The sequence below is a fragment of the Petromyzon marinus genome, unplaced genomic scaffold (genome assembly GCF_048934315.1).
Source record: "Petromyzon marinus isolate PM22_M1 ecotype Great Lakes invasive population unplaced genomic scaffold, UKy_Petmar_22M1.pri1.0 PM_G_Scaffold_72, whole genome shotgun sequence".
Classification (NCBI taxonomy): domain Eukaryota; kingdom Metazoa; phylum Chordata; class Hyperoartia; order Petromyzontiformes; family Petromyzontidae; genus Petromyzon; species Petromyzon marinus.
In genome coordinates this window covers 321,097-393,185 of record NW_027423027.1, presented here as the reverse complement: position 1 = coordinate 393,185, position 72,089 = coordinate 321,097, and the positions used below count along the sequence as shown (strand labels likewise).

The window sequence follows — 72,089 nt, the reverse complement described above, 5'->3', positions numbered from 1 at the left end:
AGACGTTACTGCAAACACAAACTGTACACTGTCACTGGGTAAACAGGCGGTGGCGTGTCTAGAATCACGCCTGGCCACCTTCATCTGCTCGGCATGAATGCTTCCTCACTCCACCAAGTAATTAATTGAGGATCAACGAACATAGCTGAGGCTAACTGGAGTTTGCGTGTCTCTCTCCGTGGTGTGATGTTAACTACCTCACCTGGTATACAGGAAGTCGTGGGTTCGATTCCGACCCTGACGCCTGCTGTATATTTGGAGTTTGCGCGTCACTCCGTTTAGCGTCTTTGACCGATAGACATTGACACACGTATTCTTGTTTCTTTCAGTAAAGTTACGTAGATAGAAAATAACAATAATTGATAATACAATTACATTAAAGACCACTTGTGTTGCGATCAAAACGACGTGAGTTTTTTTGCTTTATTTACATTCATTTTTATTGTTATTTTCATTTAATTTTCTATCTACGTGACTTTACCGAAAGAACCAAGAATATTAATTCCTGCAGTCACCAAAGTTTTAAGTCAAAACATTCACACACGTTGACAAAGCCTCACCTTGTGTTGTTGTGGGCAGGTCGCTTCTGATAACAAGAGCGGTATAGCAGCTCAAGCGGGCTTGGCCTGGTGAAAAAAATAAAAACTGCGTGAATATTTACAATAAAACAAAGTTACAAAGTGGCGAGCCGGGTGAAGACAAATTAAACTTAAGCGAGATAATTAAAGTAAACGCAATCAGGCGAGGGCAGGAGGCAAGGCCCCGCGTGGCTAGGCCCCGCGTTGTAAAGTTCCAACCTGGACATCGATTCCCATGCTCGCTGCTACTCAACTGACATCCCTACGAGAGAGAGAGAGAGGCTCTACCTTGGTAAACAACAACAAAGACCACCACCACCATGAGAATCTCACCTCGGATTTCAGTGCAAGCGTGGATTGGCAGCCTCCTGTTACCTCGCGACGTCACGCGGGTAAGCAGGTAACGTGACGTCACTTCCGTGGTAAGAGACACGCCCCTCCCATAATGAGCGGCTGTAACTGAATAAATTATGTTAATGTTGACTGGCCATATGTCGAGGGATGGGGCGTGGCAGCTGAACCGACGGCGTCAACGACACATTATGTTAATGAACCGCCGGTCACTGGGCGTACCTTTGCCCAAATAAGGATTGCCACTGGATTGATATCGGCAGTGACCCAAGCGGAGGTGATGTCACGCTCAAGCGCGCCGTGGACGGGGTTGGGGGAGTGTGAATACCTTGGTGACATGACGTCACTAGCGAGGTACACCTCCCGCTGGCACTTCATGCCGATGAGGTCATGCTGAGTGGTGACGTCACAGAGCGGGGATGGAGTTTAAGTTGATTTAGCTTCATTTTCATTGCCTCCTCCCTTGGGTGCGTGAACTCAGCAACAACGTGGACATTATTGTGTGTACAGTATGTGTACGTACACACACTGTGTGTGTAGTGGGGGGCAAAGGCGGTGCATTGGCCAGTCAACTGAGTCAGTCGACCCATGGCATCTTATCATCAACCTATTTATTTATTTTATTTGATATTTGTATTAATTTTTTTATTTTTTAAATATTTTATTTTGTTTTCTATCTACGTGACTTTACCGAAAGAACCAGGAATATGGTAGCGTCTTCTCTATTTGTTGCAGAGGTTCAAAGTTCAAATCCGACAGGCACACCTGGCTACCCCAGTAACATTCACCACAATATGCGCTGTTCTGCTTCACGGCGGATGTCAAACAGAGTATTGTGTCACTCACAACGCACAGGTCATTGCATGTTGGTGTCACGGTCAAAATTGTGGTTAATTCCAGACATTATCCGGAAACTCCACAATGTAGATGACGCGTCAATGATCGCCCTCTACCGATAGACTCATGCCACGTGCAGGCCGGTGGAGGGCCACCTTGTACCACACAGGGGCAGCTGCCACTAGGGGGCGGCCTTCCATTGTTTGAGATGAGATTCGATACGAAACACCGAGTTGCTGAGGCAATTAGGCAAGCGACTTATGAGTGAAAATATGTTGTTTATAACGTAGTGAATGCTTGGGAGCTTAATTATCTCCCTAATTAATCTGCTCACAGATTTACCCAGCCCACAGATCTTACATATGAAAAGCTAACGGTCAGTGAGGTCAGCAGCACTGTAGGTTCTGGTGTCAAGGACATGGGCCTGCATTCGCTGGTCCACTGCTATATAGTCCAGCGGATGTTCTTGCTTGGACCCGGCGTGAATCCATGATGTTGTCTGGATGCACAGATGCCAGAACAGCGTGTTGGTAATGACGAGCTCACAGGCTGCACAGAAGTCTAACAGCCTCCTACCGTTGTTATTGAGTTGATCTGGCCCATGCCTTCCAATCGCTCCAGACCAGGTGCCAGCATCATCACCAAGTCGGGCATTGAAGTCACCCAACATGATGACTCTATCCCAAGGGGCCACTTTTAGCTAACACCTGTGACAGGAGGTTATAGAAGGAATCTGAATCCACGGGCTTGCCTGCATCCCTCCACTGATGTTCGTCTTCGGTGGGGGCGTAAGCAGCCACCACCACCACCATTCTCTGCCTCCTGTTGATGGGGAGGCGAGCCCAAAGTAGCCTGGGGCTTACAGCTTCTCACACCTCGCCGCCACCTTCCCACGCCGCCTTCATTCTTTTTTTCAGAATAAGAGCCACTCCTTGTTGTTTGGCAGTCTCCTGCCCCGGGTGGATGACTCTGCACCCCTCATGATGATTGGAGTCAGAGCCGGTCCACTGGATCTCCTGAATGCCACAGAGATACAGGCGGTACCGGTCCAGCTCTGTACAGAGTAGCAGCCTCTCCTCCACGTGGCCACTCTCAGTGACTTTTTGCCATTTCTAGAGGAACCCCAAGGGTAAGGATTCAGGCATTGCTCCTCACAATGTTATCGTCTGGCATCACAACCACCAAAAACACACCTGTATTTGAATTGCAAGTAACTTTAATGAACACAACGCAACCCAAACAACTGTTCGTTTGAAAAACATATCCTAAAGAATCGTCACTGGGTGTTGGCTGAGCGGGAATCAAACTCGGGTCATCATGTTTGTAGAGCAGCGCACTAACCGCTAGACTACCGCCACACACGTTACACACACACACGGTACACACACACAGTACACACACGCACGGTACACACACACACACGGTACACACACACACACGGTACACACACACGCACAGTACACACGCACAGTACACACACACGCACAGTACAAACACACACGGTACACACACACAGTACACACACACGCACAGTACACACACACGGTACACACACACACAGTACACACACACGCACAGTACACACACACGGTAGACACACACACAGTACACACACGTACGCACGGCACGCCCACACTCCTTCAGTCACGTGACTAAGGTTGACGCGCCGCCCCGTCTCCCGAGGTGACCTCTTGGCTCTCTCGTCTCTCATCGACACGTAGATTCATTTCTTACTCTTACCTAGAAGCGTCATTGTCTGTCTGTCTCTGTGGACGCAACTTGCGAGGAATTGTACCCACAAACTGTGGGGTTTACGTTTTAAATAAAGTGCCCAGATACCACGCGATAAGCCCCGTGGTGAGCCAGTGCTATTCCTATTTCCAATCTGTCAACATGAAAGTAGTTAAATTAACAATTTATTACTAATCTCCATATATACCAAAGGCAAAGTTGTGAATGTGTGCGTCTGTTAAAAATGTTTAGCATACTTCCCGACACGCACCAAACTGGAAATTTGCCATGTGGGTAATTTCCAGACTGTACACCATGCAAACATTATAAAAATAGACTTTTGTATATTTTTTGGGGGGGCGCGCAATAATGTAAAAGCATGAAAACACGACACATAGGACTTACTTTGATTAGAATCTTGGAATTGATTGTGTACATGTTGAAATTGTTAAATGACCATTTTGAGCACACTGCTGTTTTAATAAATGTTCATGATTCTGAGAATGTGTAATTCTGAGCATCATAATGACCACATTGGAATTGTCATCATGAATGGGGGTGCAATGATTTTTATAATAGGAATGCGGTTTTGAGCATGCCTATTGATATTTCGGACTAATTTATGACGATAGATTGATGATTAAAGTACGATTTTGTTTTGCTCATCAATCAGGACACTGTTAATGATGCGCATGCCCATAAATTGTTGAAATGACTAGAAATGCAAGTTGTGTATACTCTCCAACCCCATTACTCTACCTACCCATTCCCTTGACGGGCTCCGTGCCCACTTAAACCCATGGCGGTGATGATTCCACCTCTCGCTGTAACAATCAAAGCACCTCCAACTTCTGAATGCAAAGGTGCTGGTTGGTGCAACGCCAAAACACATCGACAACGTCGCTCCCAAGCCCACCCTATGTTAGTTACAGCGTTAGAATCAACAAAATAAAAAGTTCCACAGAGGAAACTAAAATGACATTACGCAATCCCCAAAGTTGCACGCGGTAGGCTACACGACTCGGAGAACAACGTCAGACTTCAAGACTTGCATCGCCATCATCATCATTCTTCCTCTCCACAAGTCATCGCACGTCAATATTCAATAAGCTGCACACACGTGCAAGTCACCTCTCGACCCCCGCCACCTGCACAGTTAACGCGATCAGACCCGGGGGTCAAATTAAAATTGTGTCGTCTTTGGTGACATATTACAATCGGTGTAATTTTAATGATGTACATACAGCAACTGCTGTACGTGCATCAAATTATATCATTGACAACAGGGTCCGCTTTTGCGACATCTGCGTGCGGTCTTTTAATTATATAGATACGTAGTCAGTTCATTAGTATGGGGTTCCTCTATAAGGAATTGTAATTGTAAAATGTATTACTTAATAATACGCTTCCAGGCCGCACTTAGCTTGTAGCAGTCAGAGCAGTTAAAATGACTGTACATGTGTAGGTATGAAATAAAATCAATTTAATTTAAATAAAATCAATTTTATTTATTAAAACATTTCATTTAATTTAACGTAGGTATAAAATAAATTAAAATAAAATAAATTTAATTTATTAAAAAAATTAATTTAAATAAAATAATTTAATTTATTTAAAATTTAATTTAACGTAGGTATGAAATAAAATTAATTTAAATAATGTAATTTATTTTAAAAATTAAATTAAACGTAGGCATTAAATAAATGTAATTTAAATAAATTTAATTTATAAAAAATTTCAATTTAATTTAACGTAGCAATGAAATAAAATAAATACATTTTAATTTATTACAAATTTAAATTAAATTTAACGTAGGTATAAAATAAATTTTAATTAAATTATTTTTTTAAAATCAAATTTAACGTAGGTATAAAATAAAATGTAATTAAATTAAATATATTTTATTTTCTACCTCAGTGACTTCACCGAAAGACGCGTGTGGACCCACGTGACATCAAGGCTGTCCTAGTCTAGGCAAGGCCTCAGGGTGTACCGGGCCTTTCACAACAACAGCCGCAGCAACAACGGTTCTCTTGAGAAAATGCTTTTAAAATAAAAAGTCAACGTAGCTTACCTTGACACTCGCGAACTTTAATGATTAAAAGAATTAAAACAAAACTAAACACTCACACGCACATGGGCGCGCGGCGTTCAGCGTGTAGGGCATTAAAAATGGTAGCGTCCTCCCCGCGATCTGATTGATCGCCGCGTGCCAAAGTGGGGAGGGGGGGAGGGCCAGCGATCCGATTGGTCGAGAGGCAAACCTGGGCGCGTCTCCGACGGTGGTGCGCAGCGATTGGTCAACGGTTGCCCTATGCTAATTTTGGTATGCTAATTAATTTTAATCTGTATGCTAATGCAGTATATTTATCCATACTCATTAAGTTTAATGTTTATCCTAAATTAGTTACAAATGTATGCTCGTTTAGTTAACATTCTATGATAGTATCGTTATATATTTTTTATGCTATAACAGCAGTGCATATTGCTGTGGTGGTACCTGCTATCTTTACAGCAGTGCATACTGACTGTGGTGGTACCTGCTACCTCTCCTTCTTTCCACAGAGCTACAAGACAACCAGAGTCTAGTCGTCCTACACATCGTCAGCAAGATGGATGAGGTGAGCTACGTCTGGCTGTGTGTGGCGCCGAGCGTGAAGATTTTCTTCTCTTCTGCAGCGTGCGTCCACGTCAACTTTCACTATCAAGTGCGCCCAGACTCCTCCACGGCTCCGCTGCCTCTCCTGCCCTCGTCCTCCTGCTTCCGCTCCGTCCGATCGCCCCCCTCTCCTCCCGCCCCTTGCCGTCTCTCTTCACATGCGCACTCCGACCTCCCTCGCCTTCCACGTCAGGAGGTACGCCCGAGATCACTCGTCCTGCCCGCACCAGCGGCTCACCCATCGTCTGACCGCGTCTCCGTTCACGCAGGTAAGGGCACCATCACGGCGTAGCGGTTAGCGGCGCTGCGCCATTCTCGCTCACGGCCAATACCAGCGACAATTAGGGGCCGTCCGTGAATGACGTCACGCACCTAGAGGGGGGGGGGCGAGGTCAGACGTTTGTGACGATGTGTGACAAGGGGGGGGGGGGGTTTGAGAAACGTGACGTCACATCAAATTGCGCAACTTTAAATAAATATAAACACGTTCTACTTGATTAAATAGACTTTGTAATGTTTTCTACCTACAACATCAGAGTGCAGCGCTACATTAAATACGCACTACAATGACAATAGTTTAAAGGGATTTGAAATCACGTGACGTCATTTAAGGTCGGCCCCTTACCTGAAGCAGTCCTGAGCGTCACTTAGGTGGACTCAGCCATAATTAAGGAGGTGGTGAGGTGGGTGGGGGTGCTAACATCAGAATTTGAGAGACGAGCAGCCAGCCGTGGTTCTGTCCACACCAGCCCCTGGTGTTGTTCCATTGCGACCCTCACCGGTGCTCGCTAACAGCGCACGCCCAGTGGGAGTCGATGAGTCCGTGGGTTTCTGTGCGAGTCCGTGGGTCCATGTGTGGGTCTGTGGATGCGTCAGTCTACATTGGGGAGCCTTTGTCTTTGCAGTTTGGGGACTAGTGCAGCACTAGTGTGTAGTAGTGTAGTGTATAGTAGTGTATAGTGTAGTGTATAGTATAAGTGTTTAGTGTAGTGTATAGTGTAGTGTGTAGTAGTGTAGTGTGTAGTGTAGTGTGTAGTAATGTAGTGTGTAGTGTAGTGTATAGTAATGAATAGTAGTGTATAGTGTAGTGTATAGTAGTGAATAGTAGTGTATAGTGTAGTGTATAGTAGTGCATATTGTAGTGTATATTGTAGTGTATAAGTGTATAGTGTAGTGTATAATAGTGTATTGTATAGTAGTGTAGTGTATAGTGTAGTGTATAGTGTAGTGTATAATAGTGTATATTGTAGTGTATAGTGTAGTGTATAATAGTGTATGGTATAGTAGTGTGTATTGTAATGTATAAGTGTATAGTGTAGTGTATAGTAGTGTAGTGTATAGTAGTGTATAGTGTAGTGTATAAGTGTTTATCATAGTGTAGTGTATAGTAGTGTAGCGTATAGTAGTGTATAGTGTAGTGTATAGTGTAGTGTATAGTAGTGTATATTGTAATGTATAAGTGTATAGTGTAGTGTATAGTAGTGTATAGTATAGTGTATAAGTGTTTAGTATAGTGTAGTGTATAGTAGTGTAGTGTATAGTGTAGTGTATAGTAATGTAGTGTAGTGTATAGTGTAGTGTATAGTTTAGTATACTAGTTATCACGTGACTAGTGTAGCTAGCCAGGTGGTGACCACACTCGTGCGTGCATCTCCACTTGTCCGTGTTTGCAAGTACGCGCTCGTGTGTGCATGTGCAACCGCGTGTTTGTTCGTGTCTGTATGTACGCACACTGTTGCACATGGTTCGCTCGTGTGGGTGTGTAGTGGAACGCACCGCTCATGAAAACGTTGCCTCGTTACGCGGTAAATGATGCGGCCCAACAGGAGGGAACTGCAGGGATGAGGCTCTCCGCTCTTGGTGCTGTGAATTAAAACAGCGCCAGGGTGGAGCGTCCCGTCCCTACAGCTCGTAGCTGTGACGGAGTGAGAGTGATCAGCGGACAGCCACCATGGTTGCCAGGTAAGGGGAGACTTCACCTGAAACTCTCCTCCACACGTGTTCCCCATGAACATTGTCGCAATAAAACGTACGATCAGGAATCTTTAAAATATCCGACCTTTGTTGTTCCACAAGAATATTAACGCTCAGACTCGCATCGAACTCTTCGTGAATTCACTTGGTCAAACAGTTCAGGTACTCGGCAAAGCATTTCACCACCCGGTATGCAACAGTTAAACAATCTACTCCAAATCAACACCGAAATGTCAAATTATCATCCACCATTGACTTTCACATCGATGGAAGCCATTTGCCATGATGTACAAGCCATTAAACACCGGAACAACGTGCCATTCAAGTACATCTTGAAACCCATTATCTGAAGTAGTTTGTATTAAACAATAACTAAATAATAGAAACACGTTTACAATATTGAGCGAAGTTATAGTCACGGACTTTTTACAACTTTAGCTCAACAGGACCACAAAAGCTCAGATATGCGGTTCATAATAAATGAATCAATCTGATTGAAATCATCAACTGGCCAAACACTTTTCGATTTCAACATCACCTTATAAAAGCATAACATTTTAAATATAAGCGCACAACTTTATCTATCTGTGATGAGCGCTACACTTTCCGTTGTTTTCATGCAGGGGGCGCTGCAAACCTACGCACCCCCTGCATGGACGACGGAGGTGCAGGGACAGACGTTCGATTACGTTGGAATCGATCTGCAGACGGCGGTCTTCTCGCACGGCCAGCTCCGTGTCGCCTTATCTCGATCCCGCAATCCCAACCAGGTGAAGGGCCGCATCGAACCGAACCCCCGGCAAGACCGTCTACTTAACGACGAGAGAAAATTCACACAAAATGTCCTTTTCAATGAAGTCTTCCAGATGTAAATTGAGACAAGCTTTTAATGAAGAAATAAAATTATCTAATTCAAAACACAACACAATTCAAAGATGCTTCATTTTAAAACTTCAAAACTGAGCATGGGGTACTTGCGTGAATGCGTCCTTCGTGTGCCGTAAATGTTGTGACTTTCCTGGCCTGAAGGCCGTCAATGTGTTGGACCATTATTGGTGCACAGCGTTTCAACAACAGCAGTGGGGTTTGCTTCAAACGATAGGTACGAACATCCAGACGTGAATCAGCAAGGTGCATTTCTAGTCCTAGTTAGACAAAATCTACGTCAACACGTAAGACAAAACTACAATTCGTGTTGTAGAGAATGTACCTCCTCCTATACGTGTAACTTTTAAGTGGTATGCCTTGTAACTGATGAATGATCCGAGCGTGCTACCTATTTCAAAGACAATGAGTTGCTCCAGATGCTTCGTGGAACACAAAAGTACCCTTTGACCTGTATCACAAGAACAACGGGTCTCACCTGAGTAATCTGTACAGGTTACTTTCAAACACACACACACACACTTTGTCCTAACATCACTTAATCAATGTTTGACCCTTATAGATCAAATGTTACAAGTATGCACAAAACCAGACAAGTATACATTCTAAATTATTGACAGGCATATTAACAAAATTGGATTACTGCAGTGAAATATACTGCATCACGTTACATCGTATTAACAAGAAGCTTTTTTAAAAAGTTGCACAGTCTGCTTCACCGTGTATGTAAAACATACTATTGTGTCATTCAAAACGAGTAGGCCATTGCATGCTGGCGTCTGAGTGAAAATGTAGCAAATTCTAAACATTACCTACAAACCACACAACTGAGATGACACATCAATCATCGCCCCCTACTGACAGGCTCTCGTCCACATGCAGGCCGGTGCAGGGCCACCACCTTGTGCCACACAGGGGCAGCTGCTACTTGGGGATGCTCTTTGAGTGTTTCAGGCGAGGTACGACACAAAACTCCGAGTTGCTGAGGCGATTAAGCAAGCACCGTGTAAAAGCAATTATTATAACATAGTGAATGCTTGGGAGCTTATTGGCTCTTGCTCCTGGTAGAGATCTACCCAACCCACGGGCCCACAAAGTGTTCAACTTCACATTGTCATTAAAGGCTTGTGACAAAGGTGCATCTATTGTAGCGACATCGTCTCTGGCTTACACATCTACCGGGTCTCCACTTGACTTTGTATTGTCTCGGAGGAAGTCCACCCACACCTCCACTTCCACAAACTGCTGGGAGTTGCCTCGCTCTGCCTCACAGTCAGAATTCTCCTCCTGCTTTACGTTGCCTCCATCGATGTGAAGGTCCCATTTTGGAGTTGAATCTTCATCTTCATATTTCACCTTCACTTCTTCCCTCTTCACAATCACTTCTTCCCTCTTCACCATCACCTCTTCATATTTTACCTCGATACCTTTAAAAGTGTCCAAGCTGCGATTTTCGTCCGGTTCTTGTTTCATGAGGGATGGGCTTATTGTGGCACTTTGACTTTCACAAGCTGATTTCAGATTCCACTCCTTGCAGATCTTCTGATGCTTCCGTGTTTTCTGGTGTACTTGAAGATTTTATGAATGTGCAAACGCCTTCCCGCAGAGTGCACCTGAAGGGTTTCTCTCCCGTGTGTGTTCTCTGGTGTACTTTAAGATGTGATGACTGTGCAAACATCATCCCACACAGAGTGTACCTCAAGGGTTTCTCTCCTGTCTGTGTTCTCTGGTGTACTAGAAGATTTGATGAATGTGCAAATGCCTTTCCGCACACACTGCACTTGAAGGGTTTCTCTCCCGTGTGTACTCTGGTGTTTTTTAAGAGCAGATGACTGTGAAAATGCCTTCCCACACACACTGCACTTGAAGGGTTTCTCTCCCGTGTGTGTTCTCTGGTGTGATTTAAGACCAGATGACTGTGAAAATGCCTTCCCACACACAGTGCACTTGAAGGGTTTCTCTCCCGTGTGTGTTTTCTGGTGTGATTTAAGACCAGATGACTGTGAAAATGCCTTCCCACACACACTGCACTTGAAGGGTTTCTCTCCCGTGTGTGTTTTCTGGTGTGATTTAAGACCAGATGACTGTGAAAATGCCTTCCCACACACACTGCACTTGAAGGGTGTCTCTCCCGTGTGTGTTTTCTGGTGTGTTTTAAGAGCAGATGACTGTGAAAATGCCTTCACACACAGTGCACTTGAAGAGTTTCTCTCCCGTGTGTGTTCTCTGGTGTTTTTTAAGAGCAGATGACCGTGAAAATGTCTTCCCACAAACACTGCACTTGAAGGGTTTCTCTCCCGTGTGTGTTCTCTGGTGTTTTTTAAGAGCAGATGAATCAGAAAATGTCTTCCCACACACACTGCACAAGAAGGGTTTCTCTCCCGTGTGTGTTCTCTGGTGTGTTTTAAGAGCAGATGACCGTGAAAATGCCTTCACACACACAGTGCACTTGAAGGGTTTCTCTCCCGTGTGTGTTCTCTGGTGTTTTTTAAGAACAGATGAATCAGAAAATGTCTTCCCACACACACTGCACAAGGGTTTCTCTCCCGTGTGTGTTCTCTGGTGTGTTTTAAGAGCAGATGACCGTGAAAATGCCTTCACACACACACTGCACTTGAAGGGTTTCTCTCCCGTGTGTGTTCTCTGGTGTGTTATAAGAGTAGATGAATCTGAAAACGTCTTCCCACACACACTGCATTTGAAGGGTTTCTCTCCCGTGTGTGTTCTCTGGTGTGTTTTAAGAGCAAATGAACCTGAAAATGTCTTCCGACACACACTGCACCTGAAGGGTTTCTCTCCCGTGTGTGTTCTCTGGTGTTTTTTAAGAGTAGATGAATCTGAAAATGTCCTCCCACACACACTGCACTTGAAGGGTTTCTCTCCCGTGTGTGTTCTCTGGTGTGTTTTAAGAGTAGATGAATATGAAAAAGTCTTCCCACACACACTGCACTTGAAGGGTTTCTCTCCCGTGTGTGTTCTCTGGTGTCTTTGAAGATGAGATGAATCTGAAAATGCCTTCCCACACACACTGCACTTGAAGGGTTTCTCTCCCGTGTGTGTTCTCTGGTGTGTTTTAAGAGCAAATGAATCTGAAAATGCCTTCCCCCACACACTGTACTCGAAGGGTTTCTCTCCCGTGTGTGTTCTCTGGTGTTTTTTAAGAGTAGATGAATCTGAAAATGCCTTCCCACACACACTGCACTTGAAGGGTTTCTCTCCCGTGTGTGTTCTCTGGTGTGTTTCAAGAGTAGATGAATCTGAAAATGTCTTTCCACACACACTGCCTTTGTCTCCCCAGTGGCGATGTTCACACGACAGCAGTTACTCGTTTGAGGCTGAGTCGACCTAGGGGAGGCCCAGAAGCGGTTCAAATAATCGTCACCGGTGGTGGCCGTGAGCGCGAATCGAACTCGGGTCGCAGGGTTCGTAGCGCGGCGTAGCGCTAACCGCTACACTACAATGCGTTACGCTTCCACACACACACAGACACACACAGACACAAACAGACACACACAGACACACACACACACAGCGCTAACCGCTACACTACAATGCGTGACGCTTCCACATGCGAGGGTCACGTGACAGATTTGACGTCACAGCTCACTTGCCGTCCAAAAAATCTATACATTATTGAGCTCCCCCCCCAAAAAACAACACAAAAGTGTATTTGTATAATGTTTGCACGGTGTACAGTCTGGAAAGTACCCACATGGCAAATTTCCAGTTTTGTTGCATGTCGGGAAGTACGCTAAACATTTTGAACAGATAACACACACAATCACAACCTTGCATATTTTTATATATATGGAGGTATACAGTAAGAGCCAATTTGTTAATCCATTGCCGGACGAGGGTCTCCCCACGCCGCCCCGGGTCGTGATTTGACCATACTTCACCACGCTCGTCCGTGTGGCGGCTTGGTGGAGGAGGGTAGCGTAGACGTGGGAGCGTAGTGACATTGTACTCCACAATGGATGTTGCCCCCACCGCTCCTATGCCGCTCACCAACGTTGCACAGTCCCGCAGCCTTCTAAAACAACAACAACAAAGTGCCATCACAAGGGAGAAACACAAATAGACATTCACTTCGAGTACACTCACCACCACGTAGCTGTCAACCCCCTATCAATCAGTGCCCCTACCTTATTACAGATCAATTCAGACCGTATCTGCCACCACGTGTCTTTATAAATATCAACGTTCGTCCTACGGAGTCCCATCACAATGTAGAAACACAAATAAACAGACAATATTATGTTACCAAATCATGTTTTTTTTGCCCGTATTGAAACGGCTGTACCCCGTATGGGCGTGAAAACTCAATGTCTCTGTACAAGAATACGGGGTAAACCGTACGGGTTATGATGACAGCTGTGATGCATCAAGAGATAACTTGACCCGTGGTTGTGTTACCTCGTTCAACCAAAGGCTTCAACTTGCGTGGAACAGCCCGAAACCCAAAGCATGAGGACAAACACAAAGACGGGTATATCACGAGAAAAAACCCCTACATATTTACCAATAACACTGCCCTTAAAAGTAAATACTGTAGTGCATAATCGTGCAATGGCCCTTTTTCATAACACCTCTGTTACTGACGATTGTATTTCAGCCTTTCTTCCTACGACTGCTGCCTGTGTATCTTACTGTAAAAACAGTTCCACAAAGCATGTCTAAATGTTTATTTTCTTTGTGACAGACTAGGCCCGAGACGCCAGGGAGGGCCTGAATGGCCTGGATTGCCTACCGAGGAGACGCCTTCCCTGGCGGGGAGCAACCACAGCCTGCGGTGTCACCGCCGCAACGGGGGTCACACAACACCGGATTTTTTTTGTGGTCAAAATTTTAAAACCAAAACACCCACTTACCGGTTCGCGTGAGTTCAATCCTGCTCAGAGTTTTAAGGGGCGAGAGGAATTGTTCGTGCAAGTTTAGAGTTTAGGGGTGGGGTGGGGGTGGGGAGTCGTTATGTTCCGAACAGTTTAGAAGCGTCCTGGGAGCCGCGCTTGAGGCGTCAGCCATTGGCACTTGGGAGCTACCACTCCCAGCGAAGGGTTGACGCTCAAACTATCAATCTTATACTTTCACTTCCATCACATAATTTGAATCATATTTACTCAAACAATATATGCTGAATGATCTACTGTGATAGTCACGGTCGCTCCGTCATTGTATTGCTGTTGGAGATGTATATATTTATATATTTTAAAAACAATATTACCGCGTCTGCGACCCCCCCCCCTATTTAAAGCGGTAAGTTGGTTCGTTCCAAATGATGACGTTCACACAACGCGATCAAAGTCCGGAACGCTCTTGCAGAATTGTACAACATTTAACTCCGACAGTTATCGCGATATGGCGACACTACGATATTACCTAATCATATCTACCATAAGCGTATCGTACATTTGTTTCCAAACGGCACGTGCACACACTCAAAGCACTTGCAATTCAAATTTCTATTTAAAGCTTTCGTGACTGCAGGGATTCATCTTCTTGGTTATTTCGGTAAAGTCACCACGTAGAATGGAAACAAAAAAAAAATTGATCCCCTGCTGATTTTGTACGTTTGCCCACTGACAAAGAAATGATCAGTCTATAATTTTAATGGTAGATTTATTTGAACAGTGAGAGACAGAATAACAACAAAATTCCAGAGAAACGCATGTCAAGAATGTTATAAATTTATTTGCATTTTAATAAGTGAAATGAGTATTTGACCCATCAGAAAGATTTCTGGCTCCCAGGTGTCTATGTGTACACTGTGTGTGTGTACACTGTTTGTGTACACTGTGTGTGTATACACTGTGTGTGTGTACACTGTGTGTATACACTGTGTGTGTGTCACTGTGTGTACACTGTGTGTGTACACTGTGTGTGTGTACACTGTGTGTACACTGTGTGTGTACCCTATGTGTGTACGCTGTGTGTGTGTACACTATGTGTATACACTGTGTGTGTGTACACTGCGTATGTGTACACTGTGTGTATAAATTGTGTGTGTACACTGTGTGTGTGTACACTGTGTGTGCACACTGTGTGTGTACATTGTGTACATTGTGTATACACTGTGTGTGTACACTGTGTGTGTACACTATGTGTATACACTGTGCGTGTGTACACCGTGTGTACGCTGTGTGTGTGTACACTATGTGTATACACTGTGTGTGTGTACACTGTGTGTGTGTACACTGTATACACTGTGTGTGTACACTGTGTATACCCTGTGTGTCACTGTGTGTACACTGTGTGTGTGTATATATACAGTGTGTACCCTGTGTACACTGGGTGTATACACTGTATGTACACCGTGTGTACACTGTGTGTGTATACTGTGTATACCCTGTGTGTGTGTACACTGTGTGTGTACACTGTGTATGTGTACACTGTGTATACACTGTGTGTACATTGTGTGTGTACACTGTGTGTATACACTGTGTGTCGCTGTGTGTCACTGTGTGTGTCACTGTGCTTGGCACAAGCGTCGTGGTGACGTCACCGCCACTTAGTAGCAAATGGCGGTTGTTGTTGTGTCACTGTGTGTGTGTCACTGTGTGTGTACAGTCACTGTGTGTGCGTCACTGTGTCACTGTGTGTACACTGTATGTACACACAGAGTGTACACACACAGTGTACACACACACAGTGTGCACACTGTGTGTGTGTGCACTGTGTGTATACTGTGTGTGTGTGTACAGTGTGTGTGTACACTGTATGTGTACACTGTTTGTGTCCGCATTGAACCGAACCCCCGGCAAGGCCATCTACTTAATGACGAGAGAAAATTCACACGAAATGTACTTTTCAATGAAGTCTTCCAGATGTAAATTGATACAAGCTTTTAATGAGGAAATAAAATAATCTAATTCAAAGCACAACACAATTCAAAGATGTTTCATTTTAAAACTTCAAAACGGAGCACGAGGTACTTGCGTGAATGCGTCCTTCGTGTGCAAATGTTGTGACTTTCCTGGCCTGAAGGCCGTCAATGTGTTGGACCATTAAATGGTGCACAGCGTCTCAACAACAGCAGTGGGGTTTGCTTCAACCGATGGTTACGAACATCCAGACGTGAATCAGCAAGGAGCATTTCTAGTCCTAGTTAGACAAAATCTACGTCAACACGTAAGACAAAACTACAATTCGTGTTGTAGAGAATGTACCTCCTCCTATACGTGTAAATTTCAAGTGGTATGCCTTGTAACTGATGAATGATCCGAGCGTGCTCCCTATTTCAAAGACAATGAGTTGCTAGAGAGGCAGACGCTTCGTGAAACACAAAAGTACCCTTTGACCTGTATCACAAGAACAACGGGTCTCACCTGAGTTCTCTGTACAGGTTACTTCCAAAACACACACGCACTTTGTCCTAACATCACTTCTTCTTTCGTTCTTTCGGTAAAGTCACGTATAGCATTGTGATATATAACGACTTATTGTTGGTAGCTTAGCTGATTGGAGAATATAGAGTTTATTGATAACATTAAGGTAATTTATATTTTAGATTTTTTTTATTGGTTTACTATATAGTACTGTGAATATATAGTACTGTGAATAGCTCAGATGTGTAGGCCTTGACTTCAACATAGTCATTTCTGTGACCAGTCACTAGCTAATCACTCAGTTATTTCAATGCTAAATTCGCCTAGTTATTTCAATGCTAAATTATCCTGTTTGATTTGTACTAAGTGCCTCGGTGAATGTGTATGCTCTGACTTTAACGTAGCTATTTCTGTGACCAGTTACAAGCTATTCACTCAGCTATTTCAATGCTAAATTCTATGCTAATTCCTTTGTCAAGGGGTGCCTCTGCGGATGTGTATGCTTTAACTTAGCTATTTCAATGCTAAATTCTATGCTAATTCCTTTATCAAGGGGTGCCTCTGCGGATGTGTATGCTTTAACTTTTAACATAGCTATTTCTGTGACCAGTCACAAGCTAATCATTCAGCCATTTCAATGCTAAATTATATGCTAATTCCTTTGTCAAGGCGCTTTGTTTCCTCTCACACAGCTTAAAGGTCGTGATCTGAACGTGGCTCTTTCACTCCAGCGCTGTCCTACCAGACAGTCTCGTCCCTTCACCTGATGAAGGCCGCTTGTGTTGTGGCCGAAACGTCATGAGAATATTATTGTCGTGTTATTTTATTTTATCAATTTATTATTTTATTCTCATTCTACGTGGTGGTGACTTTACCGAAAGAACCAAAGAAGAGGAAAAAACCCTCTTATTATTATTATAATATTTTGGTACTGGCAAAAGGAGGTCTAATGATGAAACAAAACATCAATGGAGCAATCTGATCTCATCTTGAAGGGCCACCGTTGGCCTCCAGCCCTCCAAGTAAGGCACTTGTGTAACGTGTCTCTCGACAATAACACGACCGATCACTGTCGACTAACCAATGGAGCTTGGCTCTTTAAACTTATCAGCCAGTCTTTTCATTTGTGGGTGGGTGTGTGTGTGTCATTAACTTTGATCATTGATTCTTGTCAACACCACTGGGTACAAAGTTAATAAGTAACTATTTTTTTTAACAAAAATTAAACAGAAAAACCGCAACACACACACTCACATTTCATTACGAGATTTATAGAAATTTATAAAGTAACCTGTTTCGGAATTTGCCACTTGCTGGTTTTATCCACCATCAATTTATTACGAGAACCCTGTCTATATCTCAGATACAAATTCAGTGTAATGACAGTTCATTAGCTGATTTATATGAGAATAGGTTTTCCCATTTTTTTCTGGCAACAAAACAGGTCACATTTAAAGCTGAACTTTGAGCTGAAATCCTTCCAGAATGCGAGATGTTTTTTTATCTTGCATTATTTTCACACTTATTGTGTATATTGAGCATCGCTTTGTGAGAAGTCAACAAATGTAAACTGGCCACCATCAGCAACGTGGAATTCCAGGCTACAGATACAGAGTGGTCCAAATGTCTCACCTTCTCAATTGAATCCTCTAAAGCTTAATATTGTAATAAGGAGGCTTCATTTAAAACGCAACATTTAACATGCAAACGACAAATATGTTAGGGGGTCAATTAATTTTGTGAGTCACAAGACATCAGGACCACTCTGCGCAGCGCGAGTTCAGGATCTACAATGGGAGTAGGGCGCCACCCAGCGTCGCTTCAACAGGGTCGCAGCCAGGGCTGGAATTTAACACCAAGGAAAGATTTACATTATGAGACCTTTGCCAGTAACAAGATATAGTAATAGGTTTTACCCTTTTGACTGGCACAAAAACTGACACCTTTATTCAAGGCATCGTGTTTGCAATAACCACAACACAAGCAGTCAAAATGCAAACAAAAAGACAACTCTGATAATGATATTATTGGCACTGTCCTTGAATTTGATTGGTTCACACCGGAGACGGCTTTTCTTAGAGCCCTTTAGTCTCCACTGGTGTTGGACCAGAAGACGCAAAAAGGCGTCACACAACTCAGAAACAGCGCACCGTCAGAGTATTGAGGGCTCGGGGTGAGCAATTACATTATGAGACCTCCTTTGCCAGTAACAAGATATAGTAATAGGTTTTACCCTTTTGACTGGCACAAAAACTGACACCTTTATTCAAGGCATCGTGTTTGCAATAACCACAACACAAGCAGTCAAAATGCAAACAAAAAGACAACTCTGATAATTATATTATTATGCACTGTCCTTGAATTTGATTGGTTCACACCCGAGACGGCTTTTCTTAGAGCCCTTAGTCTCCACTGGTGTTGGACCAGAAGACGCAAAAAGGCGTCACACAACTCAACAACAGCGCACCGTCAGAGTATTAAGGGCTCGGGGTGAGCAATTACATTATGAGACCTCCTTTGCCAGTAACAAGATATAGGAATAGGTTTTAACCCAATCAAATTCAAGGACGGTGCCAATATTATTATTATCAGAGTTGTCGCTTTTTTGTTTGCATTTTGACTGCTTGTGTTGTGGTTATTGCAAACACGATGCCTTGAATAAAGGTGTCAGTTTTTGTGCCAATCAAAAGGGTAAAACCTATTACTATAACAAGGAAAGTCATTTGCCCTCCCCTACCCCCCAAAGACTGTGGGTACAGTCTGTGAAGTTTTAACCTGCAATTCCCACAGTATGAAATATTTCTTCATACGTCATCCCACTGTGCATCGCCGATTAATCGTGGAGCGTTAATCCACAAACCGCACAACTTCTAAGACTCGGCAAAGCAAGCTGTAACCAAAGTTGATTTGTGGGTCCATCGTTCTGAAGCGAATTTGACAGAATCACTGGTGCCGATTAGACACGGGGACATTGACAAAAACAAACGCATTGATGCATCGCTCAATTTTTTTTAATGAAATAAAAAACATCGATTTTACACGAACAGATTCAGGATAAAAAGATCAAAAACATTCAATGAACGATTTACAGGAGACAGCGAAGTGATTGTTCAGAAGTAAAGTTAATTATCGTAAAATAACGAATGATAAAATTAGCCAACTGTCTAATAATTAATCGGAAGGCTGTGGTTGCAGGGTCAACACAAACGGACTGTTACTTTTCAAAATATAAAGTAAAAAATTATTATAAATGCCTTTACGTTAAATAAAAAACATTACAATGGCACAAGGCTGTTGTTGAAGGATCAACAATCAGTCGAAATCGTAAGGTTCCCCATCCCTTAGTTACTGATCCGTGGCCAAGATAGGTTGCATGGATTAAATCCCGTAATCTCTCCTGTATAAAATAATAACAATCATAATGAATGATTGTGACTTGTCTGTCTACTGCTGTATTGTGAACTCTACTGTAATATTGTATTTGTTACTGATGCGTTCTGATCTCAAAAAATATTTTTTTTTTACAAAGTGAGCATTTAGACGGTGCTCAATCTCCAGTTTAAGAGCTCTGAGCCACGTGGTGGAAATTCGACATTACTATGGCGGGGGCAAGTAACCCCACTGTTGACTTCTCCTCCACAGTGTGTTACCTATTGTATCTACCCCCGACAGATGATGGGCTGATCCAGTCTAGGTTGTCTTCATAATTATGCCGGAAGATGCAAATACAATACCTTTCGAAGCACCGCACATTATTTTTGCATGTTGAATATTTACCGCCACTGTAAATATATAATTTATAATGCATTTAATCAATGCATTTAATCAATGCATTATTGCTATAATGTTTTAATACAATCGTATTGTTATTAAGGTTCGGGTCAGGATTTTAGAGCAGGGTGTTTCAAATAGGTCGACCAGATTTGAAATCGCTACGTCTCTGCAAACCACGAACTCTTCATAATAATCCACAATAAAGGTTTTCTGGGTTAGATCGCGTTATTTATAACTGTGTCATAAACCCTCCACCACCCGACACGGCCAATCAGCAAAAAAAAAGCGTCACGTTGACAAAAGACAATTAAATTTCGATTTAAAGTTTTCGTGACTGCAATGATTCATCTTCTTTGGTTCTTTCGGTAAAGTCACATAGAATGAGAATAAAATAATAAATTGATAAAATAAAATAACACAACAATAATATTTTCACGACGTTTCGGCCACAACACAAGCGGCCTTCATCAGGTGAAGGGACGAGACTGTCTGGTAGGACAGCGCTGGAGTGGTGTTCTACCAGACAGTCTCGTCCCTTCACCTGATGAAGGCCGCTTGTGTTGTGGCCGAAACGTCGTGAGAATATTATTATTGTGTTATTTTATTTGATCCATTTATTATTTTATTCTCATTCTACGTGGTGGTGGTGACTTTACCAAAAGAACCAAAGAAAAAAGACAATTAGTTCACTACTTTAGCCCCACACCGGTGGTGGTTGAAGAGTGAATCCACAACATTTACAATGTTTGAGTAGTACCGTGACGTTACGCTGGTAAATTACATCCAGCGTCATCGGGCAATGCCACTTGAAACGGCGGGGCGTAGAGTTTAAGATGATAACCGCTAGATGCTTTCTCCCAGCGCACAAACATCCCCTAGCCTCAGCCATTGGCGAGACAACACCGCCTCAACGCTGGACAGGTGGCACTGGACCATGAGGCTTGGCGCTACACTCGTGGCCCCCAAGATCACCCCCCCCAGACATCGCCACACCCTGCGACTTGTCCTCGTGGGTGATACGTCAAAGACCCGTGGTTGCGTTTTTGGTGCCAACACCATCAGCGACTCATCTGGACGACCTCAAAAACAGAATCGCGGCAAGCGGTGTACTTGAGCGGAAGAGAAGACTTCGCTTTGAGAGGCGTTTTGGGACGAATTCAACTATCGTCTCGATGTTGGTGGAGGGCACATGGAGAATTTATAAAATGGTTAGTAAATATTGATGACTCATTAAAGCGTTTGTAACTTCATTAGAACTCCTTTGCCAGTACCAAAACGTAATAATAATAATAATTGGGGGTTTTCCCCCTTTTTTCTGGCAACAAAACTGAAACCTTTTTAACAAGGATTCACGTCTACTGCATTAACCACAATACCTGCAGTCAAAATGCAAACAAAAAACCTCACTTGGCGCCCCCGTGACTGCAAGGAATCGCCGCTGCCCGTGCCAATTCGGCGGGAGGACAGCGAACTAAACACACAAAAAATCTCTGGGCGTTAACCGCTCATGACCTTGTGGTTTTCTCTCTCTCTCTGTGTGTGTGTAGCTCAGTTATCCTGCAACATCAGAGTGCAGCGGCACATTGAATAACGCGCTACAATGACAACAACAAGAGTTTAAAGCGATTAGAGGCATAGACAGCTTAAAGGTCGTGATCTGAGCGTGGCTTTTTTCACTCAAGCGCTGTCCTCCAGACAGCCTGGTCCCTTCACCTGACGAAGGCCGCTCGTGTTGTGGCCGAAACGTCGTGATTTTTGTAATTTTATTTTTTTACCTACTACGTGGTGACTTTACCCAATAGAACCAAAGAGTATCTTACAGTGACTTTGTGTGTGCATGCGCAAAACAGAAAATCCAGTCTCGTCCCTTCACCTGATGAAGGCCGCTTGTGTTGTGGCCGAAACGTCATGAGAATTTTATTGTGTTATTTTATTTTATCAATTTATTATTTTATTATTCTCATTCTACGTGGTGGTGGTGACTTTACCGAAAGAACCAAAGAAGATGAATCCCTGCAAGTCACGAAAGCTTCAAATTGAGACGGTGGTGATGTTTGTTGAGCGTCTTTCAACACCGTACGTAGACAACCCTGCTAGTCGGAGGTGCGGGGTAAGAGCAACAACAACAAACTAAACACTCAGACAAGCGAGTTGTACAAGATAGCTACGCCGCTGATGTTTAATAAAATGACATTAAGCTTCTGTGTATCCAGGGCCCTTACCCCGTGTGGATGGATGAGAGGCTGAAGGTTCTGAAATCAGGAGACGCGGATGAGTCCTAAACTGTTTTACTTTTCTTCCTGCAAACCACTGCAACCGCTGCTTCGAGCCAGGGACACAGACGCAGAAACGACCAGGGCCATGTGTCTGTGTGTATGTATGTGTGTGTCTGTGTGTGTATGTGTGTGTGTATGTGTGTGTCTGTGTGTGTGTATGTGTGTGTGTATGTGTGTGTGTATGTGTGTGTGTGTATGTGTGTGTGTATGTGTGTGTGTGTATGTGTGTATGTATGTGTGTGTGTATGTGTGACTGTGTGTATGTGTGTGTGTATGTGTGTGTATGTGTGTGTGTGTATGTGTGTGTATGTGTGTGTGTCCGTGTGTGTCACTGTGTGTGTCTGTGTGTGTGTGTCACTGTGTGTGTATGTGTGTATGTGTATATGTGTATGTATGTGTATGTGTGTATGTATGTGTATATGTGTGTATGTATGTGTATGTGTGTGTCTGTGTGTGTCTGTGTGTGTCTGTGTGTATGTGTGTGTATGTGTGTATGTGTGTGTATGTATGTGTGTATGTATGTGTGTATGTATGTGTGTGTATGTGTGTGTCACTGTGTGTCTGTGTGTGTGTGTGTCACTGTGTGTATGTGTGTATGTATGTGTGCGTGTATGTGTATATGTATGTGTGTATGTATGTGTGTGTATGTGTATGTGTGTGGGGAGTGATAGTGTAGCGGTTAACGCACTGCGCTATGAACCAGGCGATCCGGGTTCGATTCCCGCTCACGGCCAACACCAACAGTGACAATTATCTGAACCGGTCCCGGGCCTCCCCTAGGTCGACTCAGCCTCAAATGAGTACCTGGGAGACAAAGGCGGTCGGGCGTGGTGCTGGCCACCCACCCCCTCGTGTACCGTTACCGGCCTTCATAGGTGCTGCTCGCTAACAGCACTTGCCCCTACAGTCTGTTACAGGCTACACGGGGGATCTTTGTCTTTGTGTGTGCTCGCTAACAGCACCACTTGCCCCTATTCTGTTAAGGCTACACGGGGGATCTTTGTCTTTGTGTGTGTTCGCTAACAGCACTTGCCCCTACAGCCTGTCACAGGCTACACGGTGGGGGATCTTTGTCTTTATCTGCAGCCTGCCCTGCATTCGCCAAGGGGGGGGGTTGAGATCGCCGCGGGCTCAGCCTGCGACTCGACCTGCGGCGGAGCCCGCACGTGTCCAGCCTTCCATCCTGGGGCAAATGACTCAAAACAGCAAACCGGCGTTCGTCCAGCAAGGCGGATTGGCAAACGGCGTTTCGTGCGCTTTGATCAGCCGAGACTCACGCTTAAGAGCGAGCGAGTGAGAGGGGAAACTCTCACTCTTCAGCCGTTCGTAGTTTCTGGTAACAACAACAGATGAATTTCGATTTAAAGCTCTTGTGACTGCAAGGATTCATCTTCTTTGGTTCTTTCGGTAAAGTCACCACCACGTAGAATGAGAATAAAATAATAAATTGATAAAATAACACAATAAAATTCTCACGACGTTTCGGCCACAACACAAACGTCGTGAGAATATTATTATTGTGTTATTTTATTTGATCAATTTATTATTTTATTCTCATTCTACGTGGTGGTGACTTTACAGAAAGAACCAAAGAAGATGAATCCTTGCAGTCACGAAAGCTTTAAATCATAATTTACATTTTCTCTGGCGCCATTCATATAATCGCATCACCGACCACCGTACAAAAAATTAATTACGAGATCTACATCGAAGAAGGGGGCATAAACCCTGCAGAAGGAACTCGTGAAAATGATTCCTGAATGCAGATATCAACAAAATGACACGTAATAAGCCAGGTGACTGAAACAACTACGACACAAAGGGCGTTTTGTCATGTTAACCAGGTCAAATTCAGCTCCTCAAACCAACCACGAGCGTAAACCGAGCCCCACCGACACTGAGAATGCGCTCCCAGCTCCTGGCGCGAGCCAAGACACCTCACACAAAGCCACGAGACACATTGAACCCAGGATACATTAGCAAACAAAGCAGCATTGTCTCGTGTATGTTTACGAGTTTATTTGAAAATGTATATATCACAATAATTTACAGTGTGTGTGTGATGTGTGTGATGTGTAGGGTGGCCTAACCTCCGATCCATCCTGGGATTAACCAGGCGAGGCCGCGTTGGCTGGGCTGTGAAACCCGCATGTCTGGCCACAGCACGGCCTAGCAGCCCATGTGCGTAGTGTCTGTAGCATCTGCTGTGTATGTGTGTGTGGTGCGTATGTTGGGGTGGGAAGAGTGTGGAACGTGTGTGCGTATGCGGTGATAGCGGTGATGATGATGATGATACTAATACACATCTATCGTCACCCACCCCTGGCGCCTTCGTGGCTACTCTGCGGTGGAAACTCCACCGCAGAGCAGCCCAGTGGCAGAGGAAAGAGCGGATTGCTCGTCCCACACGAGGCGGTCCAAATCGCTCCTTCCGCTCGCTCGTCTCCCGTATCAGCACCTCCATCTCCTCTTCCTCCCCTTCCTCCTCCTTCCCCTCAACCTCCCCTTCCCCTCATCCATCTTCTCCTCCTCCACAAGCTCCATCTTCTCCCCCATGCTCCCCTCCTCCATCTTCTCCTCCACAACCTCCCCTTCCCCTCCTCCATCTCCTCCTCCACAACCTCCATCGTCTCCTTCCTCAACCTCCCCTTCCTCCTCCATCTCCTCCTCCACAAGCTCCATCTTCTCCCCCATGCTCCCCTCCATCTTCTCCTCCACAACCTCCCCTTCCCCTCCTCCATCTCCTCCTCCACAAGCTCCATCTTCTCCTTCCTCAACCTCCCCTTCCTCCTCCATCTTCTCCTCCACAAGCTCCATCTTCTCCCCCATGCTCCCCTCCATCTTCTCCTCCATCTTCTCCCCCATGCTCCCCTCCATCTTCTCCTCCACAACCTCCCCTTCCTCCTTCCTCAACCTCCCCTTCCTCCTCCATCTTCTCCTCCACAAGCTCCATCTTCTCCCCCATGCTCCCCTCCATCTTCTCCTCCACAAGCTCCATCTTCTCCCCCATGCTCCCCTCCATGCTCTCCTCCACAAGCTCCGTCTTCTCCGCAGAGGCCGGGGTGAGCGAGGGCTGTGCGGTGCTCGATCTGTGAAAGAATGGACACGACACCATTTAACTTCCCTCCTATTGCTCGTTCGTTGTTGCTCTACGACATGGCGACTCCGGATCGTCCGTGTGCGCATTCAAACCGTGCTCCGCAACATTCACAGCATCTTAAGACGCAGTCGGGCTTATCTGGGTAATTAAGCAAGGTGATAATAAATCACAAATATAGATACGCACACGCAGGATATAACACGCAGAGCGGCTTACCGTTGCACAGCTGTTGTAGAGGTTGCGGTGCCCTCCCTGTCGCACAGCGAGACTGGACCCGGCTCACCGCTGATGGTGGCAGTGGCGGTGCTAGCGGTGCTGGTGGTGGTGGCGGTAGGGACGACGGTGGTGGTGGTGGCAGCGGTGGTGGTGATTATGGCGGCAGCGGGGGTGGTGACGGCGGCAGCGGGGCGGTGGTGGTGGTGACGGTGGCGGTGGTGACGGAGACTTGCTCATGCAAGTCTGTGCAATGATGGAGCTTCTGATTGATTGTGCTTGAGAGGTGATGGAGCTAGTGGCCCGGAGGCGAGCGGCCGCTCATCATTCGGAGCAGAGTGACCGATGCGGGAATCCTCGCGGTGGTGGTGGGGGGAGAGAGAGGGGCCCTTACTGGAGGCAGCGGCCGATGAAGTCCACAAACTCCGGGGCGCCGTTTGCGAGCGGCTTGCAGAGCGGGGGCCAAAGTCCCCGGCACTCGACGGCGGCCAAACATCTTCGGCTCCTTTGGCGGGATGCTGCAGGGAGCTCGCGCGCACGCACACACACACAGGGGGAAAGTCACACAGCCAACATCGGCCCTTACACACACCGCGCGGTGCAGAAACAGTGCAACGCGGTAGCGCCACGGCACGGCCACCGGCGGTCGCGATTTTTTTTGGTCGCCTGTCGCCGAAGTTTGTGGTTACCATCGGGCAGGCCACCCTAGTTATACTCTGCGGGAAGTGCGGTAATAACCACAACAACAAATTTGCAGGTTGTCTCACGGTGGACGTTACAGATTCCGCGACGTAGTGCCGTTTTTGGTGCCAGCGGTTACGGACATAGTTTTTGCCGGTGTGAAAATTGAAGCTGCAAATGACTCCCATTAGGATTACGCCGGAACACTTTTAACATAATGGCCTGCACACACAACGTGGATTCGGTAACGCTTTCCAACGCGCATTTTTTTGTGAGCAATTTGGAAGCTGATGAGTCGCCCCCTTTGAAAACGAGCTTACCAACAATGGCCTTTAATTGTAAAATTTACTTTTGATTCTGATTTAAAAAAATTGTATATTTGAAAACAGCGACACCCCCAGTTTATGTCGGGGATGCGTTCGTGAAAGGTGCCACGAATATCGAAACAACGTAAGAGGGGAAGACGTAAATCAGGATATCACTACTGGGGTGATGATTTTGTTTTGTTGTCCTGCTAAGTTATCTGAGTTTCTTCTCTCTCGGGCAAGCCGCTCATAGGGTTAAAGTAGGGTTAAAGTCGACTTCACATCGGGCGATCTTTACCGGTGTTACCGTGAGGCCGCCGCCACCACCCCCCCCACCTCCAACCCGCTCATATCCCAGACAGGTAAACGAAGCCTAATGCATTAAAACCCATCGCTCGAATGTGGCTGGGGCTTTCTCAACAACCTGTCCACTCACGGGCTTGAGGTCACCGTGAATTAACGGATGTGACGAAGAGACGTGAGGATCCCCCTTGGTGTAGATTTTCCACCATCTCCACCGGAAGGGACTTGGCTTTCCTGCTACCGATCCAATCGTCCAGAGTTCCACTGTGAAAGAGGCAACGGAACAAAGTCAGTGTCACTCTGTCAAGTTCCCGTTCACACTCTTTGGTTCTATTCGGTAAAGTCACCACGTAGGTAAAAATAAAATAATAAAAATTCTCACGACGTTTCGGCCACAACACAAGCGGCCTTCATCGGGTGAAGGGACCGGGCTGTCCAGAGGACAGCGTTGGAGTGAAGACAGCAAGCGTCCTTTAAGCTTGACAACAAGCTTAAAGGACGCGACCTGGGCTTGGCCGTCTTCACTCCAACGCTGTCCTCTGGACAGTACGGTCCCTTCACCTGATGAAGGCCACTTGTGTTGTGGCCGAAACGTCGTGTTAGAATTTTATTGTGTTACGTTTTATTTCATTACCCCCCAAAGCATAACGTTTCCACCTCCGTGTTTGACGGTGGGGATGGTGTTTCTTGGGGTCCTTCGATGATCCTGTGATGTCAACGCTGTGATTGGTCAATGTTGAACGTGATGGCGACGACGATGACACCCGAAGTAATGACCACCGGGGCGGCCTGCCGCATCCAAATCGCGAACTTTTGCAACGAGCGGCGAGCCTCACCCCCAGCTACGAGCAGGCCTACCTCAACCCCTATCACCACACCTACCCCTATCACTACCCCTACTGCTCCTCCAAAACCCCCGATACCCAGCTACGAGCAGGCCTACCTCAACCCCTATCACCACACCTACCCCTATCACTACCCCTACTGCTCCTCCCCAACCCCCGATACCCCAGCTAAGACCAGGCCTACCTCAACCCCTATCACCACACCTACCCCTATTGCTACCCCTACTGCTCCTCCCCAACCCCCGATACCCCAGCTAAGACCAGGCCTACCTCAACCCCTATCACCACACCTACCCCTATCGCTACCCCTACTGCTCCTCCCCAACCCCCGATACCCCAGCTAAGACCAGGCCTACCTCAACCCCTATCACCACACCTACCCCCATCACTACCCCTACTGCTCCTCCCAAACCCCCGATACCCAGCTACGAGCAGGCCTACCTCAACCCCTATCACCTCACCTACCCCTATCACTACCCCTACTGCTCCTCCCCAACCCCCGATACCCAGCTAAGACCAGGCCTACCTCAACCCCTATCACCACACCTACCCCTATCGCTACCCCTACTGCTCCTCCACAACCCCCGATACCCCAGCTAAGACCAGGCCTACCTCAACCCCTATCACCACACCTACCCCTATCGCTACCCCTACTGCTCCTCCACAACCCCCGATACCCAGCTAAGACCAGGCCTACCTCAACCCCTATCACCACACCTACCCCTATCACTACCCCTACTGCTCCTCCCCAACCCCCGATACCCAGCTAAGACCAGGCAGGTATTTTCTCGAGAGTCTTACCGGAATTTAACGGTGTTTGTCATCACCGTAGCCATTGCTGTACTTGCCCCGGGCCTGATTTTGGAGCCCCCAAGGTACCATATCTCCTGCATGGCCAAGAGTTCTCTTTGCTCCCCCTGAGGGTCAGGTAGCTGCCGTAGAGCTGCACGATTTCTGCAGAAATGACAAAGATGCGTAAACTATTATTGCCACCTTTGTGTCTTATGTTGGATTTATATCACGCCTTATTACAAGGTGCATTACAGTAATTATAACATTGTATATAAGTTTTGATTTAAAGCTTTCGTGACTGCAATGATTCATCTTCTTTGGTTCTTTCGGTAAAGTCACGTAGAATGAGAATAAAATAATAAATTGATAAAATAAAATAACACAATAATATTCTCACGACGTTTCGGCCACAACACAAGTGGCCTTCATCAGGTGAAGGGGCGAGACTGTCTGGTAGGACAGCGCTGGAGTGACAGTCTCGCCCCTTCACCTGATGAAGGCCGCTTGTGTTGTGGCCGAAACGTCGTGAGAATATTATTGTGTTATTTTATTTTATCAATTTATTATTTTATTCTCATTCTACGTGACTTTACCGAAAGAACCAAAGAAGATTGTATATAAGATGATGGCAGTTAACATAGAGAGAGTGGGGGTTGTGGATTTCAGCGAGTTGATGATCCCCCACCCCCCGGCCATCATAGACTGCACAGCAAGGCCTGCAATATAAATTAGATTATATTCTTAGCTCTTTCGGTAAAGTCACCACGTTGAAGGGAAACAATAAAATAATAAAATATATATAACAATAAAAATTCTCACGACGTTTCGACCGTAACACAAACGGTCGTCTTCAGGTGTGTTGGTTTGCATAAAGTTATTTTTAAACAGTGTATTTATTTATTTATAAAAATGTCAGCGCCACGCTCAGCGATTTGGCAGTTTATTTAGGACTAGTCCATCTATATTCTGAAAAGAGGAGGGGGGAGACGACATTTTTTTTTAATGTATGCTGTCTGAAAGCCACCGTAAGCGTGAACAATCAATTAAGACCTGAAATGATTTATCAAATCCTTCCAATGGTTGCTAAGCCAGAATCCATCTTCTCGGTTGAAATTGTCTCTGTGCTTGTATATGTGGATAGCCTCATGAACGAATCTCTCATGGTAGCCAGATGGCTTACAAAGAACCTCTGTCTTGGAGAAGTCAATGTCATGTGAGCCTACTGAATTATAACAATGATCTGCCATGGCCGAGGTGTTGGTCCTACCGTGTTTAAGGTCTGCTTTGTGTTCACGAATGCGGTCCGAGACATGGCGTTTGGTTTCTCCAATGTAACTACTACCACAGAGGCAACTTAGTTTGTAGACACCAGGGTACTGTATGTCCGGAATCACATCTTTTACAGACGGAACCAGATTACGGATTTTATGTAATTTTACATATGCATTGCTCTGCCTCGTAATTATTTCCTCATGTTCTATTCTGAACTGTCAAAGTTACCGGATTTGGTCAGGAGAGGGGATGAGGAGGTTGGAATGAAACTGAATGAAACTATTAAGGGGAATAGACATGAGGTGGAGTGGTACGGCTGTATGTGGCTTTGGGTTCGGGTAGGGTTAGGCTGTAATTGAGATTGTTATAAACGCATGGTGTGTTATGGCAGTGAGTGAAATGGAAATGGTTCACTCCAGCGCTGTCCTCGAGACAGTCCGGTCCCTTCACCTGATGAAGGCCGCTTGTGTTGTGGCCGAAACGTCGTGATTTTTGTTGTTTTATTTTTTTTTTACCTACGTGGTGACTTTTACCGAATAGAACCAAGGAGCACTATTGATTTCCCCCAGTGTCGGTATGCACCGATAATGGTATGTACGGCTCACACGAGTAACACAATGCGCTCGCACACCTTTGCCACCGACGTTAGCCGTGGCCCGGGGAATTAAACCACGTGTTGCAGGATTCTTCTGTGGCAGTCTGCTGAACAGTGCCAACACCAATACCGGCCATTCGACACTTAAGTGACGACGATGTTACCACCGCCCCCTGGTGCCAGGCTAGGTGCACTTTGAGGCCACGTGAAATGTCGAAGGCCCGCTGGCAGGAGTTCACGGAACAGACCCAGGTGCCACGGGTGGAATTACTGAGATGACTGGCTGATACATCAACTGTGCTCCCCTACTGTGCCAACTTTGTGCGTTTTAGCCACCCGGCGCTCCGCTCGTTGTTGTGAGCGTTGCTCCTCCGCCCTCCGTTGTTGTTGGAGGGCGACTGCCTCCAACTGCCCAGTAGCCTCAAGGTGCACCTAGCCTGGCACTAGCCCAGTAGCGTCCTTCACGAGCCTCCTCCACAGAGGCCGATCTTGACACCGCTGGTACCGGTCATCGGCAAGTCCACTCAGCTCCACGTCCTCCTGTACCACATCACTCCATCTCTTCTCTAGCCCCGTGCCTCCTGTACCACGTCACTCCATCTCTTCTCTAGCCCGTGCCTCCTGTACCACATCACTCCATCTCTTCTCTAGCCACGTGCCTCCTGTACCACATCACTCCATCTCTTCTCTAGCCCGTGCCTCCTGTACCACATCACTCCATTTCTTCTCTAGCTCCACGTCCTCCTGTACCACATCACTCCATCTCTTCTCTAGCCCGTGCCTCCTGTACCACATCACTCCATCTCTTCTCTAGCCCCGTGCCTCCTGTACCACATCACTCCATCTCTTCTCTAGCCCCGTGCCTCCTGTACCACATCACTCCATCTCTTCTCTAGCCCCGTGCCTCCTGTACCACACCACTCCATCTCTTCTCTAGCCCCGTGCCTCCTGTACCACATCACTCCATCTCTTCTCTAGCCCGTGCCTCCTGTACCACATCACTCCATCTCTTCTCTAGCCCGTGCCTCCTGTACCACATCACTCCATCTCTTCTGTAGCCCCGTGCCTCCTGTACCACATCACTCCATCTCTTCTCTAGCCCCATGCCACGCCCGCTTAGCCCCCTCGATCCGGACGAACATAAGCTGTTTCGGTATGCGGTGGCTGGGCATGCGGGCTACATACACACTGTACATAATACACACACACACATATATATATATAAAACACAACACACACACATATATATAAAACACAACACACACACACATATATATAACACAACACACACACATATATATAAAACACAACACACACACATATATATAACACAACACACATACACATATATAACACAACACACATATATATAACACAACACACACACACATATAAATATAAAACACAACATACACATATATATAACACAACACACATACACACATATTTAACACAACACACACATATATAACACAACACACACATATAAAACAAAACACAACACACACACACATATATATAACACAACACACACACATATATAACACAACACACATATATATAACACAACACACACACATATATATAACACAACACACACACATATATAACACAACACACACACATATATAACACAACACACACGTGTCACACACACACATATATAACACAACACACACATATATATATAACACAACACACACACATATATAAAACACAACACACACACATATTTAACACAACACACACACACATATATAACACAACACACACATAACACAACACACACATATATAACACAACACACACATATATAACACAACACACACACATATATAACACAACACACACATATATATAACACAACACACACGTGTCACACACACACACACATATATAACACAACACACACACATATTTAACACAACACACACACATATATATAACACAACACACACACATATATAAAACACAACACACACGTGTCACACACACACACATATATAAAACACAACACACACATATTTAACACAACACACACACATATATAACACAACACACACATAACACAACACACACATATATAACACAACACACACATATATAACACAACACACACACACATATATAAAACACAACACACACACATATTTAACACAACACACACATATATAACACAACACACACATAACACAACACACACATATATAACACAACACACACACATATATAACACAACACACACACACATATATAACACAACACACACATATATATAACACAACACACACGTGTCACACACACACACACACATATATAACACAACACACACACATATTTAACACAACACACACACATATATATATAACACAACACACACACATATATAAAACACAACACACACGTGTCACACACACACATATATATATAACACAACACACACACATATTTAACACAACACACACACACATATATAACACAACACACACACACATATAAATATAAAACACAACACACACACATATATATAACACAACACACATACACACATATTTAACACAACACATACATATATATAACACAACACACACATATAAAACAAAACACAACACACACATATATATATAACACAACACACACGTGTCACACACACACATATATATATATAACACAACACCACACACATATATATAACACAACACACACACACATATATATAACACAACACATATATAACACAACACACATATATATAAAACACAACACACACACACACATATATATAACACAACACACACACATATATATAAAACACAACACACACACACGTGTCACACACGTGTCACACACACGTGTCACACACACGTGTGTCACACACACATATATAAATATATAACACAACACACACACATATATAAACACAACACATATATATAACACACACACACACATATATATAACACAACACACACATATATATATATAAAACACAACACACACACACACATATAAATATAAAACACAACACACACATATATATATAACACAACACACATACACACATATTTAACACAACACACACATATATAACACAACACACACGTGTCACACACACACACACATATATAACACAACACACACACATATTTAACACAACACACACACATATAAATAAAACACAACACACACACATATATATAACACAACACACACACATATAAAACACAACACACACACATATATAACACAACACACACATATATATATATAAAACACAACACACACATATATAAAACACAACACACACACATATATAAAACACAACACACACATATTTAACACAACACACACATATATAACACAACACACACGCATATTTAACACAACACACACACATATATATAAAACACACACACATATATATAAAACACAACACACACACATATAAAAAATAACGTTTGCGTCACGCGCAACGATTGGCTGTTTGCCAGGACTAGTCCATCTATTTTTTGAAAAGAGGAGGGGGGAGACGAAATTTGTTTTTATGTATGCTGTCTGAAAGCCACTGTAAGCGTGAACAATCAATCAAGAACTGAAATGATTTATCAAATCTTTCCAATGATTGCTAAGATAGAATCCATCTTCTCGGTTGAAATTGTCTCTGTGTTTGTATATGTGGATAGCTTCATGAACGAATCTCTCATGGAAGCCAGATGGCTTACAAAGAACCTCCGTCTTGGAAAAGTCAATGGCATGTGAGCCTACTGAATTAGAACAATGATCTGCTACGGCCGAGGTGTTGGTCCTACCGTGTTTAAGGTCTGCTTTATGTTCACGAATGCGGTCCGAGATATGGCGTTTGGTTTCTCCAATGTAACTACTACCACAGAGGCAACTTAGTTTGTAGACACCAGGGTATTGTATGTCCGGAATCACATCTTTTACAGACGGAACCAGATCACGGATTTTATGTAATGTGTTGAAACGGACCTGGATCTTGTGTTTATTCAAGATTTTGGAGATCTTGAGGAGCCTTTCAAAACCATCACTTTACCCTACATTGCTGGGATCACAAAAAAGATCTCCAAAATCTTGAATAAACACAAGATCCACGTCCGTTTCAACACATTACATAAAATCCGTGATCTGGTTCCGTCTGTAAAAGATGTGATTCCGGACATACAATACCCTGGTGTCTACAAACTAAGTTGCCTCTGTGGTAGTAGTTACATTGGAGAAACCAAACGCCATATCTCGGACCGCATTCGTGAACATAAAGCAGACCTTAAACACGGTAGGACCAACACCTCGGCCATAGCAGATCATTGTTCTAATTCAGTAGGCTCACATGCCATTGACTTTTCCAAGACGGAGGTTCTTTGTAAGCCATCTGGCTTCCATGAGAGATTCGTTCATGAAGCTATCCACATATACAAACACAGAGACAATTTCAACCGAGAAGATGGATTCTATCTTAGCAATCATTGGAAAGATTTGATAAATCATTTCAGTTCTTGATTGATTGTTCACGCTTACAGTGGCTTTCAGACAGCATACATAAAAACAAATTTCGTCTCCCCCCTCCTCTTTTCAAAAAATAGATGGACTAGTCCTGGCAAACAGCCAATCGTTGCGCGTGACGCAAACGTTATATATATATATATATATATAAATAAATAAATATGCCGTTTCCAAAATAAATTTATGCAAACCGACACACCTGATGATGACCGTTTGAGTTATGGTCGAAACGTCGTGAGAATTTTTATTGTTTTATATATATTTTGTTGTTTCTCTTCAACGTGACTTTACCGAAAAAACTAAGAATAAGATGGCAAATATTTTAAACAATATCCATGACGACTAAATGAAGCTGATATGTGGATTCCTGTGCGTGCGAATTTCACGTCCTAGTCCATCACGGATGCCCTGAGGCTCGGTGAGGCGCTCCAGCATTACCCATGGTGCCTTGTGACTCATTGGTAGATGGGCCCTTATGGTTGAGGTTTCTCATCACCTTGCTGAATTAAATAAGCAGATGAACGCTAAACGATTAGACATTCCTCTGGTGCTGTTGCTGGCTTCTTAGTATTTTGGGCCTGTGCTTAGCAACCGTTATTTAAACATAACAACATTAAATTGCACACTCTTAATTTTTAGAGATTGGAGAGTATGGTTTTCAGATTTTGCCCCAGGGTTGTTTCCACTTATGTTATATTGAGGACAAACTACTACAAACGACAGTACTATGCAGTGGTGTTAATTACTGCAGTACATCTTAGATGTTTTTATTGATGTTAAATTATTATATTGCTGTCAAGGGCACGGTGTGATATTGGGTTCAATGATCACAAGATGGGCGTGAACCTAACATTATTAGACCCACATGCATGGACCTGTGTGTGTCAAGATGGGCTTGAACCTAACATGATTAGACACACAGGCATGGACCTGTGTGTGTCAAGATGGGCTTGAACCTAACATGATTAGACCCACAGGCATGGACCTGTGTGTGTCAAGATGGGCTTGAACCTAACATGATTAGACACACAGGCATGGACCTGTGTGTGTCAAGATGGGCTTGAACCTAACATGATTAGACCCACAGGCATGGACCTGTGTGTGTCAAGATGGGCTTGAAGCTAACATGATTAGACCCACAGGCATGGACCTGTGTGTGTCAAGATGGGCTTGAACCTAACATGATGAGACACATAGGCATGGACCTGTGTGTGTCAAGATGGGCTTGAACCTAACATGATTAGACACACACAGGCATGGACCTGTGTGTCTGTTCTAACTCTACGTCCTCCCCCTGTGTTCGAACTCTTCAGTAAATACAACTTCAACAGGAAGCAGGTCATGGAGCTTCAGGAAAATCCTGCTGTCCACTCTGAGCAGCCCTCCCACTCAGCCTCAGCCATACCACGTGTGCCTCTTCACCAGTCAACTCTACAGCAGCAGCAGCAGCCACAGCCACTACAGCAGCAGCAGCAACAGCAGCAGCCACAGCAGCAGCAGCAGCCACAACAACAGCAGCAGCCACAGCAGCAGCAGCAACAGCAGCAGCAACAGCAGCAGCAACAGCAGCAACAACAGCAGCAGCAGCAACAGCAGCAACAGCAGCAGCCACAGCAGCAGCCACAGCAGCAGCAACAACAGCAACAAATGATGCAGCAGCAGCAACTGCAGCAGCAACAGAAACCACAGCAGCAGCAGCAGCCACAACAACAACAGCAGCAGGAGCAATAGCAGCAGGAGGAGCAGCAGCAGCCACAGCAGCAGCCACAGCAACAGCCACAGTAGCTGCAGCAGCAGCCACAGCAACAACAACAACAGCAGCAGCAACAGCAGCAGCCACAGCAGCAGCAGCCACAGCAGCAGCAGCAACAACAGCAGCAGGAGGAGCAGCATCTGGTGCCCAAGTCGGTGCAGACGCCACCTGTGGAGGTGGGTCAGGAGATGGAGTCGTCGTCGCCGCCGCTGCCGCCGCCGTTCAGCAACATTTGGGATGACCACGTTTTGGCCGCGCAAGCCGCGTGTCAGCAGGAACCTGGCCATCGAGCCGCACAACAGATAGATCGGCAGGCTGTACGGCGATTGCTGTTGCGTTTTCGGCAGGGCACCGATTTCAGGAATGCAGAACACGGAGCGAGTTGTCGGTCAAAGCTCAGCTCGTCAGAGCTTTGGTCGGCAAGCTGGGGGGGTGGGGGGTGTTCAAGGAGGCTGTAGATCCATACTCTTTGGTTCTATTGGGTAAAGTCACGTAGGTAAAAAATAAAATAACAAAAATCACGACGTTTCGGCCACAACACAAGCGGCCTTCATCAGGTGAAGGGACGAGACTGTCTGGAGGACAGCGCTGGAGTGAGCTGTAGATTACCGGCAACGAAAGCGTCACAGAATCTTCGCGACGATTGCAAATTTAAATTAATGAGGCGTCGTGCCGCACACAATCCCGCGACATCGCAAACCGACTTCGGCTGGTCAAGAGGCCAGCCGAACGCCGACAAATAGTGGGTCGGCCTGCAGTTAAAAGCCACGCTGTTCGGGCCCGGCTCCACTCTGGCCATTTTATGTTTGGCCATGAATTCAAATGGCCAAAGAGACATAGTAAGAAAATGTCATCAAGCCTAAGTGAGCATTGGTTGATGCTTATTTTCACGGGAGTTTCTCAGCCAATGAAGGTATTTTTTAAGGACATGTCTGCGAAGCGATCGTTGCCGTTCCACAAAGCGGCACTTACTGCGTCAATCCCGGCGGAATAATTGGTCGCGAAAGCTTCCGTGTTAAACTGGAATAATTGCAGAATCTACCTCTTGTGTGGGAATTGAACTGGCGACTATCTGGTTATAGGTTGGACACTTTTATCACTGCGCTACACTGAACAACATTACCAAATACACTGAACATAATGTGCCATCTGTTTAGCCATTAAAATAAAAAATAACCATGCGTGGAATTTGTACCAATCTCATGTCTCTGTTTCGGGGCATAGTGTTAGCCCAAAGCCACCCAGACACTTCCATTAAACAGTGCGAACTGTGTCTGCTACTTGTTTTTATATATTGCGACCTTATCACTTATGCACCTCTCAGAAAGAACGTGTATTAATGAAATTACGTGTAATTATAGGGATGGCAAAGTCGGTTTCGAAGTTTTCTGCATCAACATGTGAAAGATGCTGCTACGGACAGGTGTATTGCTGTAATTTCATTGTGGATAATTATGTACACTTTAAATGGGCACATTTAATCCTGTGTGTGACTGGGTGACAGCATTTATATTCAGAATTATCTCTTGCATGTGAGACAAGGGAATCATTAATTGTTTTAGACTATTAATTTAGAAAAAAATATGTTACTGATAAAACTGTCTTCCTGCTCAAACGGTCATGGCAAGATATTCGTATTTGTGGCCCTGATCCAGTGTTGGTAATTCCTTTAATATCACCAACAAAGAGTATTTAAACCTGTAATTGACGAAAAAATCCGATCATAACAGCGCAGGTTGTAAAATCATGTTTTACTTGCAAATAAACGGTTTCTTCTTAAGCAGTGCATTGTGGTTCTCTTACCTTTGGTCACTGTCAAAATAAATCAGAGCAAATCTGACCGACTGCTGTCAGGTAGCACCAATACAGAGATGGGTAACTCTAGGCCCATCTAGTCATTGATCAGACTCATCAGTGTGGTATCACCACCAATACAGAGATGGGTAACTCTAGGCCCATTTAGTCATTGATCAGACTCATCAGTGTGGTATCACCACCAATACAAAGATGGGTAACTCTAGGCCCATGTAGTCATTGATCAGACTCATCAGTGTGGTATCATCACCAATACAAAGATGGGTAACTCTAGGTCCATGTAGTCATTGATCAGACTCATCGGTGTGGTATCATCACCAATACAGAGATGGGTAACTCTAGGCCCATTTAGTCATTGATCAGACTCATCAGTGTGGTATCACCAATACAGAGATGGGTAATTCATAATAAAGGTTTTTAGGTTAGATCGCGTTTATTTATAAATGTGTCGTAACCCTCCACCACCCGACATGGCCAATCAGCAAAAAAAGTGTCACGTTGACAAAAAGACAAATAGTTCACTACTTTAGCCCACCGGTGTGTTGAAGAGTGAATCCACATTTACAGTTTGAGTACGACGTTTCGCTGGTAAATACATCCAGCAATCATCGGGCAATTCGCCAGAATGGTAAAGCCCTCGCTTGCTCCCGGTTTTATATAGAGCAGCAGGGTGACGTCATCACTTAACTCATATCAGGTGCAGTGATTAGAGGCGGAGGGGGGGTATTGTAATTATATAATCGATTGATAATCAGTCAATGGTTATGATTAGTAATGAGTTGTAGATTAGTAATTCTTTAAATCAAAATGTAATGTGTATTATTTAATAATACGCTTCCAGGCCGCACTAAGCCTGTAGCTGTCAGAGCGATTAAAGTTATTCTTGTTCCTCTCAATTTCAATGGATTCTCTAATTAGTCTTTGCCAGTAATAATTCGTTTTACACACCACTGCAACATTGTCAAAATCAATTGAGTGTCCTTGTTGACAAGCATGTTCTGCCACTGCTGACAGTTGTGTTTGAGATAATTTAATATTTATCTGATGTTATTTTAGTCTTACGCTGATGTTACGTCCCGTCTGTCCAATGTAGCAGCTGCCACATAAACAATTAATCCGATATACACCTTCTGTTGATAATTTAGGTAATGCGTCTTTAGTACAAGATACTAGTTTTTAAATTTTGTGTACTGTACCAAATCTTACTGTAATGTTTTGCTTTTGCAAAACACGGGCTAATTTGTCAGTTACTCCTGAGATATATGGAATTTTTATTGTTTTAACAATCTGGTCGCTTTCAGCAGTATTGCTTTGCGATCGTGATTTGGCATTCAGTGCTCTGTTAATTTGAGCATTATTGTAGCCATTCTGTCGTAGTGCGTCTTTAACGTGTTTAATCTCTCTCACTAGACTCTCACCATCTGACACTGTTTTAGCCCAATGTATGAGCGTCTTGATAAGAGAGGATTTCTGAGCTGGATGATGATGTGATTCTGCATTCAGATAGGTATCAGTGTGCGTTTGCTTTCTGTAAACGCTGTGTTATTTTACCGTTTAGGCCATGTCCAAGCAAAATATCTAGGAATGGGAGTGTGTTATTCACCTCCATTTCCATGGTGAACTGGATGGCTGGGTTTTGTGCATTGAGATGATTTAGAAAATCATTAAGTGTATCTTTACCATGTGGCCAGACAACCAGTGTCATCCACATATCTAAACCAAAAGGATGGTTTCAATGTGCTCGAGGCAAGTGCTCTTATTTCAAAGTTTTCCATGTACAAATTTGGTATAGCAGGGGATAAAGGAGAACCCATTGCTGCTCCTTCCTTTTGTTTAAAGAAATCCCCTCTCCATAAGAAATAAGTGTTATTTAAACAATGGCCAGCAAGTTTCGGAATATCTTTTGGTAAACCGGTATTCTTTACTAGTGTATCAAGTAATTTAAGCGATTCGTCCACTGGAACCTTAGTGAACAGAGAAATCACATCGGAGTAAGTTTAATATCTTTAATCACATTCACAAGATGTTCTGAATTTTGGTCGCGAAAGCCTATGTGTTAAACTAAACAGAGATGGGTAACTCTAGGCCCATGTCATTGATCAGACTCATCAGTGTGGTATCATCACCAATACAGAGATGGGTAACTCTAGGCCCATGTAGTCATTGATCAGACTCCATCAGTGTGGTATCATCACCAATACAAAGATGGGTAACTCTAGGTCCATGTAGTCATTGATCAGACTCATCGGTGTGGTATCATCACCAATACAGAGATGGGTAACTCTAGGCCCATTTAGTCATTGATCAGACTCATCAGTGTGGTATCACCACCAATACAGAGATGGATAACTCTAGGCCCATGTAGTCATTAATCAGACTCATGAGTGTGGTATCACCACCAATACAGAGATGGATAACTCTAGGCCCATTTAGTCATTGATCAGACTCATCAGTGTGGTATCATCACCAATACAGAGATGGGTAACTCTAGGCCCATTTAGTGATTGATCAGACTCATCAGTGTGGTATCATCACCAATACAGAGATGGGTAACTCTAGGCCCATGTAGTCATTGATCAGACTCATCAGTGTGGTATCATCACCAATACAGAGATGGGTAACTCTAGGCCCATTTAGTCATTGATCAGACTCATCAGTGTGGTATCATCACCAATGCTCACTGCAGTGAAGACTGCCTCTGACAAGCCGCACATGTAGAGTTACCACTTTCACACCGCGGGGTCAATTAGCTGGGCTAATTCAAAGCTGCTTGAGAAAAATACAATACAAACTCAGCGTCTGATGTCACACTACTGCTAAGGCAAGATGAGCCCATCATAATAGTAACACTGTGTGTCTGTGTACACCTATGTTAACCACGCTGTGTGTGTGTACACCTATGTTAATCACACTGTGTGTGTGTACACCTATGTTAATCACACTGTGTGTGTGTACACCCCATGTTAATCACACTGTGTGTGTGTACACCTATGTTAATCACACTGTGTGTGTGTACACCCCATGTTAATCACACTGTGTGTGTACACCTATGTTAATTACACTGTGTGTGTGTACACCATGTTAATCACACTGTGTGTGTACACCTATGTTAATCACACTGTGTGTGTGTACACCATGTTAATCACACTGTGTGTGTACACCATGTTAATCACACTGTGTGTGTACACCTATGTTAACCACACTGTGTGTGTACACCATGTTAATCACACTGTGTGTGTGTACACCATGTTAATCACACTGTGTGTGTACACCATGTTAATCACACTGTGTGTACATGTTAATCACACTGTGTGTGTACACCATGTTAATCACACTGTGTGTGTGTGAACACCATGTTAATCACACACTGTGTGTGTGTACACCATGTTAATCACACAGTGTGTATGTACACCTATGTTAATCACACTGTGTGTGTGTACACCATGTTAATCACACTGTGTGTGTGTACACCATGTTAACCACACTGTGTGTGTACACCATGTTAATCACACTGTGTGTGTACACCATGTCAATCACACTGTGTGTGTACACCTATGTTAATCACACTGTGTGTGTACACCTATGTTAATCACACTGTGTGTGTGTACACCTATGTTAATCACACTGTGTGTGTACACCATGTTAATCACACTGTGTGTGTACACCATGTTAATCACACTGTGTGTGTACACCTATGTTAATCACACTGTGTGTGTGTACACCATGTTAATCACACTGTGTGTGTACACCTATGTTAACTAAATGCCAACGTTGGCTCGACGTTGCATGTTTACTGGGTTTGAATTAAAATGTTGTGTTCTCGATGGAGTAATTTCTGCCCCTCTAAATTTTTCAACGCTTTTACCGAACTTGAAAATGTAGTTTACTTCCTGTCGTCCAATCAATCACACATGTTGCACGCGGTGACGATGCATATCCTGTATTAAAATCGGCATTAATTAATCAATTTATTGCCTCCTTTCCAGCAATTAAAAATAAGATTTATGGACGGCGTCTTAAATTTTGTTGTGCAGGTGGGAAAAACGCCGCGGTCCCTAAACTGCGGAATCGTCTCGCGCGACGAGCAGGCGCCGCGTGTCTGAGGCGCGCCTGCTCCGTGTGCGTGTTAACGAGTTACGGACAGCATCACACGCACACACAAAAAAGTAGCACGTTGAAGATTAATTTATAAAGTAATCAATCAATTAAGCGGCTCTTTTAAAGCAATTACAATTTTTTTTGTATGGACGGATTATTTAATTTAATGTTTTTTTTGGCTAGGTCAATGAAACGCCGCGGTCCCTAAAGTGTGGAATCGCCTCGCCGGGGAAGCAGGCGCCACGTCCTTCTCTCACGGAGGTGAGTTATAAACTATTTAATTATTGTTGTTATTGTTATTAATCTTCACTTCTCTGTGTTTACGTCGCGTTTAAAGCTTGTGATCACTTCCCGTTGTCCACTCGACTTCTTCTTCTTTACCTTTTAGCGCACTTTAAAATAATAAGGCGTTGTTTAATAATAAAACGTTGTTGTTATTGTGTGTAAGGCGTTTCCAGGGTAGTCCTCGACTTACGACGGAGTTGCGTTACAGCGACCAACACCGGAACTCGGAAATATCGTCCTTAGCCTAGCCGGGAGTCTTACAGAATGGTGATTATTTAGCAAAAACAGATAATTTACAGTAGTACTGTATAAACTATATACCGTATGTATTTATTACAATACTGTATTGCTATAACAACTTTAAACATGCATTGAACGTAACGTATCGTATGTTGTACTGTACTCGCCAAGATTCGTACCTCGCGCGCCGCTGCGTTTGCCTGCCGCGCGAAATTTAAAAGATTTTAACAATTTTGTCTTATCGTAAGATCGAAATAGCGTAAGTCGGGGATCGTCGTAAGTCGGGGATCGTCGTAAGTTGGGGACCTCGTGTGCTTCCTGCAGGCTGTCACCACCACGTGTGTTGTCACCACGTGTGATGTCACCACCTCGTGTGATGTCACCACCTCGTGTGATGTCACCACCACGTGTGATGTCACCACCACGTGTGTTGTCACCACCACGTGTGTTGTCACCACCTCGTGTGATGTCACCACCACGTGTGATGTCACCACCACGTGTGATGTCACCACCACGTGTGATGTCACCACCACGTGTGTTGTCACCACCACGTGTGTTGTCACCACCACGTGTGATGTCACCACCACGTGTGTTGTCACCACCACGTGTGATGTCACCACCACGTGTGTTGTCATCATCTCGTGTGCTGTCACCACCTCGTGTGATGTCACCACCACGTGTGATGTCACCACCACGTGTGTTGTCACCACCACGTGTGATGTCACCACCACGTGTGATGTCACCACCACGTGTGTTGTCACCACCACGTGTGTTGTCACCACCACGTGTGTTGTCACCACCACGTGTGTTGTCACCACCACGTGTGATGTCACCACGTGTGTTGTCACCACCACGTGTGTTGTCACCACCACGTGTGTTGTCACCACCACGTGTGTTGTCACCACCACGTGTGATGTCACCACCACGTGTGATGTCACCACGTGTGTTGTCACCACCACGTGTGTTGTCACCACCACGTGTGATGTCACCACCACGGGTGTTGTCACCACCACGTGTGATGTCACCACCACGTGTGTTGTCACCACCACGTGTGTTGTCACCACCACGTGTGATGTCACCACCACGTGTGATGTCACCACCACGTGTGATGTCACCACCACGTGTGTTGTCACCACCACGTGTGTTGTCACCACCACGTGTGTTGTCACCACCACGTGTGATGTCACCACGTGTGTTGTCACCACCACGTGTGTTGTCACCACCACGTGTGTTGTCACCACCACGTGTGTTGTCACCACCACGTGTGATGTCACCACGTGTGATGTCACCACGTGTGTTGTCACCACCACGTGTGTTGTCACCACCACGTGTGTTGTCACCACCACGTGTGTTGTCACCACCACGTGTGTTGTCACCACCACGTGTGATGTCACCACCACGTGTGTTGTCACCACCACGTGTGTTGTCACCACCACGTGTGATGTCACCACCACGTGTGATGTCACCACCACGTGTGATGTCACCACCACGTGTGGTGTCACCACCACGTGTGCTGTCACCACCACGTGTGATGTCACCACCACGTGTGATGTCACCACGTGTGTTGTCACCTCGTGTGCTGTCACCTATTAATAAACTCCGCGTTCAAATCCAATTAAAATTAGTTTTATACATTTGTGGCGGCCCATTGTAAAACGTCAACACACTGAGATGTCTCAGAATATTGAAGTCAGCAACCCCCCCCCCCCCCAAGTCAAAATCCTGGCTCCTAGCCCACTGACCCTCCTCCACCTACAACACGTGGAGATCCGTTTATACAGCAGAGTTGCAAATCATTCATTAAGGTGGAGAAATAGTTCACGTGTGGAGTTAACGGGGAATAAAAATAGCAGATTATATATGTGTGTGTAGACCAGGCGTCTCAATGTCATACTGTGGCCACGAGAATAATACAGAACTGGGCTACTTGTTTACCAATACTGAGTTATATATTAACATTGTTTACCAATGCTGAGTTATATATTAACATTGTTTACCAATACTGAGTTATATATTATCATTGTTTACCAATACTGAGGTATATATTAACATTGTTTACCAATACTGAGTTATATATTAACATTGTTTACCAATACTGAGTTATCTATTAACATTGTTTACCAATACTGAGTTATATATTAACATTGTTTACCAATGCTGAGTTATATATTAACATTGTTTACCAATACTGAGTCATATATTAACATTGTTTACCAATACTGAGTTATCTATTAACATTGTTTACCAATACTGAGTTATATATTATCATTGTTTACCAATACTGAGTTAAATATTAACATTATTTACCAATACTGAGTTATATATTAACATTGTTTACCAATACTGAGTTATATATTAACATTGTTTACCAATACTGAGTTATATATTAACATTGTTTACCAATACTGAGTTATATATTAACATTGTTTACCAATACTGAATTATCTATTAACATTGTTTACCAATACTGAGTTATATATTAACATTGTTTACCAATGCTGAGTTATGTATTAACATTGTTTACCAATGCTGAGTTATATATTAACATTCTTTACCAATACTGAGTTATATATTAACATTGTTTACCAATACTGAGTTATCTATTAACATTGTTTACCAATACTGAGTTATCTATTAACATTGTTTACCAATACTGAGTTATCTATTAACATTATTTACCAATACTGAGTTATATATTAACATTGTTTACCAATACTGAGTTATATATTAACATTGTTTACCAATACTGAGTTATATATTAACATTGTTTACCAATACTGAGTTATATATTAACATTGTTTACCAATACTGAATTATCTATTAACATTGTTTACCAATACTGAGTTATATATTAACATTGTTTACCAATGCTGAGTTATGTATTAACATTGTTTACCAATGCTGAGTTATATATTAACATTCTTTACCAATACTGAGTTATATATTAACATTGTTTACCAATACTGAGTTATCTATTAACATTGTTTACCAATACTGAGTTATCTATTAACATTGTTTACCAATACTGAGTTATATATTAACATTGTTTACCAATGCTTAGTTATATATTAACATTGTTTACCAATGCTGAGTTATATATTAACATTGTTTACCAATGCTGAGTTATATATTAACATTGTTTACCAATACTGAGTTATATATTAACATTGTTTACCAATACTGAGTTATCTATTAACATTGTTTACCAATACTGAGTTATCTATTAACATTGTTTACCAATACTGAGTTATCTATTAACATTGTTTACCAATGCTGAGTTATATATTAACATTGTTTACCAATACTGAGTTATCTATTAACATTGTTTACCAATACTGAGTTATCTATTAACATTGTTTACCAATACTAAGTTATATATTAACATTGTTTACCAATACTGAGTTATATATTAACATTGTTTACCACTACTGAGTTATCTATTAACATTGTTTACCAATACTGAGTTATCTATTAACATTGTTTACCAATACTGAGTTATATATTAACATTGTTTACCAATACTGAGTTATATATTAACATTGTTTACCAATACTGAGTTATATATTAACATTGTTTACCAATACTGAGTTATCTATTAACATTGTTTACCAATACTAAGTTATATATTAACATCGTTTACCAATACTGAGTTATTTATTAACATTGTTTACCAATACTGAGTTATGTATAACATTGATTACCAATACTGAGTTATATATAACATTGTTTACAAATACTGATTTATCTATTAACATTGTTTACCAATACTGAGTTATCTTTTAACATTGTTTACCAATACGAAGTTATATATTAACATTGTTTACCAATACTGAGTTATATATTAACATTGTTTACCACTACTGAGTTATCTATTAACATTGTTTACCAATACTGAGTTATCTATTAACATTGTTTACCAATACTGAGTTATCTATTAACATTGTTTACCACTACTGAGTTATCTATTAACATTGTTTACCAATACTGAGTTATCTATTAACATTTTTTACCAATACTGAGTTATATATTACCATTGTTTACCAATACTGAGTTATATATTAACATTGTTTACCAATGCTGAGTTATATATTAACATTGTTTACCAATACTGAGTTATTTATTAACATTGTTTACCAATACTGAGTTATGTATAACATTGATTACCAATACTGAGTTATATATAACATTGTTTACAAATACTGATTTATCTATTAACATTGTTTACCAATACTGAGTTATCTTTTAACATTGTTTACCAATACGAAGTTATATATTAACATTGTTTACCAATACTGAGTTATATATTAACATTGTTTACCACTACTGAGTTATCTATTAACATTGTTTACCAATACTGAGTTATCTATTAACATTGTTTACCAATACTGAGTTATATATTAACATTGTTTACCAATACTGAGTTATATATTAACATTGTTTACCAATACTGAGTTATATATTAACATTGTTTACCACTACTGAGTTATATATTAACATTGTTTACCAATGCTGAGTTATATATTAACATTGTTTACCAATGCTGAGTTATATATTAACATTGTTTACCAATACTGAGTTATATATTAACATTGTTTACCAATACTGAGTTATCTATTAACATTGTTTACCAATACTGAGTTATCTATTAACATTGTTTACCAATACTGAGTTATCTATTAACATTGTTTACCAATGCTGAGTTATATATTAACATTGTTTACCAATACTGAGTTATCTATTAACATTGTTTACCACTACTGAGTTATCTATTAACATTGTTTACCAATACTGAGTTATCTATTAACATTGTTTACCAATACTGAGTTATATATTAACATTGTTTACCAATACTGAGTTATATATTAACATTGTTTACCAATACTGAGTTATATATTAACATTGTTTACCACTACTGAGTTATATATTAACATTGTTTACCAATGCTGAGTTATATATTAACATTGTTTACCAATGCTGAGTTATATATTAACATTGTTTACCAATACTGAGTTATATATTAACATTGTTTACCAATACTGAGTTATCTATTAACATTGTTTACCAATACTGAGTTATCTATTAACATTGTTTACCAATACTGAGTTATCTATTAACATTGTTTACCAATGCTGAGTTATATATTAACATTGTTTACCAATACTGAGTTATCTATTAACATTGTTTACCAATACTGAGTTATCTATTAACATTGTTTACCAATACTAAGTTATATATTAACATTGTTTACCAATACTGAGTTATATATTAACATTGTTTACCACTACTGAGTTATCTATTAACATTGTTTACCAATACTGAGTTATCTATTAACATTGTTTACCAATGCTGAGTTATATATTAACATTGTTTACCAATACTGAGTTATATATTAACATTGTTTACCAATACTGAGTTATATATTAACATTGTTTACCAATACTGAGTTATCTATTAACATTGTTTACCAATACTGAGTTATATATTAACATCGTTTACCAATACTGAGTTATTTATTAACATTGTTTACCAATACTGAGTTATGTATAACATTGATTACCAATACTGAGTTATATATAACATTGTTTACAAATACTGATTTATCTATTAACATTGTTTACCAATACTGAGTTATCTTTTAACATTGTTTACCAATACGAAGTTATATATTAACATTGTTTACCAATACTGAGTTATATATTAACATTGTTTACCACTACTGAGTTATCTATTAACATTGTTTACCAATACTGAGTTATCTATTAACATTGTTTACCAATACTGAGTTATATATTAACATTGTTTACCAATACTGAGTTATATATTAACATTGTTTACCAATACTGAGTTATATATTAACATTGTTTACCACTACTGAGTTATCTATTAACATTGTTTACCAATACTGAGTTATCTATTAACATTTTTTACCAATACTGAGATATATATTAACATTGTTTACCAATACTGAGTTATATATTAACATTGTTTACCAATACTGAGTTATATATTAACATTGTTTACCAATACTGAATTATCTATTAACATTGTTTACCAATACTGAGTTATATATTAACATTGTTTACCAATGCTGAGTTATGTATTAACATTGTTTACCAATGCTGAGTTATATATTAACATTCTTTACCAATACTGAGTTATATATTAACATTGTTTACCAATACTGAGTTATCTATTAACATTGTTTACCAATACTGAGTTATCTATTAACATTGTTTACCAATACTGAGTTATCTATTAACATTGTTTACCAATACTGAGTTATATATTAACATTGTTTACCAATGCTTAGTTATATATTAACATTGTTTACCAATGCTGAGTTATATATTAACATTGTTTACCAATGCTGAGTTATATATTAACATTGTTTACCAATACTGAGTTATATATTAACATTGTTTACCAATACTGAGTTATCTATTAACATTGTTTACCAATACTGAGTTATCTATTAACATTGTTTACCAATACTGAGTTATCTATTAACATTGTTTACCAATGCTGAGTTATATATTAACATTGTTTACCAATACTGAGTTATCTATTAACATTGTTTACCAATACTGAGTTATCTATTAACATTGTTTACCAATACTAAGTTATATATTAACATTGTTTACCAATACTGAGTTATATATTAACATTGTTTACCACTACTGAGTTATCTATTAACATTGTTTACCAATACTGAGTTATCTATTAACATTGTTTACCAATACTGAGTTATATATTAACATTGTTTACCAATGCTGAGTTATATATTAACATTGTTTACCAATACTGAGTTATATATTAACATTGTTTACCAATACTGAGTTATCTATTAACATTGTTTACCAATACTGAGGTATCTATTAACATTGTTTACCAATACTGAGTTATCTATTAACATTGTTTACCAATGCTGAGTTATATATTAACATTGATTACCAATACTGAGTTATATATAACATTGTTTACAAATACTGATTTATCTATTAACATTGTTTACCAATACTGAGTTATCTTTTAACATTGTTTACCAATACGAAGTTATATATTAACATTGTTTACCAATACTGAGTTATATATTAACATTGTTTACCACTACTGAGTTATCTATTAACATTGTTTACCAATACTGAGTTATCTATTAACATTGTTTACCAATACTGAGTTATCTATTAACATTGTTTACCACTACTGAGTTATCTATTAACATTGTTTACCAATACTGAGTTATCTATTAACATTTTTTACCAATACTGAGTTATATATTACCATTGTTTACCAATACTGAGTTATATATTAACATTGTTTACCAATACTGAGTTATCTATTAACATGGTTTACCAATACTGAGTTATATATTAACATTGTTTACCAATACTGAGTTATATATTAACATTGTTTACCAATACTGAGTTATCTATTAACATTGTTTTACCAATGCTGAGTTATATATTAACATTGTTTACCAATGCTGAGTTATATATTAACATTGTTTACCAATACTGAGTTATTTATTAACATTGTTTACCAATACTGAGTTATGTATAACATTGATTACCAATACTGAGTTATATATAACATTGTTTACAAATACTGATTTATCTATTAACATTGTTTACCAATACTGAGTTATCTTTTAACATTGTTTACCAATACGAAGTTATATATTAACATTGTTTACCAATACTGAGTTATATATTAACATTGTTTACCACTACTGAGTTATCTATTAACATTGTTTACCAATACTGAGTTATCTATTAACATTGTTTACCAATACTGAGTTATATATTAACATTGTTTACCAATACTGAGTTATATATTAACATTGTTTACCAATACTGAGTTATATATTAACATTGTTTACCACTACTGAGTTATATATTAACATTGTTTACCAATGCTGAGTTATATATTAACATTGTTTACCAATGCTGAGTTATATATTAACATTGTTTACCAATACTGAGTTATATATTAACATTGTTTACCAATACTGAGTTATCTATTAACATTGTTTACCAATACTGAGTTATCTATTAACATTGTTTACCAATACTGAGTTATCTATTAACATTGTTTACCAATGCTGAGTTATATATTAACATTGTTTACCAATACTGAGTTATCTATTAACATTGTTTACCAATACTGAGTTATCTATTAACATTGTTTACCAATACTAAGTTATATATTAACATTGTTTACCAATACTGAGTTATATATTAACATTGTTTACCACTACTGAGTTATCTATTAACATTGTTTACCAATACTGAGTTATCTATTAACATTGTTTACCAATACTGAGTTATATATTAACATTGTTTACCAATACTGAGTTATATATTAACATTGTTTACCAATACTGAGTTATATATTAACATTGTTTACCAATACTGAGTTATCTATTAACATTGTTTACCAATACTGAGTTATATATTAACATCGTTTACCAATACTGAGTTATTTATTAACATTGTTTACCAATACTGAGTTATGTATAACATTGATTACCAATACTGAGTTATATATAACATTGTTTACAAATACTGATTTATCTATTAACATTGTTTACCAATACTGAGTTATCTTTTAACATTGTTTACCAATACGAAGTTATATATTAACATTGTTTACCAATACTGAGTTATATATTAACATTGTTTACCACTACTGAGTTATCTATTAACATTGTTTACCAATACTGAGTTATCTATTAACATTGTTTACCAATACTGAGTTATATATTAACATTGTTTACCAATACTGAGTTATATATTAACATTGTTTACCAATACTGAGTTATATATTAACATTGTTTACCACTACTGAGTTATCTATTAACATTGTTTACCAATACTGAGTTATCTATTAACATTTTTTACCAATACTGAGATATATATTAACATTGTTTACCAATACTGAGTTATATATTAACATTGTTTACCAATACTGAGTTATATATTAACATTGTTTACCAATACTGAATTATCTATTAACATTGTTTACCAATACTGAGTTATATATTAACATTGTTTACCAATGCTGAGTTATGTATTAACATTGTTTACCAATGCTGAGTTATATATTAACATTCTTTACCAATACTGAGTTATATATTAACATTGTTTACCAATACTGAGTTATCTATTAACATTGTTTACCAATACTGAGTTATCTATTAACATTGTTTACCAATACTGAGTTATCTATTAACATTGTTTACCAATACTGAGTTATATATTAACATTGTTTACCAATGCTTAGTTATATATTAACATTGTTTACCAATGCTGAGTTATATATTAACATTGTTTACCAATGCTGAGTTATATATTAACATTGTTTACCAATACTGAGTTATATATTAACATTGTTTACCAATACTGAGTTATCTATTAACATTGTTTACCAATACTGAGTTATCTATTAACATTGTTTACCAATACTGAGTTATCTATTAACATTGTTTACCAATGCTGAGTTATATATTAACATTGTTTACCAATACTGAGTTATCTATTAACATTGTTTACCAATACTGAGTTATCTATTAACATTGTTTACCAATACTAAGTTATATATTAACATTGTTTACCAATACTGAGTTATATATTAACATTGTTTACCACTACTGAGTTATCTATTAACATTGTTTACCAATACTGAGTTATCTATTAACATTGTTTACCAATACTGAGTTATATATTAACATTGTTTACCAATACTGAGTTATATATTAACATTGTTTACCAATACTGAGTTATATATTAACATTGTTTACCAATACTGAGTTATCTATTAACATTGTTTACCAATACTAAGTTATATATTAACATCGTTTACCAATACTGAGTTATTTATTAACATTGTTTACCAATACTGAGTTATGTATAACATTGATTACCAATACTGAGTTATATATAACATTGTTTACAAAATCTGATTTATCTATTAACATTGTTTACCAATACTGAGTTATCTTTTAACATTGTTTACCAATACGAAGTTATATATTAACATTGTTTACCAATACTGAGTTATATATTAACATTGTTTACCACTACTGAGTTATCTATTAACATTGTTTACCAATACTGAGTTATCTATTAACATTGTTTACCAATACTGAGTTATCTATTAACATTGTTTACCACTACTGAGTTATCTATTAACATTGTTTACCAATACTGAGTTATCTATTAACATTTTTTACCAATACTGAGTTATATATTACCATTGTTTACCAATACTGAGTTATATATTAACATTGTTTACCAATACTGAGTTATCTATTAACATGGTTTACCAATACTGAGTTATATATTAACATTGTTTACCAATACTGAGTTATATATTAACATTGTTTACCAATACTGAGTTATCTATTAACATTGTTTTACCAATGCTGAGTTATATATTAACATTGTTTACCAATGCTGAGTTATATATTAACATTGTTTACCAATACTGAGTTATTTATTAACATTGTTTACCAATACTGAGTTATGTATAACATTGATTACCAATACTGAGTTATATATAACATTGTTTACAAATACTGATTTATCTATTAACATTGTTTACCAATACTGAGTTATCTTTTAACATTGTTTACCAATACGAAGTTATATATTAACATTGTTTACCAATACTGAGTTATATATTAACATTGTTTACCACTACTGAGTTATCTATTAACATTGTTTACCAATACTGAGTTATCTATTAACATTGTTTACCAATACTGAGTTATATATTAACATTGTTTACCAATACTGAGTTATATATTAACATTGTTTACCAATACTGAGTTATATATTAACATTGTTTACCACTACTGAGTTATATATTAACATTGTTTACCAATGCTGAGTTATATATTAACATTGTTTACCAATTCTGAGTTATATATTAACATTGTTTACCAATACTGAGTTATATATTAACATTGTTTACCAATACTGAGTTATCTATTAACATTGTTTACCAATACTGAGTTATCTATTAACATTGTTTACCAATACTGAGTTATCTATTAACATTGTTTACCAATGCTGAGTTATATATTAACATTGTTTACCAATACTGAGTTATCTATTAACATTGTTTACCAATACTGAGTTATCTATTAACATTGTTTACCAATACTAAGTTATATATTAACATTGTTTACCAATACTGAGTTATATATTAACATTGTTTACCACTACTGAGTTATCTATTAACATTGTTTACCAATACTGAGTTATCTATTAACATTGTTTACCAATACTGAGTTATATATTAACATTGTTTACCAATACTGAGTTATATATTAACATTGTTTACCAATACTGAGTTATATATTAACATTGTTTACCAATACTGAGTTATCTATTAACATTGTTTACCAATACTGAGTTATATATTAACATCGTTTACCAATACTGAGTTATTTATTAACATTGTTTACCAATACTGAGTTATGTATAACATTGATTACCAATACTGAGTTATATATAACATTGTTTACAAATACTGATTGATCTATTAACATTGTTTACCAATACTGAGTTATCTTTTAACATTGTTTACCAATACGAAGTTATATATTAACATTGTTTACCAATACTGAGTTATATATTAACATTGTTTACCACTACTGAGTTATCTATTAACATTGTTTACCAATACTGAGTTATCTATTAACATTGTTTACCAATACTGAGTTATATATTAACATTGTTTACCAATACTGAGTTATATATTAACATTGTTTACCACTACTGAGTTATCTATTAACATTGTTTACCAATACTGAGTTATTTATTAACATTTTTTACCAATACTGAGATATATATTAACATTGTTTACCAATACTGAGTTATATATTAACATTGTTTACCAATACTGAGTTATCTATTAACATGGTTTACCAATACTGAGTTATATATTAACATTGTTTACCAATACTGAGTTATATATTAACATTGTTTACCAATACTGAGTTATCTATTAACATTGTTTTACCAATGCTGAGTTATATATTAACATTGTTTACCAATGCTGAGTTATATATTAACATTGTTTACCAATACTGAGTTATCTATTAAGATTGTTTACCAATACTGAGTTATCTATTAACATTGTTTACCAATACTAAGTTATATATTAACATTGTTTACCAATACTGAGTTATCTATTAAGATTGTTTACCAATACTGAGTTATCTATTAACATTGATTGTTTACCAATACTGAGTTATATATTAACATTGTTTACCAATACTGAGTTATATATTAACATTGTTTACCAATACTGAGTTATATATTAACATTGTTTACCAATACTGAGTTATATATTAACATTGTTTACCAATACTGAGTTATATATTAACATTGTTTACCAATTCTGAGTTATCTATTAACATTGTTTACCAATACTGAGTTATATATTATCATCGTTTACCAATACTGAGTTATTTATTAACATTGTTTACCAATACTGAGTTATATATTATCATTGTTTACCAATACTGAGTTATATATTAACATTGTTTACCAATACTGAGTTATATATTAACATTGTTTACCAATACTGAGTTATATATTAACATTGTTTACCACTACTGAGTTATCTATTAACATTGTTTACCAATACTGAGTTATATATTAACATTGTTTACCAATACTGAGTTACATATTAACATTGGTCAAATAGCCCAGAAATCCTGTCCTGCTAATCTTCCAGCAAATGGAAGAAGCACTGTGTACTTATTTTTTATTTAAAGCTTTCGTGAGCAGTAATTCATATTATTAGCTCTCTCCGTAAAGTCACGTTAAAGGGAAACAATAAAATCATACAAATATATAAAACATTATATATTTTATTACTTTATTGTTTCCCGTCACTGTGTACTTGTGAACGCAGTCGTATTTGTTTTGTGTGTATGGGCGAACTTCTTTCGCACAATACGTAGCCAACCATGTTAACCGGAAGTGCGGGTTGGGGCAAGGATGATAACAACTAACTAACTAACACACACACAGAGCACTTCTAACCAAGTTAAGTTTTCAATCTAGATGTAAGAAGTGAATATAGCTCCAGTATCTATACTCTTTGGTTCTTTTGGGTAAAGTCACGTAGGTGAAAATAAAATAACAAAAAATCACGACGTTTCGGCCACAACACAAGCAGCCTTCATCAGGTGAAGGGACGAGACTGTCTGGAGGACAGCGCTGGAGTGGAAGAAGCCACGCTTAGATCACGACCTTTAAGCTGTGTGAGAAGAAAAAGACCACGCGCCTTGATAAAGGAATTAGCATATAATTTAGCATTGAAATGGCTCATTGAAATAGCTAAGTTAAAGTATACACATCTGCAGAGGCACCCCTTGACAAAGGAATTAGCATAGAATTTAGCATTGAAATAGCTGAGTGATGTTCTGTTTGAGAGGAGACCTGATGGCTCATTGGGGCATTCTGTCTACAGGAAACCCACCCACACAGATTCCTACTTGAAACCTGATTCCCACCACCACCCAGCCCAAAAGAATTCTCTCATCAAAACTTTATACCATAGGCCTCATTGCATTTCGGACCAACACCACCTGACCAGTGAATTAAAACATGTACACCTGGCCCTCAAAAGGAATGGTTACTCTGACCGTACCATCCGCCAAGCTGTTTCTCCCTCCATACAGAAACAACCACTTGATACTCTGGTCAAAACCATCACACTACCATATATAGCAGGCGTTACTAAAAAGATTTCCAAAATTCTAAACAAACACAAGATCCAGGTCCGGTTCAATACAGTACACAAAATGAAGGATGTCATTCCTGACTTACAGTACCCCGGGGTTTACAAATTGAGTTGTACCTGCGGTGATTGCTATATCGGGGAGACAAAGCGACATGTTTCTGACCGAATTCCCGAGCACAAATCAGATTTGAAATACGGCAAAACGAATTCTTCTGCCGTGGCTGATCACTGTTACAACGCTGTGGGTGATCACGATATAATTTTCTCCGATACCAAGGTTCTTTGCAAACCCATGGGTTTTTATCAGAGATTTGTTCACGATGCAATTCAGATCTACAAAAACAGACACAATTTCAACCGAGAAGATGGTTTCAAATTAAGCAACCATTGGAAAGATGTTCTAAATCGAACTAAACATTAAACTAATTTCAATGGTACAGTATATTTTTCAAGTAGTGGTACCCCAAACTTTCGCAGCTCTTATAAATTCCCTTTTCACACCATCAATAGGTAAACTCCCCCCCCCCCCCCCCCCCCGCGCCAAACGGCAAGTCCACCGGCACGTACACCACCTCTTTTCTGAAATCGGCCAATCAAATGCTATTTTTTATGCTAATTTCTTTGTCAGGACACCTTGTTTGCTCGCACACAGTTTAAAGGCCCGCGGTCTGAGCGTGGTTGTGTTTCGCTAAATTCTCCTGTTTGATTTGTACTAGGTGCCTCGGTGAATGTATTTGCTCTGACTTTAACATAGCTATTTCTGTGACCAGTTACAAGCTAATCACTCATCTATTTCAATGCTAAATTCTATGCTAATTCCTTTGTCAAGGGGTGTCTCAGCGGATGTGTATACTTTAACTTAGCTATTTCAATGAGCCATTTCAATGCTAAATTATATGCAGATTCCTTTGTCAAGGCGCTTTGTTTCTTCTCACACAGCTTAAAGGTCGTGATCTGAGCGTGGCTTTTTTCAATCCAGCGCTGTCCTCCAGACAGTCTCGTCCCTTCACCTGATGAAGGCCGCTTGTGTTGTGGCCGAAACGTCGTGATTTTTGTTATTTTATTTTTTTACCTACGTGACTTTACCCAATAGAACCAAAGATTATGGATCCTAGCAGTCACGAAAGCTTTAAATCTAGAACTGTGAATCCATTTGCAAGTAAACTCACATTTCAACAATGAGGGTTGAAAGCATTAAGCATTAGCTCTGTCTGCATGTCTGTTCTGTTGTAAAGATGATCCAATATGAACACAATTGTAGCACAACAGCTCTGTTGCTATTAGGGACCTAACAATGTTGAAAACTGGCCAACATTGATTAAACGGCCCACTCATGGTCCAGAGCAGAACTCGGTACCACCTAAGGTAGCAAAACTTAAGTCGTACCCATTTATTTGGATGGAAAATGAAAGTAAATTACTTGATAGTCTCACTCATTGCATTTGTTTATCACTGGCCACGTAGAGAAATTGAAACTGCTCAATTTAGGCCACCTCACGTGGTACCGACAAAGGAGACATCTCATGGGCTATGAAAAAATAAGAATAGGTTGTATCCTTTCTGGCAATAAAACAGATCTTAAGATTCATTGAAAAAGGTTTCTGTTTGGTGTTTGAACATGTAAACACCCGTTTTATTGCCAAAAAAGGATCAAATCTATTCTTATTTTGTCATACTTTGATACCGGCAAAACGGTCTCATTTTGAAGCGTCTCATGGACTATTGGATGGGGAGAAAAAAACGGCGCTAAAAATCAGCGCCGACCTCTCCTGTCGTACCCAGTGACGTCATCACGGGCGAAGTTCACCGCGCGAAGTCAAACGCCGCCTCGTGAGCGCTGCTCGAAACACAAAATCATCGCTCGGTGAACATTTCCGAGGACAAACAAACGCATGCCGGGAACCGTGTGAGTTTGTGTTTCTTGTTTCCTCTGCGCAATGTGGGGGAGGGCTTCATCCAGCAGTGGATTGACAAAAGCGCTGTATTCATACTGCACAGGCTACGCTAATGTCACATTTAGGCCCATGGACCGAACAAACGCGTCTCTCTTTCTCCATCTGTCTCCATTTTCTCTCTCTTTCTCTCTTCACTGCTGGCCTGTAGGTTTGGGCCGAGCGAGTTCCTGCCGGGGATTTGGCTCTTCAGGAGTTGATTCCCCCCGTGGCTTTGTCTTCACGAGGCGACCGCGCGGAGTGTCAAGGGCTCCGCCGCTGCCCCAGCACCACCGTAGTAGCCAAACCACCGGTGCTCGGCATGGCCTGTATGAAGGTCTTGCTGGACCTCATGTTGAGCACGGGGTACAACATCGTCCAGGAGAACGGACAGAGGAAGTTCGGACCGCCGCCCGACTGGCAGGGGCCCCCTCCCGCCCGTGGCTGCGAGGTGTTTCTGGTGAGGATCCCGCGCGACCTCTACGAGGACGAGCTGGTGCCCGTGCTGGAGACGGTGGGGAAGCTCTACCAGCTCCGCCTCATGATGGAGCATAGCGGAGAGACCCGCGGCTATGCGTTCGCTACCTACGTGACGCTCGCCCAAGCCACGGATGCCGTCAAGAAACTCGACAAATTCGAGATCCGTCCCGGACGCCGCATTGGAGTCTGCTTCAGCGTGGACAATCGCCGCCTCTTCATTGGGGGGCTGCCAGAGGACAAGAAGCGAGCGGAGGTGATGATGGCGATGAGCGGTGCCACAGAGGGCGTGGTGGACGTCAAGATGAGCGTCTGTCGCCGGGACAAAACCCTCAACCGAGGCTACGCGTTCATCGAGTACGGGAGCCATCGCGCGGCCGCCATGGCCAGGAAGAAGCTCCTTCGAATCAACTTCCGGCCATGGGGCCGGACCATCAAGGTGGGCTGGGCCATCCCGGAGTGGGACACGGTGGCTGCGGCCGCGGCAACGGAAGACGAGGAGATGGAGGCGGCGGTGCCAGACCTGCGGCAGCCGGAGTGCACGGGCACCGGCAAAGCCGCACACAGCCTGTTTGAGGGCTGGGGGGCACGCACGTGCCTGTGGTGGGTACCTCGCCACCTGCGGCCCATGCCCGTGGCTCTCGAGGCGGTGCCGGAGGCGGCCGTGCTGTCGTGGGCGGGGCGGCTGCGGATGCTGTGCCGGACCGCCGGCATCAGCTACCCAATATTCGAGCTGCACGCTTACTCGGGGCCCGGGATGCCCGCGGGCCTCCTCTATAAGGTGTCGATTCTCGGGAAGGGAGAAGGCGCCGGCATCTTCCCCGCATTTCTGAGCTCCAGCGACGAGGGAGCACGGGAGGTGGCGTGTCAGCTCGCCTACAACATCCTCAGCAATGCGAAACCTTGGAGCAGGTTACACGAGAGGGCATGGCCAGAGGCGTGGCTAGGCCCCGCCTCCGGCCACGCCCTCTCGTGGAACCTTGGAGCAGGTTACACGAGAGGGCGTGGCCAGAGGCGTGGCTAGGCCCCGCCTCCGGCCACGCCCTCTCGTGGAACCTTTCGAGCAGGTTACCGGAGTAACTCGGCTAGCCCCACCTGTTGCCTTTGCCCCAGATGCGCCTCCTTCCCTGATTGGTTGTTACCTCTGTGGCCGTACCTTTGAAGCCCTTGCCAGGCCAGCAGGTGTCACCCTGTCATGTCAGCAGGTGTCACCCTGTCATGTCAGCAGGTGTCACCCTGTGATGTCAGCAGGTGTCACCCTGTGATGTCAGCAGGTGTCACCCTGTGATGTCAGCAGGTGTCACCCTGTCATGTCAGCAGGTGTCACCCTGTGATGTCAGCAGGTGTCACCCTGTGATGTCAGCAGGTGTCACCCTGTCATGTCAGCAGGTGTCACCCTGTGATGTCAGCAGGTGTCACCCTGTCATGTCAGCAGGTGTCACCCTGTGATGTCAGCAGGTGTCACCCTGTGATGTCAGCAGGTGTTACCCTGTGATGTCAGCAGGTGTCACCCTATGATGTCAGCAGGTGTCACCCTGTGATGTCAGCAGGTGTCACCCTGTCATGTCAGCAGGTGTCACCCTGTGATGTCAGCAGGTGTCACCCTGTCATGTCAGCAGGTGTTACCCTGTGATGTCAGCAGGTGTCACCCTGTCAAGTCAGCAGGTGTCACCCTGTGATGTCAGCAGGTGTCACCCTGTCATTGCACTTTAATGAAAACCGACAACAGAATCCTTGAAGATAAAAAACTCATTCAGGTGTTTGACATGTCAACGCCATTTCGTTTTGAAAATGTAGCAGAGAAAAATATATATTGTTCACATCGCATTCTGTTTTGTCAATGATCTCTGTAACGTGCGACTGCTCTGCAAGCCATGCATTAACCCCTTTCTGTCTCAATTTAATTCCCAGCATGCAATTCTCCAAGCCTCAGATTTTATAAAATCTTCCGCGCAACTTTAATCCTAGTAAATATATTTTTTTCTTTTAAAACACAAGCATTATATTTAGTCTATTGCATGGCTAAAGTATTCTAAGTAAAAATATAAATTGTATTAAACCAATGTTAGATCATCGCTATGATAAATATATTTCTACCCTACAATATACAAATCTACATTGTGCTAATGTTTCAATTCTACTTTTATTAACTTACAAATATATATAGTCTAGGACACATTTTCAAAGGAATATTTTCATGTACCCAGACAATATTTGCACGTGCCCACATAAAAAAACTTGCAGACTGCATACGTAGCTACGACAACAGAATCCTTGAAAAAACGAATTCAGGTGTTTGACATGTCAACGCCATTTCGTTTTGAAAATGTAGGGGAGAAAAATATATATTGTTCACATCGCATTCTGATGTCAAAACATTTGAATCTTTATAAAATTGAAAAACCCTTGAACAACTTTGCTGCACATGGAGATATCCGTGCACCACCTCGTTTCCACAGCCTCTATCCCGGTGCCATTTGTATTTCATGCACATACCGCCGTTAAGAGTTTGATGTTTTATTGATTTTCAATTTTGGTGTTTTTTTGCTGTAATGTTTTTTTGTTACTTTTTTAGTGGAAATAAAGTCCTGAAAAGTCTCTTCCTCTCTCTCTCTCTCCACTCTCTCGGCCGGGTCTCTGCCACTTTTGGTTCTGAGTGTCGCATGCTTGGGATCCTTCTTTCCCTCCTCTGTGGATTTAATTTGATTTGCTGATTTACACGTCAGCATATTTCAGACTTTTTCCTAATCATTACCAACGTTTCCATGGCCATGTACTTTAGAGTAACTTATTACCTTTTACCACAGCATCATAATATAATTTTTCTGGATCATCGCCTTCATAGCTTTGATCAATCACCAATGGTTTACTGGTTCGTTTGTGTATTTACTTATGCCACCGTCTTTCCCCGTGGGACCATGTGGCGTGAAGTTGTGTCGCACATAAACAGAATCGGTGCACATCACGATTTTCCGTACTCGACTGTCAGTTGCCATCCCCGGGGCGATGTGCACATTTGTCGACTCGGCGAATCGATTTGATTTCGGGGCCCCGTTGGGTCGCCCCTTTTGTGCTTTTGCGTGAGCCGGATTTCAGCGCAATTCCCGATCCGCTGTGGTGCCACGGTCTCAGAGCAACTCTGCCATCGCCTCGACTCCCCCGTGCCCCCCCACACCGAGCACGCACCTGCAGCGCGCGCACGTAGCGTCCTGGCGGGGGATTGCCCGGCACGACGGGTTTTCATCCGAAGGGTCTCTGAGATGAAAGTCCCGCGGTTTCCCGGTGCCAGGAGAATGGCCGACCCTCGCAGAGCGAGTCACATTGCGGCGCCCCTGAGTTGGCTTCAAATTGTTTGGGCGCGCGAAGTTTCGCCGGGTCGGCGGCGACGAGTCGCACGCGACGCTCCCCGCCTTCTCGAGCCACTCGCGGAATCCGTGGGACGCCGGCGAGCGCCGCTACGAGGCGGCGATAGGCAAAGTTCCCTTTCGTCTTCGTCCCTCCGACTCTCACGGCGTCTGCGCGACGCCGTGAGCACGGCCGCGAGGTACGTGATGGGGCCTGCGAGCATTTGCGGACTTGGGTAGCGGTAGACCTAGGGTCGGCTCGTAGAATATTCCCTCCGGGCGGTGCGGGGTTTGCGCCACGAATAAAAGTTAGCAGAGAGCATCGGTGTGGTGCGCGTGTGATTCCCGTGCGGAGCGGCGCCGTGGGCGGATGCGCGGCGAGAGCGAGGGCGGAGCCGCGGCCGGAGCTCGCGCGTTGAGATCATCACCCGTCGGCGTGGACGCGAGTGGGCCGCCGCGTGCTGCGTCAGCGTCAGCCGTAGTGGGCGCGCGGCGTGCACGGACGCGCGTTGAGATAATCGCCCGCAGGTGCGAGACCGTTCGGGCCCCGTGTTAACGACGGCTGCGGTGCGCGCGGATGCTCGTGGAGGTAATCGCTCCCCGGTGTAGGCGCTAGCGTGCCGCTGTCCGCTGCGTTAGCGATAGCCGCGGTGCGCGCGGGGGTGCGTGGGTTTACTCCGTGCGGCCGTGAGCCAGCAGCACGAGTCTGTCCCTCGGAGAGGGCGCTGGCGCGGGGGGCCCGATCGCTCGGTCGGCGGGGGCCCGGCGGGAGCCGACCGATGCGGTGGAGGAGGCGGCGGAAGGGGCGGACGTCGCGCCCCACCTGCCCAGCGAGGGCGGTGGGGTGGACGTCGGCCCCCACATCGCCATGGCCCTGTACACGTTAAAGTATTGAGCACAAACTCAAGGAGCAGGGAAAATGGTAATGTTGCTTGGATTTAATTTTAATATCATTGCAACTGTATAGTTTTGATATGTTTTATTGAAAAAAACATTCACGTGCATTGGCATGTCCCTCTGTCTCAAACATTAATAATGTATCATCTGCAAATGTCCTTTAGCAATGTAAATATTTGGTCAACATTGGTATGCAGCTTGAAGAATGACGGAGTCTTATAACTGAAGACACTTCGGATTTTCAATCAAAATTGACAAATAATCCACTCTACCATAAACATGCTACATTCCAGCTAAAGTATAGTAGTATTTTACTGTAAAGTAGTATGGTGTATAGCACAGATATTTTGTACAAACCCAGTGAGATGGGAGTGCTGCTTTGATGCATTACGCTTGGATCCGATCTCATGGGTTCAATTCAGGCTAACCCCTAAGGGTACAATTTTATTTTTACAGTTTCAATCGGACCAAGTACCTGGGGAGGTTTATTCCAAGTCAACATGGCTTAAAATCTGCCATGCTGAAATAAAATAGCTGGACGTTATTGCTTCTGACGTGAGTGCAGGACTCGCTATCCATGCCAAGGTGCGGAGGCTCATTTGGGCGACCAAAGGAATTCCGAATGCATGTTACAATAACGTTAATTTCAGATGACTGGATTCATTGGTAGAGTGCTCCAACTTGGGCAGAGATATCTGTCTGGAAAGTGATGTGGTTAAAACGTTTGTCTCGCAGTGTTAAAGGTTGCAATTTCAAAATACAGTTTGGACATCAGAGCTCAATAAATTGAGTACTACTCTGTGTGAGGTTAACAGGAGTCATCCAATGGAGAGACTGGGCTACGCCATATAAATGTGGAATTTATATCAGTTGACAGGTCAAACGTACTCTTTGTCCTTTTCTGTCACTTTATTATTATAGGTTAGTGGTGTTTGTGTGTTTTAATCACAGAGATGGGGGCGGGCATTGCACCTCGCTACACCCATCCACTGCTGACGGTAGAGGTTGTGTGTACACACAGACACAGTGTAAACACACACAGTGTACACACACACACACATTGTACACACACACAGTGTAAACACACACAGTGTACACACACACACAGATTGTACACACACAGAGTGTACACACACAGTGTACACACACAGTGTACACACATACACACAGTGTACACACACACAGTGTACACACACACACTGTACACACACAGTGTACACACACACAGTGTACACAGACACAGTGTACACACACAGGGTACACACACACACTGTACACAGACAGTGTACACACACACAGTGTAAACACACATAGAGTGTACACACACAGTGTAAACACACACAGTATAAACACACACAGAGTGTACACACACAGAGTATACATACACAGTGTACACACACTGTGTACACACACAGAGTATACACACAGTGTACACACACAGTGTACACACACAGACACAGTGTACACACACACAGTGTACGTGTACACACAAAGTGTACACACACAGTGTACACACACACAGTGTACACACACATACAGTGTACACACACACAGTGTACACACACACAGTGTACACACACACAGTGTACACACACACACAGTATACACACAGTGTACACACACACACAGTGTACACACACACATAGTGTACACATACACACTGTGTACACACACAGTGTACACACAATAATGTCCACGTTGTTGTTGTAGCTGAGCCCACGCACCCAAGGGAGGGAGCAATGAAAATGAATCTAAATCAACAAACTCCAATCCCGCTCTGTGACGTCACCACTCTGCATTACTTCATCGGCGTGAGACGCCAGGGGGAGGTGTACCTCGATAGTGACGTCATGTCCTCAAGGTATTCCACCCCGCTCTTGAGCGTGACGTCACCTCCGCTTGGGTCACTGCCGTTATCGTTCCAGTGCCAATCCTTATTTGGGCAAAGCTACGCCCAGTGACTGGCGGCTCATTAACATAATGTTTTAAAGCCGTCCCGAGTTTATTGCGACGGGTTCAGCACCTATATATCGAATTGCACATTAACATAATTTATTCATACTTTTATTTATTTACGGAGAAGCTCATTGTGGGAGGAGCGTGTCTCGTACCCCGGATGTGACGTCATGTCACCTGCTACCGCGTGACGTCACGAGGTAACAGGAAGCTATCGCTTCCTGCACTGAAATCCGAGGTGAGAAATTCTCATTGTGGTGGTGGTGATTGTTGTTGTTGTTTACCAAGGTAGAGCCTCGCTCTCTCTCGTAGGGATGTCAGTTGAGTAGCAGCGAGCATGGGAATCGATGTCCAGGTTGGAACTTTACAACGCGGGGCCTAGCCGCGCGGGATCTTGCCTCCTGCCCTCGCCTGATTGCGTTTACTTTAATTATCTCGCTTAAGTTTAATTTGTCTTCACCTGGCTCGCCACTTTGTAACTTTGTTTTATTGTAAATATTCACGCAGTTTTCATTTTTTTCACCAGGCCAAGCCCGCTTGAGCTGCTATACCGCTCTTGTTATCAGAAGCGACCTGCCCACAACAACACAAGGTGAGGCTTTGTCAACGTGTGTGAATGTTTTGACTTAAAACTTTGGTGACTGCAGGAATTAATATTCTTGGTTCTTTCGGTAAAGTCACGTAGATAGAAAATAAAGTAAAAATAACAATAAAAAATAGTAAATAAAGCAAAAAAAACCCACGTTTTGATTGCAACACAAGCAGTCTTTATTTAATTTAATTGTATTATCTGTTATTGTTATTATCTGTTATTGTTATTTCCTATCTACGTAACTTTACTGAAAGAACCAAGAATACGTGTGTCAATGTGTATCGGTCAAAGACGCGCAAACTCCAGATATACAGCAGGCGTCAGTGTCGGGATCGAACCCACGACTTCCTGTATACCAGGTGAGGTAGTTAACATCTCACCACGGAGAGAGACACGCAAACTCCAGTTAGCCTCGGCTATGTTAATTGATCCTCGATTAATTACTTGGTGGAGTGAGGAAGCATTCATGCCAAGTAGATTAAGATGGCCAGGCGTAATTCTAGACATGCCACCGCCTGTTTACCCAGTGACATTGTACAGTTTGTGTTTGCAGTAACGTCTATTAACTCTGTTGAACACGGAGGTTATAGTATAACAGTAGTTTACTTTTGTTTTCCTCTGGAACTCTTTATAAGAATGGAAACAGGAGGTGAACACAGCACACATATGCAGCTGAAATCGGAACTGTTCATCCCAGCATTCAAGGACATCTGAGCCTGGATTCACACCTCTAAGTTGCGATTGAACATTAATTTATGAATTTCTGCATAACACAAATAGTATTGTTTTCAACACCCTTTGCTATGTCAGCTGAATTTAGCTCTCATAAATATTCCTTTTGTAGCCAGACAGCCGAAATTGTGTACTCGGAGTTTTGGGTGAACATTCATTTTGAAGATACGAGGGCTTCCAGGCATGTTTATGACCATTTGCCCTCTCATTGTGTGCCATACCAGCCCGTGTGATGAATTTGGGAAACGTTTTTACTACATCATGAATATATGAATATAGACGTGTAAGTCACATGTGACTATATATGCATTCCTCTGTGCCTCGATACTGACGTGTAGATGGTGTGGATATTATTTTTTTCTGTCTGCAGCTGACGCTTCCTCTCACGCTTCCTCCGCAGAATTGGTCTGATGGAGCAAATGCAGTCAGCGCAGCTCGGTATGACAAGTCAACAATGCGACCAGCGTGCATACAGCACGGATCGGACTGGAAATTTGACACGGCACCAGAGAACTCACACAGGAGAGAAACCCTTCAAGTGCACTGTGTGTGGGAAGGCATTTTCACAGTCATAAAATCTGCAAATACACCAGAGAACACACACGGGAGAGAAACCCTTCAAGTGCAGTGTGTGTGGGAAGGCATTTGCACAGTCATCAAATCTGCAAAGACACCAGAGAACACACATGGGAGTGAAACCCTTCAGGTGCACCTTGTGCGGGAAGGCGTTTGCACGTTCATTAGTTGTTCAGACCCACCAGAGAACACACACAGGAGAGAAACCCTTCAAGTGCAGTGTGTGTGGGAAGGCATTTTCACAGTCATCTGGTCTTAAAAAACACCAGAGAACACACACAGGAGATAAACCCTTCAAGTGCACTGTGTGTGGGATGGCGTTTGCACAGTCACCACATCTTAAAGTACACCAGAGAACACACACAGGAGAGAAACCCTTCAGGTGCATTCTGTGCAGGATGGCATTTGTACATGTGTCACATCTTCAAAGACACGAGAGAACACACACGGGAGAGAAACCCTTCAGGTGCACTCTGTGCGGGATGGCGTTTGCAGATTCATCAAATCGTCAAAGACACCAGAGAACACACACGGGAGAGAAACCCTTCAAGTGCAGTGTGTGTGTAAAGGCATTTTCACAGTCATCTGTTCTTCAAAAACACCAGAGAACACACAGGAGAGAAACCCTTCAGGTGCACTCTGCTGGAAGGCGTTTGCAGATTCATAAAATCTTCAAGTACACCAGAGAACGCACAAGCATCAGAAGATCCACAAGGAGTTTAGTCTGAAGTCAGCTTGTGAAAGTCAAAGTGCCGCAATGAGCCCATCCTTCATGAAACAAGAACCGGAGGAAAATCCCAGCTTTGACACTTAAAGGTATCGAGGTGAAATGTGAAGAGGTGATGGTGAAGAGGGAAGAAGTGATGAGCGAAGAGGTGATGGTGAAGAGGGAAGAAGTGATGGTGAAGAGCAAAGAAGTGCAGGTTAAATGTGAAGATGAAAATTCAACTTCAAAATCCGACCTTCACATCGATGGAGGCCACGTGAAGCAGGAGGAGAATTCTGACTGTGAGGCAGAGCGAGGCAACTCCCAGCAGTTTGTGGAAGTGGAGGTGTGGGTGGACTTCCTCCGAGACAATCCAAATTCAAGTGGAGACCCGGTAGATGTGTAAGCCAGAGACGATGTCGCTCCAATAGATGCACCTTTGTCACAGGCCTTTAATGACAAGAATGTGAAGTTGAACACTCAATTCCTAGGTTCAACCTGCAGAGTAAGAGCGGACAGTCTTTGTGGACCTGTGGGTTGGGTTAATCTCTCACTAGGAGCGAGAGCCATAAAGCTCCCAAACATTCATGATGTTATAATTGTTTTTGCGTGGTGCTTGCTTAACCGCCTCAGCAACTCGGAGTTTTGTGTAGTACCTCGTCTGAAACGCTCGAAGAGCATCCCCAAGTAGCAGCTACCCCTGTGTGACACAAGGTGGTGGCCCTGCACCAGCCTGCATGTGACCAAGAGCCTGTCAGTAGGGGGCGATGATTGATGCGTCATCTCGGTTGTGTAGTTTGTAGGCAATCTTGATTCGAAGCTTTCGTGACTGCAGGAATCCACACTCTTGAGTTCTTTCGGTAAAGTCACCACGTGGGTAGAAACATAACAGATCACGGCGTTTAGATCACAACACAAGCAATCGTCATCAGGTGGGACAACCACAGCAAGAGAAACTGCTGAAGTAGTAGGCGCCTACTCCAGCAGTTTCTCATTATTGCTGCTGTGCTTGTCTGCCTGATGACGATTGCTTGTTGCCATCGAAACGCCGTGATCTATTATTTGTAGGTAATGTTTAGAATTTGCGACATCTTGACCAAGACGCCAGCATGCAACGGCCTACTCGTTTTGAATGACGCAACAATAGTACGGTGTACATACACTTTTGATTTAAAGCTTTCGTGACTGCAGGGATTCATATTCTTCGTTCTTTTGGTAAAGCCACGTAGAAGGGAAACAATAAAATAATAAAAATATAAAACAATAGAATTCTCACGATGTTTCGACTTCAGTGAGAATTGTATTGTTTTATATTTTGATTATTTTATTGTTTCCCTTCTACATGACTTTACCGAAAGAACCAAGAATATGTACATACACTGTTAAGCAGACGGTGCGTATTTTTAAAAATAGCTTCTTGTTCATACAATGTAACCTGATGCAGGATATTTCACTGCAGTAATTCAATTTTGTTAATATGCCCGTCAATGATTTAGATTGAATACCGCGTCTGATTGTGCGCGTGCATGTAACATTTTGTCTGAGGGTCAAACATTGAATAAGTGATGTTAGGACAAAGTGTGTGTGTGTGTTTTGGAAGTAACCTGTACAGAGAACTCAGGTGAGACCCGTTGTTCTTGTGATACAGGTCAAAGGGTACTTTTGTGTTTCACGAAGCATATGGAGCAACTCATTGTCTTTGCAATAGGGAGCACGCTCGGATCATTCATCAGTTACAAGGCATACCACTTGAAAGTTACACGTATAGGAGGAGGTACATTCTCTACAACACGAATTGTAGTTTTGTCTTACGTGTTGACGTAGAGTTTGTCTAACTGGGACTAGAAATGCTCCTTGCTGATTCACGTCTGGATGTTCGTAACCATCGGTTGAAGCAAACCCCACTGCTGTTGTTGAGACGCTGTGCACCAATAAGGGTCCAACACATTGACTGCCTTCAGGCCAGGAAAGTCACAACATTTGCACACGAAGGACGCATTCACGCAAGTATCCCGTGCTCCGTTTTGAAGTTTTAAAATGAAACATCTTTGAATTGTGTTGTGTTTTGGATTAGATGATTTTATTTCCTCATTAAAAGCTTGTATCAATTTACATCTGGAAGACTTAATTGAAAAGGACATTTCGTGTGAATTTTCTCTCGTCATTAAGTAGATGGCCTTACCGGGGGTTTGGTTCATTGTGGACACAAACAGTGTACACACACACAGTGTACACACACACAGTGTACACACACACAGTGACACACACAGTGTATACACATAGTGTACACACACAGTGTATACACAATAATGTCCACGTTGCTGAGCCTACGCACCCAAGGGAGGGAGCAATAGAAAATGAATCTAAATCAACTTAAACTCCAACTCTGTGACGTCACCACTCTGCATTACCTCATCGGCGTGAAACGCCAGGGGGAGGTGTACCTCGCTAGTGATGTCATGTCACCAAGGTATTCATCCTTCCCCCATCCACCGCGCTCTTGAGCGTGACGTCACCTCCGCTCGGGTCACTGCCGATATCGTTCCAGTGGCAATCCTTATTTGGGCAAAGCTACGCCCAGTGACTGGCGACTCATTAACATAATGTGTTCGTTAAAGCCGTCGCGAGATTATTCAGCGCCCACGCCCCCATCCCTCGACATATGGGCCGGCCTCATTAACATAATTTATTCAGTTGGAGAGCCGCTCTTGGGAGGGAAGTGACGTCATACTACTTCCTGCTGTCGCGACGCAACAGGAAGTTGCCATGTGCGCGCTTGCACTGAAATCCGAGGTGAGAAATTCTCATCGTTGTGGTGGTGGTGGTTGTGGTGGTTGTTGTTTACCAAGGTAGAGCCTCTCTCGTAGGGATGTCAATTGAGTAGCAGCGAGTATGGGAATCGATGTCCAGGTTGGAACTTTGCTCCAGGTTGGAACTTTACTCTTAAAGAACACCAGAGAACACACACGGGAGAGAAACCCTTCAGGTGCAGTGTGTGTGGGAAGACATTTTCACGGTCATCCGCTCTTAAAACACCAGAGAACACACACGGGAGAGAAACCCTTCAAGTGCAGTGTGTGTGGGAAGACATTTTCAGATTAATCTACTCTTAAAACACACCAGAGAACACACACGAGAGAGAAACCCTTCAAGTGCAGTGTGTGTGGGAATTCATTTTCAGATTCATCTGTTAAAACACACCAGAGAACACACACGGGAGAGAAACCTTTCAAGTGCAGTGTGTGCGGGAAGGCATTTGCACATTCATCAAATCTTCAAGTACACCAGAGTACACACACGGGAGAGAAACCCTTCAAGTGCAGTGTGTGCGGGAAGGCTTTTGCACATTCATCAAATCTTCAACTACACCAGAGAACACAGAAGCATCAAAAGATCTGCAAGGAGTGGAGTCTGAAATCAGCTTGTGAAAGTCAAAGTGCCGCAATGAGCCCATCCCTCATGAAACACGAACCGGAAGAAAATCCCAGCTTGGACACTTTTAAAGGTAGCGAGGTGAAATATGAAGAGGTGCAGGTGAAATGTGAAGAGGTGAAGGTGAAGAGGGAAGAAGTGATGGTGAAGAACGAAGAAGTGAAGGTGAAATGTGAAGATGAAGATTCAACTCCAAAATGGGACCTTCACATCGATGGAGGCAACGTGAAGCAGGAGGAGAATTCTGACGGAGGCAGAGTGAGGCAACTCCCAGCAGTTTGTGGAAGTGGAGGTGTGGGTGGACTTCCTCCGAGACAATCCAAAGTCAAGTGGAGACCCGGTAGATGTGTAAGCTTCAGACGATGTCGCTCCAATAGATACACCTTTGTCACAGGCCTTTAATGACAAGAACGTGAAGTTGAACACTCAGTTCCTAGGTGCAACCTGCAGAGTAACGGCGGCCAATCTTTGTGGACC

General features: G+C 42.2%; 1 protein-coding gene and 1 long non-coding RNA gene across 3 annotated transcripts; one reads left to right on the top strand and one right to left on the bottom strand.

Annotated features, from left to right (window-relative positions):
* Window positions 1-5,572: 5,572 nt before the first annotated feature.
* LOC142920520 (uncharacterized) lies at window positions 5,573-8,004 on the bottom strand. Its single transcript, XR_012938875.1, has 2 exons — window positions 7,933-8,004; window positions 5,573-6,528 (listed from the first exon to the last, which is right to left on the bottom strand). It is a non-coding gene; the product is annotated as an uncharacterized LOC142920520 (long non-coding RNA).
* Window positions 8,005-42,696: 34,692 nt separating this feature from the next.
* LOC142920519 (putative RNA-binding protein 46) lies at window positions 42,697-60,584 on the top strand. 2 transcript variants are annotated; one of them, XM_076062801.1, is made up of 2 exons: window positions 42,697-42,944; window positions 59,073-60,584. In XM_076062801.1, exon 2 carries the CDS (start codon window positions 59,223-59,225, stop codon window positions 60,399-60,401), a length of 1,179 nt encoding a protein of 392 aa, XP_075918916.1. In that variant the 5' UTR covers window positions 42,697-42,944; window positions 59,073-59,222; the 3' UTR covers window positions 60,402-60,584. The 2 variants fall into 2 exon arrangements, with proteins under 2 accessions (XP_075918916.1, XP_075918915.1); XM_076062800.1 differs by lacking the exon at window positions 42,697-42,944 and adding an exon at window positions 42,975-43,235.
* Window positions 60,585-72,089: the final 11,505 nt, after the last annotated feature.